General features: G+C 27.9%; 3 protein-coding genes across 4 annotated transcripts in view; all 3 read left to right on the top strand.

Moving 5' to 3' along the window:
- The first annotated feature begins 607 nt into the window (after positions 1–607).
- On the top strand, positions 608–24,077 carry LOC145830182 (ADAMTS-like protein 3). Its single transcript, XM_082938096.1, has 17 exons — positions 608–744; positions 9,280–9,381; positions 9,822–9,916; positions 10,325–10,370; positions 11,207–11,467; positions 13,367–13,487; positions 14,703–14,765; positions 15,077–15,222; positions 16,348–16,522; positions 17,986–18,145; positions 18,368–18,415; positions 18,553–18,763; positions 19,033–19,165; positions 19,634–19,727; positions 20,041–20,197; positions 21,311–21,479; positions 23,941–24,077. The coding sequence occupies exons 1-16, from the start codon at positions 679–681 to the stop codon at positions 21,380–21,382; spliced, it is 1,950 nt and encodes a 649-aa protein (XP_082794222.1). The 5' UTR covers positions 608–678; the 3' UTR covers positions 21,383–21,479; positions 23,941–24,077.
- A 2,595-nt stretch (positions 24,078–26,672) lies between these two features.
- On the top strand, positions 26,673–43,093 carry LOC145830181 (ADAMTS-like protein 1). Of its 2 annotated transcripts, none has more exons than XM_082938094.1 (17): positions 26,673–27,080; positions 34,444–34,663; positions 34,866–35,051; positions 35,256–35,433; positions 35,523–35,700; positions 36,152–36,333; positions 37,217–37,323; positions 37,602–37,728; positions 37,941–38,226; positions 38,752–39,008; positions 39,562–39,744; positions 40,211–40,339; positions 40,412–40,627; positions 40,935–41,118; positions 41,874–42,081; positions 42,252–42,370; positions 42,532–43,093. In XM_082938094.1, exons 1-17 carry the CDS (start codon positions 26,800–26,802, stop codon positions 42,770–42,772), a joined length of 3,282 nt encoding a protein of 1,093 aa, XP_082794220.1. In that variant the 5' UTR covers positions 26,673–26,799; the 3' UTR covers positions 42,773–43,093. The 2 variants fall into 2 exon arrangements, with proteins under 2 accessions (XP_082794220.1, XP_082794221.1); XM_082938095.1 differs by lacking the exon at positions 26,673–27,080 and adding an exon at positions 33,500–33,601.
- Positions 43,094–57,470: 14,377 nt separating this feature from the next.
- The window catches only part of LOC145828781 (ADAMTS-like protein 1), a 16,105-nt gene continuing 12,627 nt past the window's right edge, over positions 57,471–60,948 (top strand). Inside the window, exon 1 of the mRNA XM_082936532.1 lies at positions 57,471–57,721. Coding sequence (XP_082792658.1) covers positions 57,471–57,721 — 251 coding nt within the window. The remainder of the gene's footprint in view (positions 57,722–60,948) is intronic.

Genomic DNA, 60,948 nt, shown 5'->3' with positions numbered 1-60,948 from the left:
GTTTTATTAGATTTTGTTTACAGTAGTTCTTAAACAGTTTACTTAAAGATCACATTTTGAATTGCTGCTAAAAGTTTTAGAGCTCAGTTGATAAAGTTTGTTTGTTTTTAAAAGCAATAAAAGTTATTGTAGACTTACTTTATGAGTTTATTTACTTACTTTTTCTTTTTAAGCTTTTGTAAATTTAACAATGTTTTTTAATAAATTTATTGCTTTACATTATTTAAATGCTAAATAAAAATAGGGTTAAATAAATACGATTTGTGATAACGGTTATGTTTTTCAAGAAATATTTCGTCACAAACTGGTTTTTGTCATTCAAGTTGCAAACATAATTTAAAGGTTTACAATGTAATAAAAACAAATTAAAATATCAATTTTATGTTTTATGACCGCAACACGGGTCACCGCAGTGTTTTTTATTGGACAATAAAATATTTTATATCATTGTTATAAATTGCCTTCGCGTCCCAAATAGCCCGTCATGAAGGCACGCGAATTAACAGATTAATCGCTTTATTATCAACTTTTCAGACGCCGTGTAGTCATTTAAACTTTTGAAATAAAAGAGATTAACAGCTATCAAACTGGAAACTAAGATATTTTGCTGAGAATAGAGTTGTGCAGTGGAAAACAACAAAGAGACGAAAACACCAAGAGTTGAGTTGATAAATTGGAATGACTCGGGTTGCGAGTATTTACACGAAAACACATCACTGCTGCTATTGCCTCCTCTTGCTGTTGGTAAGTGCTTCATTACTAATTCACGTGGAACTTTTCCCAAGTTTTATAACATTAAGTAGCAGCGAATAGTTGAGAGTTAGTGTGCAAGTTTCAGTACAATACGGTTGAAAGAAAGCACAAATGTTTCTTGTTGCTTTTTTACTGAGAATTAACACCAAACAAAGGCTGCTCATTCGATGCAAAACAAAGCACCGCAGACTTTGTTCAGCGCTTTTTACGGCAACCAAATTTTTTACGCCAATGTGGAATGACTTATCAAACTTTTTCTGCGTCTATTTTTACCCTTTTGTATCGATTACTTTTGGTAAATATTTACATTAGAATTGATTACGCACGTATGCCATAATGTTAAAACTGAACTTGAACTTTATTGCTGTGTGTGTTTTTGTGTTTTTTAGACATGTGAGACAAAACTTTCAACTTAAATATGTTTAGGTTATAAATTTCTTTAAAGTGCTTTAAAAAATTCACAAAACGTTTTTTTTTTAATAATTTTTAACTACAAGTTTTTTACTTTAAATTCCTAACTATGCTTATCAGGAAAAAAATTAAAAATTCGGCTTAAGAATATCTGAAATAAAAGGTCAGTGAAAGTCCATTTGAGATCTGTAGCGCTAGATTAATAACGTAAACGAGGCCAAGTCCACCAATTTTCGCTAATAAAAGTCACACCTAGCACACAAATGTATATACAGCGGCATAACATGAGGCGAGCAAATAGCTTCAAGTTCAACATTAATCGATTATCTTGGAAGCATTCTTTCGGGCAGGCATCGTTTACACACATTCTAAAGAGAAAGCGAAAGGTTTTCTCTGCTGCTGAAAGTTTTATCGGCGTCGCTTTTGCACGTTTGAACGTTTTACTTTGTATGAGGTGGCCACCGCTGCTGTGAGGTGTTTGTTTAATACTCGACAGCTTTTATCTTGTTTTGAGCTCGAGCGCGATCTGGGTTTAGTAAGTTTTCTGATGGTTATCCTCGTATCACAACGGTAATCTGCTGCAAACAGTAGCACTTTTGTGTTTATGTAGCAAGCGAACTATGCTTTTCTATCAGAGCGCGGCCCTCGGTAAATTATTCGGCGTCGCCTTGCACCCTGGCTGACCCCTGGTCCTCAAAACACTGTTGCTTTGTATCTGACGTCCGCTTGCGTCGTCTTGATAGTTTCTCAACACACTCGCCATCCAACACAATTATCTCGTATTCAAACGTCAGTCACAGGCACCGGCTACTCGGTGAAATAGCAGAACAAAGAGTCCACTATATTGTTACTTGACAGGCAGCTCTGCCTGCTTGTTATTGGTTGCGCAGCTGAGCCTTTTTCATGTGGCCTGTCTGGCTTGTTTCTAATTTCATACAGTTGTAGAGATAACTCTGCCTAGTAGCTAGTTTTATTATTTGGAATCACTTTGCATTGCCAACACTTTTCTGAGAACTTTTCTTTTCAGTTGAGTAAGGAATGTGTTAAAAATGTGTCTATTAAAGCTTTTTGAATTGTTTCTTTATATATTTTGTAAGAGCTTAACTTAAACTATGTTATAGTTTTTGTTAACCTTAACTTGATAAAACATAAACAGCTTAATTAACTTTTATCCTTGGCAAAAAAAAACTTAACACTTGTTGTCCATTAGGAAGTTTATCTAGAATATTTTTAATAATTTAAGAGTATACTTTATTAAACGAGAAAAAAGTGCTCAAAATTTTGGTCCAAGGACTTGGTGTACGAAAAAAAAACTTTCGGTTATCGATAAAAGATAAAAGAATAAGCAGCTGCTTTATGTATACATATCTTAAAGTGTGTATGATTTTTTTTAATGAGTAATTTTAATAACCACTAAAATTACTTGAGAGTGACCAAAGTCATTTTAATCACTCTGTTTAGCTGTAAAGAATATTGTAGAAGCTTAGCCTAAAGTTAAATTAAGGTTTGTTTTTTACACACATCACTATAAACATTTCTTCACAATAAAAACTATATATAATGACAATATGCTTAAAAGCTAATGCAAGTAAAACTGTTTTGATTGATTTGAGCGAAGAAGCTCAGTATAAAAACTGTCTTAACCTGTCTCTTGCTTTATTGAAGCGACTGTTGTCTTTTACCAGTAATTTAATCTCTGAGATCTGCATGTCTAAAACTTTTCCCGACCTCAGTCGTAAACATCACTTTTGTCGTTTATCTCCTCTGCTTTTGTTTTAATAGGGGCTTGAGCGGGTTAAAGATTACGGCGAAATTACATCACAATCCATTCAAATCGCATAACAAATTGCTTTCTAAAGTCTCTCAGACGTCAGCAAATCCCCTGGTTGCTTGGTAACCAAGCGCTTTGCCCTTTACTCGAAATCATGTGGAACAGTGTCAAATTGCACCCGCCGGTCAGCTTCTCAGAACGCTGAGAGGTTTAAGAATTAAATTTTTGTGCAAACATTATGACGCAACAATCGCTAAGTGAGAAGGTGCATGTTAAGCCGTTCAATGTTAACAATGGGCCGAAACAAGTGAGAGCGTTTCTCAATACATTCCGTTTGTTTTTGTAATTTTTTACTCTAGTTGAACTTCCACACTCAGGTTCAAGTAAGTTCCAAATCCGTAAAAACAGCGAATTTAACGGCGAATAATTAATGCTTCTAAACATAAAAATCAAACTATTCAACCTGAAAACTGTCTTCCGCGTGTTTAGTCTTATGTTCAACTTATTTGACTAAGCATGGTAATTTAATTAACGAATTCCAGCAACAGTCGGCACAAAAACGTGATCGGAGCAAAATAGGAAACGTTTTTGTTTTGTTTCAGCAAAACTCTTATTTGTTTGGTAAACGGCAAGCTGATAACGATTACTTTTTTTTAAACAATTTGCATGTTTGCGTTTTTTGTTGATGTGCGTACAGACAGCACAAATAAGATAAAAATAAAAGTAAATTGATAACAACGCTGCTTATTTTCCCTTCAACTTTTTGCTGAAGAATTTTAAAACGTGATAACTGCAAACATAAATCAATTAAAAGCGTTAAGCATGAACAATGTCGAAGTTTTTTTTCTTTGAAACGTAAACATCAAATCTTATTTAATGCCTTTGGTGGCTTTTGTGGCTGATAAAGTTTGGGTTAAGCTTTGGTTTTTTATTAAAAAAAAATCAGATTTAATATTATATAAACAACGTTTTTTCTAATCAGTAAATCATTTAGAACTAAGTTCTAACACATACACAGTATTTAATTAAAAAATGAAGCCTGAAAGTGGCATGTTTTGAAACAATTTTTATCAAAATCATATTAAAGTATGCACACATAATAACTTTATAAGCAGTTTGACCTTTATAATCTGCTGCTATAAAAATGTGTTATGAATTAAATTTATTTTACAGTTTAGTTTATTCAAGTTAAATTTGCTGCAAACATTTTGACGTCTTTCAAAAAACTTATAAAAATTAGCTAGCTACTCATTCACATTCTTTTTATTGTAGAAAATTCACTTATAAGTATTAATAATATTAGTATTTTTGATAAACATATAGGCTAGGAACAATTAAACAAAACAAGTTAATTTGTAAATTAAGAAAAAAAGCAAAGAACTTTTGCATACAAAACTTAAAGTAATTTAAAAACTTTAGGCTAATAAAAAATATTCATTTGATAAACAAAAGTATATTATAAGTATTTTTGAACATCTATACATAGACAAACTTATTTCAATAAAAGAACACATGAGATAAATAAGAAAAGTACATGAATAATTAAGAATCGTTTTAAAGGAAGGTTCGATTTCTGTAAGGACATTTCTCATACTTGCTAAGCTCTGTATAAACTTTAATATTAAAAAGTTACAGCTTTAAGAAACTTAAAACCAATAAAGCAATTAAAAGTTCAGTTAAACTGTTAAGAATAATTTTAGTAAGTTTTAATTAGACTCTTATGTCATAAATGTTGTAAAACAAGTTATTGGAATAAAAGTTAAACATTTTAGTGTTAGTTTTATTTTAAATTACAGCCAGGAAGTTTTAGTTTGTATTAAACTTTAAAACAAATTTTACAAATTTTTTTAAAATTTATACCTTTGTAATTGAACTTTGTAGAAATAATTAGAAAATAATTGTATTCCCCATATAAATGTTTTAAAATTCAAAACACACTTAAGTGCTATAAAATAATTTATAAAAAGATACCACAAAAATATTTGTTACTTTAATTCCAACTGGTTTCAGACATTTTAAATTATAGTGTTCAGTTACACAGTATACCCTTTTACCTCTCAGAAGCATTTCATAATAAATTTATCATTTAAATAAGACCTTTTTCAACTTTTTCGCATCTTCGTTGAAATCATATTACCATTACCTTATATAGATTTCGAGCAATTTTTGAATTTCTAACTAGTTTTTACAAGAAGCCAACTATGTGTTTGTGTTAACTATTTTGTAAACAAAGCATGCAAAAATATTATTTTATTCACAAACACCTAGCTGAAACAAAAGCTCGTGAACGCTTAAAAAAGTTTGTTACAAAGCTTCATTTCTTCGTGTGTTCACGACGAAAAACCGATCATGCCATATGTCTTTTGCTATATAAAAAAAGCACACACAGATAAAAATATTCAAAGTATTTGATTGTGTTGATTTTTATTGAGGCCGTAGTATCTCGCTCACAAAAGAGAAAATGCTAGGTTAAACTGATGTAAAGGAGCCCATTGTGCTCAGCTGACTTGTTTTGCAATTTGAACGTTAATACAGCGAAACACGTGCAAAATAAGAGCATCTTTCATTCATTGCTCAAAGTTCAAGCATATTGCGGGTTGAATGGCAAAAATAAACGTATAACACAAGAATTAAATATAAACAAACGTTTTTTACATGCAATTTTTTTTTCGCCGAGAAATGAAACCAAAAGTACAAATCGCTTTTGTCCCAACAACTTGTTTGCTTAAACAGGTACCAAGTAAATATTTAAATACGAATGAAACTGCACTAGTTACAAAAAAAAAAAAAAACAACAGCTGTTGAAAATTTAGCCTAGTAAAAAAAGCACAATGAAACAAAAAAACTTATTTATTTTTATCACCGCGCATTCATCCCACGCTTTTTGTTTACGGCGCGCGCTTTATAAGCAAAATTGATTTTTTTTCTGGTCAAACATCATTCACTCCGTGATACGCGACCTTCGAATGCTTCCGTTCGCGGCAAGTTCATGGCTCAAATTTCTAATTTTAGTTTAAAATTCAGCAGCGAGAGCAGCAGTGACCTGTCAAGGCACGCGCGCAATTTTAGTTGGTTTATTTTTACTTTTTTTTAAGGTACAATTTTATTCAGGATTTTTGCCGTGCTCCGGATTTCGCTTAATCCCGAGCTCATGCCTAGCATGTTGTTGGCTTTCTATTAATATTTTGATTTTTTTTCTAATTGATAAAATTAAAATTTTGTCCTTGTACTCAAGTCTTTTAAAAATAACTTACCGAAAGAATTTTTAGGGGCAAACAAGTTTAATTTGATACTAACTACTTTTTTTTGTGCACTCACATGAATTGTTTCTGAGTTTTGAAACAACTCAAAGCTATTACTGGACAATTAACCTCAATTAAACAAATATTTTTTTTTGGAAACACAGCAACTTCAAAGCCACCTAGGACGCCTGATGTTTACAAAACAGCGGTTTAGCAGCTAATTACGCTGAAATTTGCAGTGAAATCGTGTTGTTAGCACCGCGCAAGTCAGCCAAGCTTATCTGCTTGTCAGATCTTATTTACAATTACTTTCCTCAGTGATTAAATCAGCAAGCAACCTACGAGCTAACTTTTTCTCATCATCAAATATAAATTCAACCGCTTTAACTCTCTTGTGCTACTTTGCTACTTTATTTTTTGAACGGTATTTAATAGAAACGCCAGATTCAATTTTGATCTGTATTTTATTGCAACACTAGCATATTGTGAAGTAGCTCTCTGCGAAAGGGAAAGGCATGGCGTGATTAAACTTTTTAATTTATTTCTCATTTCAGTGGGTGGCACGGTTTGAAGTGCACTCGCTTCTGTGTTTCTTTCTAAAACTTTTCCTTTTTATCTCAGGGGCGTTACTCGCCTCTCGAAGAAGAATGAGATTAAGTCGCTTGACAGCTCCTTAAAAATTTTCACCACGACAGCTTTCAAAACTTTTTTTTTCGAGATTCTTTCAGGGTCGAATAATTTCTTTCTGCCCTAAAACGCTTCCCAGACGACCGCTTATTTTTTTAAGCAGAGGCAGACAAACTCAAATCAAAAAATTCTCAGAAGAAAAAAATTTTAAGTGCCTGGAAGGGAATTTCTAATGTAAACTGATGGCGTTTTTAGGGCTTAAACGCAAAATTTAAAAAATGAAAAGTGAGCTGTTTAAAAGGCACTCGAGTTGTGATAGAGAAGGATTGTGCGGTTGCAAGCGAATAAAAATAAAATACAATTCAAATAAACATTTGTCATTTCGCTGTAAACTTATGACTGTTCGTGTAACGCCTACGCTTGTCATATTGTATACCGGAAGAAAGTTTTGTTGAGCTTAAAGTAAAATTTACTTGTTTCTTGATTATTTTTGCTTAAGAAATATTTTTACAACGACTAATTCAGAATAAATTTCCGAGAAATAAAACTTGTTATTTTTTCATGGTCACTTACACTTAAATCTAATCTATTAATAACAATAAAAAATAAATTTAGTGCTTATTCGTATGTTTATTAGATTCTCAAATAAAAAACTAAATTTGAAAAAAAAATCATTTTTTTCATAGAAATCTGTTTTTAAATAAGCTTACACGTGAATAGTTGCTGCTATCTTACTTTTCTGTAGCGACCGAGCTAATCGAAAGTATTTGCTCTTCAAAAAAAACGCGCTCCTAACTACAGCAATTAATAACTGTGTGCAAGATAACATCGTCTGCTGTTTAGTGACTGAGCAAAATGACAAGATATTACATGACACTCGTTTTGTTATATATAGTGAAACAGCTTAAGTCTGAAAGACAATGGTGAAATTTTGACATGTCCCCATGCTTTGATGCGATAACACATATTATGTTATGTTTAAAAGTAGGTCTTTCAATAATCGGTAATTATCAGTAATAACTTGAATTGGTAAAATTTTTGTTTTAACTTCACGAAAATGATTCTTTTTCGATTAATTTAATGCTTTTAAGTTTAAAAATAACCACAGTTCAGAAAATTGAAAGTTAAAGTTTCGGTTTTCGATGTTTTCATACTTAAAAGCTTGAAAGTATCTTTAATTTACATCAGTTTTAAATGAGTAAATATGTTAAAATATCTTTGTGGTATCATAAGCCCATCTGTCAGTACATGTTAAATGATTGATAGATTGTTAACAGATACCTGATTTTATATGTCTGAATAATTAAAATTTTTCGTGCTCGTTTGCAGAAATTTAATGCTGCATTAATGGCACCCTAAGCAAAAAAATTATCAAACACATCAAGTTTTTGTAAACAAAATTAATTGGGTTCTAAGTTATGAACTGGCTCAGTAGATTGATGTACTTTATTGCATGGTGTAAATAAAACCATGATAAGTTCGCATGAAAACATTGCGTGATAAATTATAACAAGCAAGCATTAGTTTACATTGACACGCAAAATTAAAACCAGACAAGCCATTCACCTTCATAAACAATTAACAATCAGTAAACAAGATAATCCGCTAAATCAAGTTAAAGCGCGCAGATAAATATACAAATTTTAATTTCGTAATTCGCGCGTAATTTTTCTCGTTTATTTAAGGTAAACACTATGTCGCTAATCGCCCGACAAAAAACAAAACAAAGTCGGTTGCGCGGTCAACGTCGCCGTAAATAAAACTTCTCTTCGATACACAACAGTGACGTCACAAACAGCGGCTTTTGGCGGGCCTTTGTGACGTAACAACTTCTCACCACGTGCTTTTTGCTCGCCAACCATAGCAGCAGCAAGTTTGTGCGCGCAGTCACGCAAGTTTTTGTTTGTCTCAATCATTTTTGCCACTTGCTCCTTTTGTTCAGCAATTTGTTTTGATTTTGAGGAATTTGAAATTTATGAGATTATTTCGTGCCTTTGCAACTTTGTGTTTTGTTGTTTACATTGATTTTAAGTGTTTTATAACGTTTGAATGGCTTTAAAAGACCACTTTTCAAACGACAGGAAAATAAAAATTCCTTGTTTAAATATTTTTGCACATTTTTTAAACTAGAATTATAAAAAAGTCTAAAATAATAAAAACTACACTTAAAACCACAATTTAAAGTAATTAAAAAGTTATAATTGAGTTTCAAGAAGGTTTATGTAAAGCTAAGGTATTTTTGATAGCTTATAAGTGTCGGTTTTTTATAGAAATTAAAGTTATAAAACTGATCATAACTATTTAAAATATTTAAAAGCACATAAAATTAACTTCTTCGGCAGGTGTAACATGAGCTAGCTTAGCGGCGAAAACATTTTTATGAGATTTAAACGACTGGCAAGTTTTTACTAATCTATTCGAAACTGATCGCACTGAGCATGATACCCCTTGTATTTTATTTTTAAATTTTTGCAGATATTAGTCAAGGCAGATGTATTCGTGACGTCAGACGACGAGGATTATGACGTGACAGGGGGAAGCGGCGATGACGAAGCGTGGCACAGCGTAGTCAAACATGTAAGATTGAAAATTTTCAAAATTTTAAAAAGTATTGAGAGTTTAAAGATATCTAAAAACATGTTTTTGATTTCTTTAATTTATTTTTTCTCGTACAATTGGATCTTTACATGTCGATTTATCATTGTAAAGCATCAATTATTATGATTAATGAATTCCAATGTCAATTATCGGTTTGTTTTTGAGCTTTCACAAATTGTTTATCAACCTAATTGTAGTTTATCATTATCAAATTATTATTATAAAATATAGATTGGAATATTTCATTGTTTGTAAATTGCATTAACTATATTGCATGTATTTAGTTTATCATACAATATGGTTGATTATTACGTTTATAAAGTCATTAAAAGTTTGTTCAGATTTTTAAACAAATATACAAACTAAGCTTGTAGTAAAATATTTTAATATAAATTAGATATAAGTTTCAATATCAACAGGAGCGAAATCTTTGGTCAGAATGGTCAAATTGGTCAGATTGTACAAAAACCTGTGGTTTTGGAATTTCTAAATCTTCAAGATCTTGTTTGAATGGGTTAGAATTTTTTTTTTAATTCTTTTAGTTGCGGTTAACTATTTAACTTTTATAAAAACTTTTTTTTTAAACTAAAGAGTCAAAAATACAATAAACACAATAAAGTTCTAGTTCAATAGAAATGTTTGATCTTTAAAAACTGTTTGATCTAACAAAAAAGCAAATTCATCAAAAAATTTAAGTTTTTTTTTACGTTGTAATTTTTGTTCGAATTTCTGTTATACATATGTTTGTAACACTTTAAATTTTGCACCGCTTGTTAAAATCATAAAAGTATGTTACTCTGTGAAATAAAACTTAACATAGGTTAGCTTGTTGTGTTAAAAAAATTAGTTATGCTTAAATAAAGATTTTAAAAAGCTTATTTTTAGGTTTAGAAGTTATTTTAACCTATGGTTTTTTTTACAGAACATGCATTGGAAAAAATTATAGATACAAACTATGCTCGACTGAGGTACGTATTTTACCAACAAGTTACTAATATAAACTATTTGGTCATAACAAGGTCAGTTATATTGTTGTGAGTCATAAAAACCCGCAGACATGAGGAAAACATTCATAAGCGCAAAGCAAACACTTTCAAATGTGTTGAGACCCAATAAGGGCATTAAAGTATTTGCAAGTTTCTTGATAACTGCGGTGCTTGAAAACAGTAGCCGGGTTTAAGCAAAGTTTAAAGTTTCACAACGTTTTGTTTGTATAAGTCTTACCAAATTCTTGCACCAACAAAGTACATTATGCAGGCTTCCATTGATGTTATTACCATATTAGTTTTATGTTTAATGGTGCTAACCCTTCATCATTATAATGTAATTTTTACACTGCTACTCTTTAATTAGTCATGTTCGTAAGGTAATAACATAAACTGAGCAAAATTTTAGAATTAATTGTTATTTTTAGATTTTAGTTAAAAAGATGTAACTGAAGCATGAACTCTTTTGGTAGTAACTAATTGTAAATAATATTTTTTTAAATACAGTTAAAATCCATTGAAATAGTTAGAGGTTGTTGATATAACAACTTATCAGACATAATTTTTTTTTTTTAACTCACATAAACTACATGCAGACAAAAAAAGTTAACTTGCAGTCATTTTTTTCAAAAACTTAAACAAAACATATTTAAAAAGGAAGCTTTATTAACTTTATTTGTTGGATTGCTATAAAATATAATTTAAAGACGATCTTAGCTTCATTTTCTTTAGTTTCTTCATGTAGAACAAAAAATGAACTTCTAGATATTTTTTATTAAAAACATGAGCAAATTTCATTATTAAAATATAAATTGCAGGACTGCCCGCAGTTCTCTGTAAGCTTCAGACAACGCCAGTGCGAAAGTTTCAACTCGGCAACTCAAAAGTGGACGCTTCCCGTGCTGACCGCCTCCGACCTCATCGACCACAGGCTGCAGAAGGACCTCAACTCCCACTGCTCCCTCCACTGCAGGTCGAGCGTGACGGGTAAGGTTGCCATGGTAACTGACAAGGTAGTTGACGGAACCCGTTGCCAGGCGCAAAAGAGTTTCGGGGTTTGCATCGAAGGAAAATGCGAAGTGAGTGAATAAAAAATTTTAATACATCAGGATAGGCTTTAATATTTTCTCTTTATAAAAATATTTTAATAAAGTTTCAAAAACGCTTTTCATCACAACATTAAACAACGTATAAAAATCATGTTTTAAACAATTGTGTAGTTTGTTTTTTGCTTGAATTTGAAACAGTAAAAGGATAAACGAGTTTCTTAATCAGCCTCATGACAGACACCAACATATTTCCATCTAAATTTTCAATTTTCTAGATTAAACGGAGTACAAAGTTCACATTTTCTCCTTTGGCATTTAGTGCTTTATCAATTATGAAAACAGTTTGTTATAAAACGCTGAAACTTCCTTGCGCACTTGAAACAAAAAGTTCGTCTTTTTATATCAAGTAGGGTTGGTGTGAGAAATATTTGAGGATTTTATTTCAAAACACAAAGCCGCAACTCTCTTGATTAAAATACCGTTTGGATTTTCGTAATTCGGCAAGAAAATTCCATCAGTGTAATTATGCTACTGTGTGCTTATTGCTTAAAATAAAATTGACAACTGTAATCTCCATTGTTTGGGTTTTCTTTTTCGGTTGTTTTAAAGAGAAAAAAACTTGTGGTTGCGAATAATAAGCAATAATACTGCGTTCATAAAGAGATTGCGTATATTTTGGTTAGCGAAAACTATAAACATAATAAATCGCTTCATTCACGTGATTATTGTTCCCATCATTAACTTTTTTGTCACATAAGTTATTCAACCTTATATGTAAAATATAATAATAACAATAACAAGTAAAAAATAATAACGCATTACTTTATCATTATGTTTATAAAACTATCCGAAAAGAGTTGGAGTAATTTACAGTTTTATACAAATGACGAAAAGTAAAGCTCGTTTCTCATCAAAAACTAAAAAACAACAAAAAGGAAAAACTGTAATTGAAACAAGAATTTCTTGGCTCATTTGCTAAACCGTTTGTTTAACATAATAGTGAGAATAATCATGTTATTTTGCAATTTACATGTCTATGTGGTCTGCATATGTGATTTGTTAATGTAAATGTTTGTTTTATTAAGTCGTGAACTGAAGTTCTTTTAGCGGAAATTCAGAAACAATTGTATTGAGTTGAGAATTTTTTAGCTTTAACACGGTTTAAAACGTGTTACAGAGGTCGAAATTAAATTATTCGGAATAAGCCATAGCCAAGTTGGGAACACTAATGAAATATTTCTACTAGTTTGTGTGTTTATCATACATACCATTGTCATGTCTTTTCGTTTTGTAATCACAAGACGCGATTACTCTTGTGTTTAACTTCAGTAGTAGCTGAAAACATTGCGAAAAAATACAGTGAGAAAAAAACACAGTTTTGAAAGAAGCTGTTTCTGAGTAATTCTAGCTAAACAATACCGAATGCTGTTCAAACAATAGTATTTTCGCAGATTGTTGAAATATAGCATAACCGGATATTTTGTTTGTGTGTTCTACTTTGTTTGCTGAAAACTTTCCTGTTGTAGTCATCTTGAGTCACACAGAAACTTGATAGCCATAAACAAATGTTCTGAGCATTTCTGTTTTGATTGTTTTTTACTTAAACAAAATAATTCTTTTAGCAAAGTTTTCACCGATAAAAAAATGTTCTACTTTTTCTTTGGTTGCTTTTTTTCAAAAAAATCATGTATACTAAAAATTTTACAGTTTTATTTAAAATTTGCAAAAAATAAAAGTAGGACTACTGTAGGACGGATTTTATTAATTTCTGTTATAAAAAACTGGTTTAAAACATGAAACATAAAAATGTTTGCTTTATTAAATTTTAAAATAAGTTTCAATTTTTTTTTTCACAAAACAACACAGCAAGCTGTTTATAGCGCACCTAAAACTGTTTTTAAACTCAAACAAAATATTTCTACTCCACAGCGGGCGGGATGCGACGGAGTTTTGTACGGAGAAGAAGTTTATGACGAATGCGGAGTTTGCGGAGGAGACGGAAGTTCATGCAGATTGATCAGCGGTATTGTGACGTCATCAAGTGATAGCGGTTTGGAATATTATGAATATAATACGCTTGGTTTTAAATATATTGGCTGTGAAAAAAGTGTGTTCAAAAGTCTTTCAAAAAAAAAGTTAAAATTTTACTTATCAGCATTGAGAAAAAAAAAATTATCATTAGTAATAAACATATTTTTAAATCCAAAAAAATATTTTCAAACATTGAACAAGATACTTTCTGCATGTATTTTATCAGCTTTGATTAGGAAAAATAAAATTTTTAATATTATAAAGAGCGATATATTTCTAAAAAAAAAACTTATCTAGGTTGCATATGCAAACGAGTTACTGTCAATATCTTAAAAAAGTTGAAAATTATAAGAGAAAATAAAATAAAAAAAACCACTTATTGCTAAAAAATTGAGGCAGTAATGCAAAGTTAATATGTTTACAATTGTATGAAGAGAATAAACCTGATGATTTATAATATTCTACGAAGTGCATACTTAGAAAATACTTAAATTGAGTTTTAAATCAGTTTACAAGGCTATTAAACTGTATTCAACTCCTTAATCATCATAATTTACACTTTTTTATATTACTTGTAATATTCTAACTATTTTAATACCTACTCGTTTTAGTTCGAAGTAATTCGATATTTTATCTGTGCTGACTTAATATCTGTAATAAATCATCCACATGTTAAATTGTTGACCTTACTAAAATTGACATTTACAAAAATATTTTAATCTAAAAATTGATCATTTGATGAATTTACACATACAATTTTGCTGCCGTAAACTTATAAATACTTAAAATTCTATTTCTCACGTATTAAAAAAAATAAAATTAAGAAAATGCTTCATTAAATTATAACTGATAAATATAGTTAACAAATAAATAAAATAATTTTATAATTTTATAATTCACCGCCTTTTACTCGTATGTAAAAGTTTAAACAGGTTTGTCAAAAACAGTTATAACTTATTAAAATTGAAATTTTATATATTTGAAAAAATCTACCATAAGTACTAAGTGTTACATAATTTAATATATTTTTTTAGTATATAAAATGAAAATGAATATAATGAAAATTAATATACATTAATTGTAATAGTTTACAATTTTTTGTTAGTAGTTCCGATGCTACTTTTTCTCAGAATCTATCATATTATTAAAAATAGTTTGAAAAAGTAAAAACATATAACACAACAGTAATTTTTTGTTAAAATTTCAAAATTTTATCTTAATTGTTGATTTTCAGAAACAATCACAGAGATCCCAGCATCAAGCACAAACATTATAGTTTCTGGGGATGTTAGCTTCGGTAAATTAGTTTAATATTTTAACGTATTATACTGATAGCATTTGATATTTTACTTAAGATTATTGTCGTTATGTACATTACAATAAACTTTTTTATCGCTCATTTACATAACATATACACTTCATATCGTTTTAATTTTTAAACAGCTGTTTGTTCATGTTTTTTTTTAAATACCCTTTAGATGTAATAAAAATTTAAATTCAATACATAACTGTTATTAAAAAAAAAAACGGTCAGTAGAAATGCAATTTTCTTAATTTTACAAATACACAACAACTATGTTTCAGCTTACATAACAAACTGCATTGCAGATATAGTATCTGAGGAGAAAAACCTCAGCTTGATAGAAGTGAACGAAGAAGCAAAACAACCGCTAGCTGATGCCGAGGAGCTGTCAAATTTGGACGACTTTGTTTACTCTCTCGCAGGGCCGATAAAAGAAAACGCGAAAGTTGTAGTAAGTTTGCATGCTGTATTACTAGTGAAATCTATTCATGTGCTTTCACACTTTTTTATAGGGTTCCATATAATTTTATCATTTTAAATAAACAATAATTTCCTAAGTAATTCAAAGTATCACCTGAAATTTGTGATTCTTGTGTGAATTTTAAATCTTTATAAGCGTTAGTATTTATATGATAGTAAACAAAATAAAAGTTTTCTTATCAAAAACTATAAAGCGTATGCTTATGACCTTACAAAGAATACATGAAATATTTTTTAAAGTAAAAAGAAAACTTAGACTGTAAAACAACATAAAACTTGCTAGTTATTTTTAAAATTTTCAAAACATCTAAAGTTATAAACTTAAGAACCTCGAAAACTAATTAAAAAATTAAAACTTTCCATTTGTTAAATTTGAAATGACTAACTGGAAGTTATTTTTCTTTATTATAAATATGTTTATACATTATGAAATTCTTTAACTTTAAGCTAAACTAATTTAACTAAACTAAAATTTGCTTTTATTACGATATTTTAATTGACTTTAATATATTTTAAGGCATACAAAAAGTTAAAGTTAATGTAAAAAACTACTTTTATTTAGCAATATTTTATCCTAAATCAGCGTAGAAGTATCAAGTATAAAGAAAAATTTGAATTTGCATAACCTTTAAAACATAAATTGTTTTATGAAGTTTAACTGTCAATGATAGTTAAAAAACAAACAAACTAGGTAACTACCTTAATACTGTTAGTATAATGTGCTTGGTAATAGTTAACATAGTAAGTAAGTTTATAAGACTTGGCAGAAATAAACTTTTTAGAATTTTTTATAAATATAAAAAAACAGCTATTTAAACATAATTCATCGTCATACAAGTAAAAGTTATACTTTGGAAATTTTACAAAAAGTTATGTTTAACATTTTTTGGACATAAAAAAAATATTATATGGCAAGTTAAAAAAATTAAGTACACTAACATTTACAAACTACTAACAAAAAATATATAAATGTATACAACAAACAAAAATCTTGCAACGTAGCAAGTAGTTTCTGGTTCTTTAAATCTTTTAAAGTTTAGCAAAGTATCAAAGCAACTTAAAGCTGATTAAAGATAAAAACTTTGAAAACGTTTAGGTAAAACGACAGACGATGATGGTCAACAGAATGTGCCCGTTCATTCAGGGATGCAAGCATCCGCACGAGGGCGCCAGAACCATCAGATACAAATACTACAAACTGAAACCCGTCATCTGGTCGCTGCCCGTTGCTACTGGCAACCACGCTCCATGTTCGGCCACTTGCGGCGATGGTGAGTCACACTTTTTATATTAAATAGTAATTAGTATTTGTAACCGTGGTGCAGTTTACTGATTGTTTTTATAATTTAGTTATTGTGGTTGTGTTTGTTTATTATGTTTTCTGGATTCTCAACAGAAGCTTTTTTATTTGATTATACAATTTTTTGATATACAAACAAGTCTTTTTTTTTAATATTCATTTGAAAACTGACTGTATTCATTTGAACCTTGAACAAAAAGCTTTGTAAAAAATAATAATAATAAATTCGTTTATATATACTATAGTTTAAAAGTAATTTAACTTAGCATTAAACTACTTTTAGATATTTTACACAAACAAAGACAAAAAAAATAAAAAGTGTATACTAAAAAAAATAATTTTTTGAAGCGGTTTTTTTAAGTAATCTACATTGCATATAATTAGAAGATTATAATATGTACTTTTATTAATTAAAACTTTGTTTAATTACTTAACTAAGTTTCAAAGTGAAAAACTCTAGTATTTTTTGATTTTTCTATGTAACATTAATCATTCTGTGCAACTATGAATTACATAAAGTATATCTTTACCTGCCTGAAAAAAATAATACATTATAAAAGTTATGCAATCTTTAAAAATAAAATATACGTATCGTGTCCAAAAATCATCAAGTTTTAGTAATAAATATTAAGAATTAAAATAAAAGTTGCCAATAACAAACTTATCATAGTCTAATGTTAAAATTCATTGCCAAGCTTAAACTAAACAAAAATTATTTGGAAAATACAATTTAAAATTATTCTAATTTTGTTCTGTAAAACTATTAAAAGCGTTATTCTAGTTTTAAAATTAATTTTTTAGTTTTTGTTTTTTTTTTAACTTAAAGAAGAGACAAAAGCTAAAAACCTTTAAACCTTAACTAGTTCAGTTAATTTCTGTCTTCGGTAATTTCTGTTCTTTAAATTGTTCAATTTAAAGAATTATTTTTTCAAAATGTTGCAAATGATTAATGCAGTTTGTGAACCAAAGTAATATAAAATTATTGTAGTTTGAATTAAGTTTTTTAAAGATATCGTGCGTAAACTATAAAACCTATAAATGAACTACTTAGTTTAATTTATGCAGAATATATTTCATAAAAATGGATTAGTTGGATAATTAAATCACAACATATATTTTTGTATAAACGGTAATATTCGATAAAAATTTCAATTTACTTAATTTTTTCAACAATATTATGTAAACTTTTGCTATTGCATAAAAACAAAACCAATTAAAATAATTATTCAATATAAAAACAATACGTTAAAAATATCTTTTTTGTTGTTAATTTTTCCTCAGTTATTGCTTATAGTTAAAATTTAAGATTTTAAATCACTTTTTTTTAAACATCATTAGCAATTAGTAATAAAAAGCAAATATCTCTGAAACTATCTATTTAAAACAAAGAAGTTAAGTCAATATATACATTTTTACACTACTCCAATAATCAAGGCTACAAAGAAATTAGGCCAGTGTGCAAATCTTCGAACAGCTCAGAAGTTTTTCCAGATTTCAGATGTATTGAAGAGGGTTTGGGTGAGGTTAAAATTCGCCAGGTGAAATGTGTGTTACCCCTATGCAAGGAAGCGCGCCCCTCTATCAATGGCACCAGGTATGTTGTTTATGATAAAACTATAGTCAAAGCAAACGTCTTTATATATATATATATAAGTAAAAATATTTTGATTTAAATTAGTTTTTTGTATGAAAGTGCCTAAGGATAATTAAGTACAAAAGTTGGAACATTTTAGTATTATGTTGTTTAAATTTTTTTTAAAGTATAGATTTAAACATTTAAAAATCTAATTTAATTATTAATTTTTTATTACAACAGATTCTATAAGTACCCAGAACAACACTACGAATACTTGAGCATACACACGTGAGTTGTTTTTCACATTTATTTTACCGCTAGGGTGCGCTACAGAACTTTGAAATACAAAAACCGAGAAACTATATAATATTAAGTGTAATCATTTTATCTTTCCGCTTCGTGGTGCTAAAGACTCAATTTTGTAGCTGGAGGACGATCGAGAAGGGAGCTTGCAGCGTGAGTTGCGGGAACGGGACGCTGCAGAGGACGATCAGGTGCGTTGAGGAGAAGTACAACGGAGATGTGATCAGGATCCATGAGGACGAGTCGGAGTGCGGGAACTTTGTGAAGCCGGAAAGCATTGAAGCGTGCAACACGTTCGAGTGCCCGAAGTGGATCGTTGGAAACTGGTCCGATGTAAGTTGATCTTGTATTTTTTGCAACAAATAGTTTTAAGGATAACAAAGCTTGAAAAAATTTCCAAATAAAATATATTGAAAAAAGTTATCAGCTTAATATTATTTTCAATACTATTGAAGAAAAAGACACTTTTATTAAAAAACATATTTATTGGGTACTTCAATTGTATTCAATAAGATGGTCTTGAATAACCACAAAACTTTTTGTAATTACTCTATAGACACAGATCCAGCTTTATTATCTAATATGTTTAACTAAATGAACAGTGTAGTGTTAGTTGCGGTAGTGGATTCCGAAACAGGTACATCATATGCGACAACAGAGCGACTCCTACAATAATTTGTGACACAAGACGACAACCCAACATTGTAATGGAGTGCAACAAAGTCTGCAAGAAGAGTAAATAACTTCTAGAATTTCGTAAAATTATGCTTTTTGAAACATGTTTACAGACTCGATGAGTCATAAAACTTTATCATAATTTCGATTTGTCTATCATTTCAATTAATATAATATTTTGAAAATAATAAATATTATGTTTTCAATATAAATTCTGGTAGTTAAATATACACTTAAAATATATAAACGTTACTTTAAGTATAAAAAACTCTAGGCATTCAATTAGCTGTAAGTAACAAAGCTTAATAGTTAACTTTGTTTATATGACGTAATATTGCGGATGTAAAGTTTACTTAATTGAGTGGAAAATGTGATAAATACGGTTTTTAGCTTTCTTTCAGTGATACCTTATTATGGTTATTGTAAAAAGCTAAGTTGTTGTTAGTTTTTGAGACAACTAAAAAGTATATTTGAAACTGACATGATTAATCTTTTCTACTACAGCAAATACAATAATTTTTTTTCCAGGTAAGAACGGCAGGAAAATACAACAGAAAACAAAATCAAAGAAAAGAAAACAAAAAAAACCGTCAACTGTTGTGAAGTTCACTCCAGTTGCCAAGTAAGTTTTAAAGTTACTTTAGTTTTACTAAGTAGATAAATCTTTGAATATATTTTGAAATAAAATGATTGAAGTTATTTTTAAATAGACTATTTTATTGTTCAAAAGTAAAACTAATTAACTCGTAAGACTCATTATAAACTGTGTTTTATTAAAGATATTTTTTTTTTAATAGAAACAAATTCTATCAAAATTTCTTAACTTAAGTCTGTTCTAGAGACGAAAAACCTCAGCACTTTTGCTGATGCCAAACCATAACTTTGTTACTAAACACTTTACACAATTATACTAGCAAACAGCTTTATCAAAACAGATGGAAGGCGAGGAAGTGGAGCGCATGTTCGAAATCTTGCGGGATGGGAGGATTCAGAACGAGGAGGGTGGAATGCGTGGAGGAGGGGATCACTAAAGAGGAGGAATTGTACAAGAGCGAACCAAGGTGCAGGGGACCGGCTCCCGTTCACACCGAGGTTTGCGTTTGATTAGAAAAGAATTGAGTAGGTTAAGTTTTTGTGATTGCTTATGATATTGAAAATCTAGTGGCGACTTTAAAAGAAAATATTGAAAACTAAAGTATCAGGGATGAGAATGCGGTAAATAGTTTTTAAGAAAAAAGGTACTGTTAGTAAAAGTAGTGTATTCACAAGAATATAATTAACAATTAGTTCAAATCATTACTGTTAGTTTTTCTTATTTTATATATTTGAGCCAGTTTTTTTTTTTTCTCGAATTATGATTATTTTGATTTACAACTTGTTTTAGTATTTGTTTTAAAACTCTATAGATTTAAAATTTTAATTTTGTTTTGTTACGTTTTATTTTGCTAATTTAAAAGTATTTTCTTTTTAGTTATCGTTTTTCATTTTTAAACTTAATAAGTTGTTACAATATTAAATATACACAATTTAAAAAGATAGCATGTAAACTAAAGTTTAGGATTTAAAGAAAAATTTAAATCTAAAAAGCACTGAGTATTTTGTTTATTTTATCGAGTAATATATCAGATAAACTCATAAACTTACCTTTGCAAACACTAGAAATTCTTTTTAAAGATTTTAATCTTGTTTGGCAACAAAGTGATAACAAAAAAATTTTTGCAACAAAATTTTCCCATTATTAAACGGCAGCACTAACTAGTTAAATTGAATTTTTAAAGCCATCCGAGTTTGACTTTGGATTATCTGTTGCGATAAGAGCCGATACCCCAAATGTTTATTTCGTGTTGTAGTTGGGTTGTGACCTCTTGATTAAACAAACGAAAGGAAATTTGTAATGTTTGCTTCGGAGATTGTCGGCTTTGTAGTTTGTGTAAGACCGGTTTTTAAACGAGAAGATTTTACAAACATCACAAAGCCGAAAAGGGACTTCGCTCAAACCTCTCAAATGTTTATTTTAAAGATGACTTTAATGCTAGCTAATGTCTAAATTTGACTGAATTACTGCTTTACTCGAAGCTTTACTTGAAAATTAGTTTTTTAGTGAAAATTTTTTTATTAATTGTTAAGTTTTTTTTTTGTTTTATATCTAAACAATCATTGAAATTTATTTACAAAAGAAAAGTTGTACAATGTTAATACTTGCAGAAATGCTTTTTGGGTTTGTGCCCCTTCGACACGTATCGGCGGGTGAACGAGGCGATGGGGTCGCCGATATAGGTTGTCAGGGTGATCGATAAGGAGGTGGTGGTTGTCAAGGAGGAGTTTGTGTGGAGATTTGTCAAGTGGACAAGCTGTAGCGTCACTTGTGGATTTGGTGAGAATAATAAAGTTCTTAAGTTTTAAATACACAGATTTACCAGTTTCAAATACTACTTATCTAAGTTTGTTCTAAAAATTTGCATATATTTAAAAAGGTAGTAAACATATGACTATTGTTGTTTTATTACTGTATTTTTTCATATTTTGTCTATGTATACTATCTACAACTTTAAAATTGTTATTGTATTCTGTGGTTGGTGTTTTGTAAAATGTAATGAGTAAAATATAAAAATGTTTTAGTATTGTTCGCGTGCAAGCTACGCGTGTTACTAGTTAAAATATTCATCAGTAATCGTCTGTAAGCTTTCACAGATTAAATATACTTTATTATTTTAAATTGACCTAAAACTTAAATCTTTCCTAATTCTTATTAAATGCGAAAAATTCTTATCGGCACCAAATAATTTTTTTTAAATATTTCTTTCTGTGTTTTTTATAAAAAACAATAACAACTGTTAATTTATAACAAACAAAAAGAAAACAAGAAGTAAAAGTATGACAACATGTGTATATTTTTTATAAACACAAATAAAATAGGAATATTTTGAAAGAGTAGTCGACAATAAAAAACTTTATGTATTAATTGTCGAAAAAATGTTTAAGATTAATAATCCTAAGATAAGAATTAATTAATAAATTTTCTTTAAAATGTTTATATTGTAACAAAAAAAATATACAAGTAGGTATATTGTAAGTATATACACAGTATAGTAGTTGGTTACTTGTGTTTATCACAATTCAACTTCAAAAAGCGTAAATTAATTATACCTAAACAGTTCACACTTTTATTAATTATGATTGATAAGAAACTAATAAAATTGTATTCTAACAATCTCTCTTCAATATGTAAATGTGTAACACTGTTAACTTTTGTTTTTTATATTTTTTTTAGTTTAAAATAAAACAAGTGTTTAAACTACTTAAAATTAGCTTATGGTATGATGTTTACATTTTATAAATCTGTTTAGTAATTGAGATAACTAGGCAAAAAAAATTGTTTGATCTTGAGTTTATTTCAATCGTTAATCATCAAATTATGTATATAACAAAATTATAATTTAATAAAATCGATGCGTAGCATACAGCTTAGCTTGTTAATTTTTATCACTAATTAAAAAAGGATTTTGGAATATTTTACATTAATAGCTTAATTAGTCTCCATAAATTTACTTTTAAGATAAATTTTAAAAATAATTAAAAACGATGATAAATTAGTTATTTATTTTTATGGATGTAACATTTTTTTTCTACTTAGTAAATTTTTACGTGTTGAGATAACCTTAAACTAAGTTAGCTTTGTAGCATATTTTATTTACCTAGAAACTTTTCTTCAATACTTATTTGATCAGAAATCCGTGTATAACATTTTGCTACAAGTAAATACTTGTAATCTCTAAAACGTTTTACTACCAAAATTTAATTTATATGATATGGAAAAAAATTACTGTTTAAGTTGTTTTAACAGAAAAAAAGTAACGCATCTTTTAATAGTTTTAATTGCTAAAAATATTTCTATCCTAAACATACTATTTGTTATTCTATAAAAAGTATAATTTTTATTTAACCTTATGATAGACGTTAGTTTTAAATCTTTAATTTAAATATAAATATACTTTGCTATTACGTAAATTTAAATGCACAATGAAAACTACTATAAGACATTTAAATAATATTTTTATTTATAACGTAAAATAAAGTTTATTGCGCCATTTCGTGTAAAAAAAGGCAAAAAGCCAGAATTTTTTCTAACAGCCGACAAATTATACAATTAGCACTTTTTCTGCACGCCATTACCTTTTGTCTGTACCCAAGTTTGCGTGTCCAGATACCAAATTGTCCACTTTAACGTTTGCACTTTAGCTTAATTTCAGACGAACACTGCTCCAGCAATGTGAAATTAAAACCTTAGTTTAAGCGAGGGCTTAAAGCGGGCGAAAAGGGATTTGCAGGTATTCGAAAACGTTTGTCGTTCGGACAAATTGGCGTTGTTGGCGGCATGGAGCGAGGCAATTACGAGCGGATAATTCGAAATTTCGGCACAACTCGATACGCTGGCACCTGTTTGTTGTTGGGCCGGCACCTGCAAAAATACCTTTATCGTATCGGGTTGCAAACACATCGCGGCTTTGATCCGACTTTAAAAGGATGAAGCCCATAACCTGTTTTCAAGCCGTGAAAGTATGCTAGTAATGACGGTGAATTGACACTGTCAACACAGTTTTACTTCAACATTGAAAGTTTTATCAAAATTTACAGCATTATTAAAAGTTTTTGTTTGTAAACAATGAATTACGAAAGTTGTGTTTTTCTGCGAGCATTCATTGGACCGTAAAAAAAGTTTAGATATTATATATGCAAATATTAGAGTTTAAAATAGTGTTTAAATTACATCTAAGTAAAAACAGTTATAACAGTTTTATCAAAAAGAAAGTATTGTACTTATCATATTTCCACAGGAATGTCGGTGTCGATACCGTTCTGCTACGACAACCTCACAAATCGCCTGGCAGCAGACAGCAGATGCGACCGATCGAAACATCCCCTTCCGAAGCTGGCCACCTGCAAGAGGGACCCCTGTCCCCTTCTACTCAAGACTGAAAACGAAACCAGGTAACTTTTTTTAATTTGCTTTAGTCTATTTGGTTGCAGTTTTTCTATTTTGTGAATCAAAACTGCATGAGAAATGTAAGTAAGGTCTTCTACTTGAGCTTGTCAAAAAGAGAAAATAGGTAAAATATGACACAATTCCTTGTTGAAGTGTTCTGATGGGAACAAAAGAGCCGTGTAATTGGCCTGTTTTCAACGCGCACTGCTTAAGTAATAGTATTCAGGTATCATGTATCACTCTTAACTATACTAAAATTGAATTAGCCTTCATTACGATCAAACTAAGTCAAGTGAAACGCAATTGAATCGATAATAGACAAGGGAAAAGCAACACAAATATTTTTTAAAATGGTAACTCAAAACTTAAATAAAGAGAATAAACCATGTGAAATCAAGTTGAAATACCTTTAGTTTGAAAAACTCGTTGGTATTTATCAAAATTTCAAACAAATATTGTATTCGGCTAAGCTCGTAAATTGATGAAAAAAGTGTAAAACGAAGCTTATAAAGATTATTGAACAAGTATTGCTAAAAATATTTATAGTTAGTACGCAACTTGTATTATAAGTTTACTAATTTCTAAGCTTGGTAAAATATAAACATTAGTATGCTTGAATATAGTTTCTTTGATCAGAACTTTTAACTCTTATGATTGATGCTGTTGAGATTTTATCTCGCTCCTTCAGAGACTCTTATCGAGCGGATCTAATACGTAAGAAGCTGTCAACGCTAAGAGGAGTGCAAAACTGGTAAAACTCAATCACTCAAAACTTTTCCCAAGCACCCTTTGAAGTGTTGCACCTCAATGTATTCATGCCTCAAAACGATACCTTTTATGTAGGCAATTTAGATATCTTTTGATCGCCAAACAGCAGGGAAAAAGGGTTTCTTTTGTAACTACTTTAACTTGAGTCAGCTGATAAGATTTGAAAAGCTTTCAGTGATGTTCTGAAGGCGACCTAAAATACATTTAAAGTTTATATTCAATTTTTTGCTGCTTTTCTGTTAATTTTGACACTTAAAATTTTTAATATTTTAAATCAACTTTGAATTACTTTACAAATTTTAATAGTTATAAACTATAATCGCTTTTTAAATCTTTAAAAAGAGGCTTAATGTTGAACTTTAAGCATTTCGATACAAAATATCCAATTAACAGAAATGTTTTTTAGTTGATTTAAAAAATACTTGTTACAAAAATAACATCAAAGGAACACTGTTATTTTTAGTTATACTGTAGATAATTTGACAACTTAAACTTTTTACAACTTTTTAAAACTTTTTAACAAAACAAAAAAAAAATTAAAAACGTTAAAACGCCAATCGTTTTATAGTAAGTGCTTAATACTTTTATTTTAACATTTAAAATATTAAAGCAACGGACTTTAGTGACATATTCGAACGACTTTCGTGTATAAACTACTTATTTAGTTTGATAACTTTTATATAAAACTAAAACAGCTATGTACATAGATTACTTCTAAAAACATTACACAGAAGTATTTTGTAAACAAAAGCTTCTTTATAGTTCAACAACATGATTAAAACTTTATGAAACTACATCAATTGTTTTAGACGAAAAATTGTAGAAAATAACAGCATTTGTAGTACAGGTAAATAGCGAACATGAGATAACTTTCCATGTAAAGAAAAAAGGTTAGAACTTCGTTGCTTACAAATTATTTTGAGTATGTAAGGCTTTGCATAGGAACTTGTGTAAGAGCAGAGTAAGACTAGAAAATGTTTGAGTAAAACAATTTTTTCTCTGCTTACAAGCTAAGAACTTGCATTTTTGTTTTTAAGTTTGTTTCAGAATGTGGTGGAATTTAGGGACTGTAACATGTTTTTATAGTGCTGACAAAAATAGTATTGTTTTAACATTATTTTGTTTATTAAACTTTGGTTAATAAAGATTAGTTTAGAAACTTTCCATATAATTACTTTAGAACGAATTTAAATTAGTCAAACTATCAAAAAAGTTAAATCACAATACCAGTAAAAGTTTTCTATTAGGTTGTGTATTTTTCGGATTTTAACTTTTTAAAAACTAAAAAGCAGAAAGACAAAAAATGAAATTAATAGTGTAATATGTTTTAGGTAGCTTTTTTATTAACTTAGACTTTTTTTACCTAGAATGACTTAAATTGTTATTTATTGTTTTAAGTATGTTGGACTACAGTTTAAAAGTAAATTGATTTACCTGTTTTGTATACAAACTTTACTTGCAATAAAACTTTTTTGTAAATCTTAGTATAACTTATAGCTTCACGTACAAACTAAATAACTGCTGACACACCAATAGCTATGACAGCGTACATTACACAATGTGAAAATTTGCACTTATTAAAACCGATCCCGAAGCAAGGTACACAAGAACAATTAATTAATTTTCCATCGCATATTACCGACCAGACGTCAATAAAAAAAGAATTACATTGTAGTCATTTTTAATCTCATTAGCTTCCTGCTTTATCAAACTTATTAGTAAGAGTAACATAATTAAAAAATAGCATAAAAACTTGGACTCTGCCCAACTGGTTGTTAATTAATTTTCATCAATCAAAATCACCATTTCAGCGATTAAAACCTTGTTGTATGTAAAAAAGTATACGAGCATGCTTATCAACAAATTATGAGGCAGAACTCCAGCAAAGCAGAGCACCGAGTAATTGTTCAAGTAGTCAGATGATATCAAAAAGTTGAAAACAATGTCAGCAGCTAGAAGTAGCAGCATATTTTTATTATACAAATTTGTCATCGTTTTTGTCATTTCGCTCGAACCGCGTCTCCACGGCAACCTTATTGTCGCCGCCGTTTCTTGGCAACCGACCGGCGATTGTTCCACGGCCAACAAGCCGCAATCAAACGGCTCGGGGGTTGAAAGCGGGAATGCAGGTACAAGGCTTCCATTAGAAAGTATTTTCCCGCTTAATAATAAAAGGAGGTATGTTGAACTGGTGAACGAGGCATCGCGTGAAGTCAGAGCCCAGTTAGTTTGCTGTTTTTTTAAGATAAAAATATATTTGGTTTTTATTAATTATTGTTTGTACTATCAAAAAGAAATACTTTAAGAAATATTTTATAAATAAGAAAAAAATATGACCGATTTGTAAATAATTTGATGTTGCTTGAAAAAAATAATTACAAAAAATTATCGTTAATGGTGTTACAAAACAGTAAATTTAAGACTAGTTTAAAAAACATTTAAAAAATAAATAAATTTTTAACACAAAAAACTGTTATTAAACTTATAGTTGAAATATATCATGAAAAAAGTCTGATTGTTTTTTTGCTTATTTATTATCTAAAACTTAGGTTGGTCGATTCATAGAAAGTTTTGAATATAGACTGCTTTTATAACACTTAATTGAGACAATTATATTTAAAAAAAATGGATAAACAAACTGCAACAAAAAATTAATAATAACAACGAGCAATTTTTTTTTTGTGATTGCATTACCTGAGCGATCTTTAACTACAAATAGTTGCAAACATATAGTCAAATGTAAATATTTGCATAAAAAAAAACCTTTTAAAGCAGGTTACTTGGCCTTCGCACAGCGTTTCTTATGTGTTTTTGCCTTTTGATAATCTCTATCATTTAACACTTAAACACTCGTCGATATCATCTATTAGCTTTGCACGGTAGAGTGTTATAATCAAATTAACACGTTCCTATAATTGACATCTATCAATTACAAAGTTTGATTTAAAAATATCATAAAAGATATGAACGGTTGAAAGTAACGCAAAATAAGATGGGGAAATTTTTGAGAGCTAAATTGTTGAGATAACTTTGTGATTTTACTTTGATGAAGATTTTAAATCTTTTAATATGCTTACGTGATCTTTTTGTAGTAATTTTAATTTGTTTTTACTTAATTAGTCTAAAATATTATATTTAACTTTCTTAATGAGTCTAATAATACAAAAATAAATTATATTAATCTATGATGTTATAATAAAGTAAGTAAATTTTCACTGTTGGTTAATGTGCAAGAAAATTTGTTTCCTAAAAAACATATTTGAAGTTAAAATTACACGGTTTGAAAATAGTTATTGTGAAAATTTTGTGTTTGCTTATTCATTAATGTACAAACTTTTATTTTAAATAATAAAAAAATTTTGTCACTAAGCAAAACTAGATTAGTACTATTTGTTTTGTTATAACTGTCAAGATAATTTATTAGTTTTTAATTGCATTTTGTCTGTTAACAGTTCAAAAGGACTTCTACAAACAAAAGGCTAGCATTAATTATGTTGTTAAGTAAAACTAAGTGTAAAAACTTTTCATATTAGTAACAAAAACAGCTTTCAAAAATAAGTTAAAGATAAGCCTTTAAGTTACAATAAATCATTTAAACTTTAAATAGTTCTAGATAAAAATATCATGCTGTTAATAGACCCTAAATTGATTGTAGACTATGATTCATAGCTTAAAACTTGATTATTATGAAGTTATAAGGTACTATATTTTGTAATGTCTAGAATGAAATACTACATTTTTTTTTTCGATACAATTTTTATAAAAAAAAGTCTCAGTTTACAAAGAGCTATAAAATATCAAGTTTGTTTTAAAATGTTATTTAGTTGTTCGCTAATAGTATGTTTATTTTTTATCAAAGATCAAAGATAAATTATTTTTTTGACAAGTGTTTTTTTAATGAAATAAAAACTTGAGGTTTTTGTTTAATAGTCGTTAAAAAACCTTCCTTTGAAGTTTTTAGGAGTTTAAATATTATTTTGTTTAATAAAAGTAATGTTTATGAGATGAAACAACATTATTTTACAACCCTAAACGAGTATTAATTGTGTTTGACAAAAAACATCGTTGGATAATAAAAGATTATGTAATGTGATTGTGTAAGCTATTTCACTATATAATGAAATGTGAGATTAACAATATAACTTATTTTTCAAGTTATCTCAAAGCTAAAAGTTGATACAGATCTTCTAAATATAAACATTAATTGATTATTACTTTTTAATTTTTTTAATGCTTTTATCACTTTTGGTAATGCTTTTTAAACACTATTTTATTTAAATGTTAATTCTTTAATCACCAAAGTTTGTTGATAATTTTTTTTTTAACAAAAAGAACGTTGTGTATTTTTAAATATCTTACTATAATATGGAGACTAAGTAAAAGTCCGATTACAAAATAACAGCAAAAAAACTGCCAACAATTATTAAAGCATTTATCTTAAAACAACTTTATCAAGATTTTATAGTAATACGGTTTTGTATCAAAATTAGCACTAAATATCTTTGCAAACTTCAGAAAATAACAGAAAGTTACAAGTTAATAACGCTAAAAGCCCAAGCGAAAACAAAAATGATAGTTTAAGGGTTTAGTAATAACGCGAAAGTTTCAACTTGGTTATTAAATTTTGAGGTTTTCAGCTTTGTTCGTCGGCACAACTTTAATTTGGCCCGGTGTCAGATCTTATGAAAATTTGTATTTATGTAGTTTTAAAACGACATTAATCCTATAACGCATTGTGCTGCTAATACACTGAAGTTTTCAGCTAAACAATCTTGCATTTGTAAATATATTTTTTGTGTTTTTACGAGGCTTTTAGTTGTTACAAATTTTTATTACTAGCATGAAAAGCGGATTTAATTAAGATCTTCTCTTTTTGATCAAAAGCACCTTGGTTCGACAATTCCAAATTTAGAAAGCAGTCATCATCATTACAATGCTAACATTATGTAAAGTTTATAATTAAATATATAAATATAGTAAAATAAAACTGAAAAATAAGCGTCTTTTTTGTGCGAAAAAAACCGAACAAAAGTCTCAATTCTCCCTAAAATTTTAAAAAGTTACGTCATAGACCAACTCGTAGTAAATTAATCTTGTTGCGGCAATAATACAAACAAGTTCGTATAAAAACTCATTGGTGGTCTTTTGTCATGAAAAAACAACGAGTTGCACTTCTGTGCCACTTCAACAATTTGTTGTACTACGACCACCCCGACACACAAAAACCTTTTTTCTTTTTTGTTTTTGTCGCAGGCTCTGTTGTAGCACAATAGTGCGATGGCTACGCTGTGTGTTAACAGTAGCTACTCGACAAAAGACACAAGCTCGATTAATTTGTGTTCAGATTTCTTTAAGTCGCTGCAAAGACTAGATTAGGTTTTTAAAAGATTTAGGTAATTGGAAGTTAATAGGTTTTTGAGGTATTTTTAAGTCCGGTTAAAAAGCTAGAAATATTTCTTTGTTTTTCTTTGTTATTTAAAGTAGATATTTTAGTTTATTTTAAAGCTTATAAGTAAGGCTAAAAAACTAAGTAAACAACAGTTATTTAAATTCAAGTTTAAGAAGCTTTATCAGTATCCATAATATTTTAAATACCTAGAACTAAAAACAAGTTACTTTAAAAAAGTTTATCTTGATAGTTAGGGATTGGTTTGAAGTAATTTTTTATAATAATTTATTCAGATTTTCAATTGTTTAGTTATTAGATCAAATAATGTCAATTGTTTATAATTAATAGAATTTTTTTCAGTTTTTTTTCGCATTTTCTAGGGAAAAAAATATTTTTTTAATTAATATCTTTGTTCACAGCTAAATTTCTAAGCTTAGAAATTAAATTTTTTGCAAGTGTGATATATTTAAAAGTAAAAAAAAAAATTTTTAAGATGTTTACTTCTATACGAAATTATACTAGAAAAATAATTGAAATTTCCAAAAAGATGGTTACCGCACTGTTATATAGTATTAGAAATATTTATATCACTGATAATGATAAATCGTCGTGCAAGTTTTTCATTAACAATTGAATTTTAATTGCTTTTTAAAATAACAAAAACCAGAGATTTGGATAAAAACAATTTTTATTCACATTTAAATCGCTAGCAACGACGCTCTTATCCGTTTCAAACTCAGCAACAAAGTGCCATTCATTAAGTTATTACAAATACAGTTTGTTTATCACTAAACTGTCACACGCAGGATACTGTTTATGAACGCCAGTATTACAACTGCATTGTGGCATATAAGGTCGATTTCGTTTGTATAGGAAACGGTATGATGTATTTATGCCGATGTGATCCATCACTCTAGTGCAACGAATAAGCGCGGTTTAAACAACCGACGAGACGCTGTTCTGACACCATCGAGAGAAAATCCCCACCACTTTGTGTTTGCGCCGGTGACCGCTCATGCGAATCGACGTGAGAGTTGTTGATTTCACAACTCGATGCGGTCGGCTGCGCTCGCTAGTACTTTAATGCGCTCTACGGTTCTGAAAGTTTTAAAACTGCTGTGCAGAAACGGCCAGGAGAAAGAATGAAGTAAACCGAATTGTTGATGATAAAACATGATTTTACTAAATTGATGTTACTACGGTTTAATTGTATTTCTTTGCATTCAGTATACAAAAGTCGGTTAAAACTATAAACAATATTTATTAGGAAGCATAATTGAGAAAAAATATATGATTTTACTATAAATTTTCTCAAACAGTTTTTTAACTTTTTAATCTTTCTGAGAAATTCTCTAATACTAGCGCTTAAAAAAAATTTTATAATTGTATGACATTTCCAAAGTATAAATATAGCTTCTTTCATGAGCAGAGCATTTACATTCTACACATAAAATTTCTTTTTGTAGGTAAATTTCTTTTACATATTGAAAAGCGTATACAACAAACGCTTCATGAACATATAAATGCGACCGGTCGAATTTTCCAAACAAAAATAAAAGGCACATTTACGACACCAAATGCGCACTTTCCTAACCAAACAAAACGCGTTTCCGGCATTAAGCCCAGTCAAGACGGCTTCGCTGTTCAAACAGCCCTGTGCTTGTGATTCTACGCAGAATTACCCGTGTATAGAAACTTGTGAAAAGTTTCGAAAGTTTTAATCGTAGGTAGTGAAGTTGTGTAGTTCGGAAGTGAGTAAAAGTGCAAATAAAAACAAGTGATTGTGGAGAATTATAACGAATAAAAGCAAATATTTATTATAATCGTTTGTTCTTCGCCATTCAACTCGTGTTTGTTTTGGATTTTTGACACAGAAAAAGGTGAAAGCGTTTGCAGCGTTTTCAAACAGCAATAAATATGTTTTTTGTTTCGCTTGAACGTTCAGTTGGCGCACACTTAGTTAGCAAATCGAAGTGTATAAAGTTGTAAGATTATGTTGCAGAAATATTTTGATGCACAAAGTTTTATTACAGAATTTTTAAATCAGAGACTACTTAAGTACTGCACTTGGTTAAACTGAGTTAGTGATTACAGAAATAAAAATATTAAAGAAGACATTTATTTGTACAAATTAAAAAGATAGAAAATTTACCAAACAGTTCTCGTAGGTAATTTGTTCTTTAAAAAAGACTATTTAGTATAATGTAAACGTAATTTGTGTATTCATATTTAAGAAATAAAATTTTCACTGCTTATTATACTAATAGTTTAGTTGTTTTTGTTTCCAAGATATAAAAGAAAATCTTGAAAAGTTGAAACTTCATCAGAGATTTTTTTTAGTAACTACTTTTTCTTTTAAGTTTTTGAATCAAGTTTATAGATTCAGGTCTAATAATAGCATTTACCCTTTGAACCATACTTAAGATGAAGCAATTTGTTTTAAAGCTGAAGTTTATGACAGACAGATTTAATAACATATTGTTTTCGACAATGTTTTTGTTTTCTGTCAACATTACAATTTCGTGTAAATAGTTTGAAAATTAAATATGAATACTTTTTAATTAGAAAAACTTACTCATATTTCATAATATTTTCAACTGACCTTTTCAAAGCTTTGTCGCGTTTTTTAATGAAAATCTTCTTTATACATTTTTCAATGACAACTACATGAACATAGTGGTGTAAGCTGTTTACGCGAGACTAAAGACAATAAAATTTTGTTTTGAATGTGTTTATAAAATTGTATAGACACGAAAGCATATTCATATTATGATCTCAATTCAATTTCAGTATATAAGGTAAATTTTATGAAAACTTTAACTTAAGCTTTCTGCAGTAAAAGTTGCAGTCAGTCTATATAAAGATTGTAAACAAAGAAGCTATAGCTGAAAAAAAACACAAAAATAATATTTACACTAAATACTGTTAAGTTTGTTGATAACAAGATCAGAAATATGTTTTTTTTTACTAAAAACAAATTTGTTTGTTTTGGTTTGTATTTTAAGTTCGTATTTTATAATTTAAAGCAATTTTTTTAAAAGTTTTTGATTATTTTTACTTTTTTATCGCACTATAATACAGCTTGATACTTTTAAACGTTTAAAATAAAAACCATTATTAGAAGTTGTTTTCTAACTACTATTCAACTCATATTACCATTCAAATTTTTAACTTATTTCAATTTTTTTTACTTCAAATCAAAGTTTTAGTTGAAAATAAAACAAACTAACTTTACTTATATTTAACAGTTTCGGAATGTTATGTATAAAACAAACATAATCTTTTTAAGTACTTATTATTGTTACTTAGCAGTATTTTTAGTTGCTATTGGACCCTGTCAAAATATCCCAATTAGGTAAGTACCTTTAAGAAGCAATTCTTAATAGTTTTTAAAGTTGTCATAACTAAACAGTTTAAAAATAGTTATGTTGTACCTAATGAAAACATAATTTCTACAAGGTTTTTATAATATCAAATGAAAACGTTTTACTGTGATATCATTTAAGCCTCATGTTCTAAATGAGAAAGGTTATGCGCTTGATATAAAAATTTCAAGTCTTTAGTAGAGCAAAAAATAATAATAACCAGTAAATTAGTACATGAGAAAAAACACACTTAACAACTTGTTTATATAGAAGATTAATTTCAGTAAACTTTTAAATGTTTGTTTAGTATAAACTCATTGAACTTTAAAATTAATTATTTAAAACTAAAAATTTGCATAAGCTACAAAGAAAAGCCAATAGATAGTGTAATAAAGTTTTTAATAATTTTAGACCAAGTTTACCTGTTCTAAGTATATTTTTATATCATTAAATTTTGCTGTTTTACTATATTGTTTTACCCATTTAGCCGAATTAAAATAACGACTTCTGTATTGGTATGTTTATACATAGTAGGTTTTTTTCTTTTGTCTAAACATAACTATAATGATATATTTAAACTTGATTAGAAAATTAGACAAAAAAAAGCTAACTTATAGAGTTTTATTTTTAACCAACTATGTATTATACTAGTTTCTTTAAAAACTCTGACAGTATAAAACATAGCCTTTCCGGTAACATTTTTACTAAGTAGAAGAAAAATGTAGGTTGATTTAAAATATTTTTTAGTATTTTCGATAGGCTCTCCTTATCTTTACATTAAATTAATAGCGAAAACTTAAAAAAAATTAAAAATATTCCAAAAAATTTTCAGATGGGAAATAGGTCAGTACGGTTCGTGTTCGAAAATGTGCGGCAGAGGGATCAGAAAAAGATCTGTCACGTGTAAGTTCATGCCTGAAAACTCCACTCACCACGTCACCAACGATGACGTCATGCCTGAAATCATGTGCCCCAACCCAAAACCTCAGTCGATTGAACCTTGCGGGTTCGCTACCTGTCCCCCTGTCTGGATGAAGTCTGGTCTCGGGAAGGTTAGTTTTAAAAAACCTATTGACATACCAAAATATATTCATGATAGTAAGTTTTTTGTTCATAGATTATTACACCAATTTAAGCAAGGTTTAAACATTTAACAATTTTATAAGCTTAAGACCATTCATTGAGCTTAGCCTAGTAATTGAGCCTAGTCATCTACTTTAACGAATACTTTTTCATTAAAAACAACTTTTTTAGTGTTCTGAACAATGCGGCAACGGGTTTCGTGAAATTTCTTTTTTGTGCAAACAAAGAATAGGAACAGGCAAATTGATTCAGGTGCCTTCAAAATATTGTTCGCAGAACAAACCGTATCGATTGACCAGGAGAAAGTGCAAAGTTAAAGAATGTGAACCGAAATTCACTGCAGAAGATTGGAGTGAAGTTTGTGGTTTTAAGTTTAATTAGTATCTTTTCATAAATTGACATATTTAGCAACAATTTAAACAGTTTTTAAAATGTTTTAAATGAAAACTTAACTAAAAGGTATTTTATTACTAAAACTCATAAATAACATTATTTATCTGTAATTTACTTTGTTACTGACTGTTAAAAATTCAAAAATGTACAGCTAAACTCTTCTTTTAGTGCAAAGGCGACTGCAATAAGTTACAAAAAGGTTGGCAAACAAGAAAAGTTGTCTGCATGTACATGAAAAACGGAAATTGGCACAAAACTAGTGCGAAATTGAAATACTGCAAAAACTTGAAAGCACTTCCAGCCAGAAGGAGTTGCTCACTGCACAGGAAATGTATGTCCAGCTTGGGTGAGTCAACTATGTGTTAAATTTAAAAGTAGTTAATTTCTTTTAACGTCTGAGTAATTTGTATAATGTTCTATTTAAATATTTTGTAGCTGCGAATCAAGAAGGGAAAAGCGTGATTAAAAGAAGGCCCAACCCGACCAAAATCAACGGAGGGCTGAGAGTATTCGTGCAAAAATCGGCCAGAAAAAACCCCCTCCAACTGACCCTTCCGCTGAAGGCCTTCGTCATCCCTGGAACCACCATCATCGCCAAGTGCAGCTTCAAAAAGTAAGTTTTAATGCAAACAATAAACACCGTCACGTGCAAGGTCAATGCGCTACAAAATAATGTTTACTTATCGGCAAGTGGGAGAGAACGATGAAGGCAGTTAGCTTTGATTATCTGCCGCTTTATTTGCTCATTTGATGGCAAGTGAGCAAACAAGGTGACATCAATCAGAGGAAATTTCGCGTCCTGTTTGCTCAAAAACTTTAGACGGTGGCCTAGTTTTACAATGAAAAATAAACATATATTTGCAGTTTACTTTTGCTATTTTGGCTTCAAACAATCACATATCGCTATAATATAATGAATATTGTAGTGAAATTTTTGTAATGTTTGGTTAATAGGCGATATTTTCGGACATCATTCTTCCTTTTGAAGCTAATTAAGGCTATTTTTACATTGCGGTGATCTTATATGTATTTTTTTCTAGCTAATTAGTACTATTTTTACTCAGCGGTGCGCCATCAAAATACGCGTGGTTCGTAAACAAGCGAAGGGTGAAGAGAAGGCAGGGGAAGGTGATGGTGACGAAGAGGGGCAACCTGAAGATGTGCAAGATCAGGATGAGGAGGAGGCAGATGGTGAAGTGCCAGGGAGGACAGGGCAAGAGCAGGCTGCTCGTTCTCATCAACAAAAGTTTAACTTATTTTTTTTAAGTAATCCTTATTACCAAAAGCAAAATTTTAACTGGTTTAATTAAAAACTAAGACTGTTGTAGTGTTTTAGGACTGAGTTAGTAAAATTTAATTTAAATTCAAAATTTTGTTACTAAACAATGTGTTACTTTAAAAGTTTAATCTGTTTTAATGCCGTTTAAATGTTTTATAATAAGTGAAAAATAAAATCAGCTTGAAAACTGAGTAGTTAATTAAGTTAAAGATTTTGAAAAACCAAAGTTTGACTTTTGTATTTTCTGAATACATATCTTTGTGTTTATAAATTACGTCAATTGTAATTTTGTGTTCAATTGAAACAAACAGCAATTTCTCAAACTTAATGTTTTAATTAAAAACGTGATTTATAATCTGATATATAATGTACAATGTTTTTAATGAGAACTGCATTGTAAATTGAAATCAAAGAGTTGTTTAAAGCGGGTTCGTAAAAACGTTTTTAAAAATTCATTACCAGTTTTTTTTTTTTTTAATTTATCCATTTAACATGGTTTGAATGAGTTTATGAATTACGTGACCCATTGTAGACTAATAAAGCATTAAAAATTATCTTTATTTGTAACACAAGTTCAACAAAAGGTCTAAAAAAACTTATGGTTGTAAAAGTTTTCACATTGCGTTAAAACTTTTGGCTTAAATAAAAACTTTATAGTAATTTTCTTAGCTATTATTGACAAAAAATAATGATAAAGCTTAACTTTATAAAAGTTTGCTGTAGTTCAAAAGCAAATAATAATGTCGCTTTACGTATAACAGCTTTACATTGCATGACAACGCGTGTATGAACATGAAAAGCAACTAATTAAAAAAATTTAACATTAAATTTGTATCTAATTAACCTTTAGGAGCTGCCAGCGGACCACATAAAGGTTTAATGCAAGTCAAAGAGAACCACTCGCAAGAAGGGGGTCAAGCTTTTCAACAATCCATTACCAAGTACAGCGATAGAAAAGTTTGTCACATTTTACGTTTACAAAATTTACATACAAACTTAAAAAGCTTCATTGAATTATTAAACATTTCCATCAAAATACTAATAAAATATTTTAATTTAATTTCAAAAATCATTGGGTAATTTTTATTTTTAAAGTTTGTAACAACACGACCCAATAAGTTAAAATATCTGTTCAGTAAATTCTTAGCATAGGAGCGACTTCCATTGTACAAGTTAATTGTATTAAAATTCCATGTATACACACAACTTCGCGTTTCAACTTTTAACATTTGCAGCATTTGAAGCTCGCAGCTGGAACTAAAGCTGTGAACAAGAAGGTAATTAGAAAGAAACCTCACATAATTAACGATTACAAAGTCGTCCAACTACAAGATATTGTACCAGCTAAAACTGACTTTTTAGGTTATTTAAAAAAATATGCTATTAGATTTTTAGACTATTAAAAGTTATAAAGTTTTTTGTTTATACTTTTGAAAAAACTTACTCTCTCACCGTCTCAATAAATTTGGTAAAATCTGAAAAACTAATCAAGTTTCTGTCAGTTTTTATAAACACATTCAACAAAACATGCATTTTACTTTAATTTTGTTTCTTAAATTAAAATGTAATTTCAGGCTACAGAGAACGAAAACACCTTCCGTTGGACTCGAAACAATCCACTGTGGTTGTCACGACAACGCCTCCCCCTACCGACGAAAACGGTGTGAAAAAGGCGCCATCTATCCACGTTGCGCCGACTATCGACCCCCTTCAGTACAATGATGATGTCATAGTCAACGTCGGAGGGTCGGTGGTGGTTGTTGGTTCGCGACGGGTGACCATTTTGTGCGAGGTTACAGGGGAATACCCTTTTGAGGTAAAATGGTTGAAGGACGGGCAAGAAATCAGAAATAATGACAGGTTTGATTTATTTGTTACATAGTTATCTTGTTTAAATTTTTATTACACTACTCGAAATGGGTGCACGACTGTTCAATTTCTTACAATTCAAATTCCGACAACTGAAGTTCTTACTACTTGTAGTTATTTCAAACTATATCTATTAATGAAGATTGGTTTTTATTTTTTATAATCGTAATGTAATTAATAAGAACTATATTCACATTTTATTTGTTTTATTATTTCATTTTTGAGATAGGGTTAAAAGCAGCTTTAGATTTTATTAAAATATATTTGTTTTTATTATTTAATTTTTTCTCTTATCAACTATTCAATTTATTCACAGTTATAATTTTATTTATTAGAGTTATTATAACTAAGTTGGCCTTTTTTTAACTAAAAATATTTTTTGAAGTTATGGCCCCTTACATTTTTTGTAAAAACTAGCGTTGTCGAAATTTGAACAGTAGTTTACCCCTTAAATAGATTCTAATTTATAAACATTCATAGTTAAACACGTAAAGAAAATATTATATCTTAAAACAGAATGATCAAGCTCGGTGATGGATCCCTGAGAATTTTCAACCCCGAAACGTCAGACGCTGGTAACTACGTTTGCATGGCAACCAATCAGTGGGGAAACGACAGCCGAATGGTTTCACTGTCAGTAACCAACAAACCAACAGTTGTGTCCACGACCAGAGATATTGACGATTTTGTGTCCATGGACTTGACAGTGACAGTTGGGTCCCATGTCAGGGCGAGATTAGGGGCCCGCGTTGTTATCAGGTGCCCGACTAGAGGTTAGTAAAGTGAAATATTAAGTTTAATAATTTATAAAATTTTCACTTTTTTTTTAAGTCATAAGACTTTTTTCTTAAATCATTAGACTTATTTTTTAACGCTAGTTTCGATAATAACTTTCTTTTTTTAAATGTTTATTACTGGTTGTTAAACAGACTAAGTACTTTATAATTCAATTCATACTTTAACGTTATTAAATTACGCAAACTTGCAGGATTTAGAAAGTAAGTCAGAGCATTACAAAATTTCTGCCAGACTATCTTTATTAAAAAAATTATGCAAGTTGTATTACATACACTTTACGAGTTTTCATTTTGTAAATAATGTCAAAAATAATGAAAATTACACCCAAAGCAGCTGCTATTGCAGTTTAAAATTAATTTTATATCTAGTTTGTACATTGTGTGTAGCAACATTGAGTTTTCAACAATGATGTTTTTTATAAAATCACACATTAGAAACATTGATTCATTTCAAAGTTTATTTGAGGTCTAAAAGACAAAGTTTTATTTCATGACAAGTTTTATGTTTTATTAAAAATAAATATTACAGGCTCACCAGAACCATTTGTTCAATGGAACAAAGACGTCAACGGTCTTCAAAGAAACTCACAAATTTTAATCGACAATTCTTTGGAAATATTTCCCACCACTTTGGCTGACACGGGACATTTCAGTTGCTTAGCAACAAACCCTTTTGGTAGCTCTTACCAAGCAACTATACTAGAAATTGTCGGTGAGTATAGATTTTAACTGCTTCAAAGCTTGTAATTATTAACAAATCTTAAAAAATACCGTCATGTAAAACCATTAATATGTATAATTTTTATTATTTTCACAATTTAAACTAGATCTTTTTTTTTTCAAAAAAAAAGTTTTAGTTTATACTTAGAATAGCAACTTCTAATTAAGTTATACAACAAATCTATTTATTAGAAATCAAACGTTAATTTGGTATAAATAAAGTTTTTTAGTTTAAAAAATTTCTCTTCTTTTCATTTAACTAGTTTCAATTATATAGTTTTGTTACTAAGAGTATTTACTGTAACTTTAAATAAATTGTAGAATGTACAGTACCTGTAGAAAATTTTATCTGTTGTAGTACTGTAATAGTGGAAGTTCAATAGAGTATAAATAAATTTTGATTTTTATACGAAATAAATTTTAAGTTTTATTCAAAACTTTTTAAATTAAATAAACAGACCCGCCTCATATTTCAAATGATGGAGTAGTTCGAAACTCAAATGAAATAAATGGACTTCCAGAACTTTTATTAACCGGTTATAACGATCCAATTTACAGAGTTAAAGCGAACACCACTGTTATGATGGGTAGGTTTCAATACTGACTAAACTTGTTAAACAAATAATAAACATGAATAATTTAGTTAATGATACGTATAGGTTGTCCATTGACTGGGTATCCGGAACTAACAATAAAATGGATGTTCAAAGGAAGTGCCATAGAAACAACAAACAGTTCGACAAAATACAGACTGATGCACAACAACAAAGTTCTTTCAATCAGCAACTTCAACAACGTTTCAGTTGGCGATTACTCTTGCAAGGGAACAAACACAGCAGGATCGGCAGATGCTAGTCTTCAACTGAAAATTACCAGTAAGTTTACTTTTAAGCTTCATATTTTTGAATATGAATCTACTGTATTTTAAGGTATTTTTTACTATCATTTACCTGAAAGACTTTTTTTTTTTTTGATATTGTTAAACATTTGTTTTATGCTTTATACCGTTAATATTACTTTTCATAATAACTGACAAACATACATATTGTTTGTTACATTAAAAGTTTTTGAAAAAGCTTTATAAAACAAAAAATATGAAGTTTTTGGTTGAAAAATTAAATTTTTATAAAGACTACTATAGCCTAAAAACTGCCTTGCACTCAATTTCTTATTTATTTTCAGTATACAATTACCAAAAGGAGGGGTTGACGGAATGCAGTGCAAAGTGCGGGAACACGGGAACCATCACTGACAAGCTGTTGTGCATAGAAGACGGAGTGAGGACGGTGGACGATTGGTACTGCAAAGGAGTGGCCAAGCCGCAAGTTGAAACCCGGTCCTGCAACAGAAAAGACTGTCCGCCACAGTTAGTACTTTAATGTTGTTGTAAGTTAATTAACAAAAATCGCCTTAGGCAAAACATTAAACTGTATGACTCGATTACCGAAATATTTTTATACACCAGGTTCTTAGACCAAGCTTTTAGCGCTTCTTCGTCGTTAAATAAAATATCTAAACAATTTATTTGTGTTTAATTAAAAAATCAATAAATATGTATGTATAAAGTTACGTACGCTTGCATTATGCCCTTTGTGAATACAAAACTATAAAAACATTTATGAACATAAAAGTAGAAGCTAGAAAAGCATATTTACGTTTTTCAGCGAATTTAGGTCATAGAAGTTGTTACCTAGATTAGGCGGATTAGAGTTCAAACATGTTATTTAAAAGTTTTACAGGAAATAATTAGTCTTTAATGTCAAGTGCTGACTTTTTAATTACTCATATCTGACTTTTATTTTACTTTTAGCGCATTTAAACCCTTTTTACTTTTTAAACAAAGTCTTTGAACTAATTTTTACAAGTTTTTACATATAAGTTTAGACTTTACAACCACTTTTCGACTTTTCACAAGATGCAGAGAAGTAGTTACATATATTTTTTTAACCACTTAAATTATTGCATTACATTATTGCGTAACTTTTTATTTATCTTAATTCAAAAGTTTTGTGTTCAGCAATTATATCAATATTTGTTATATTAAAGTCTTTAACAATTACTGCAAAACCGTTTGATGCCACTTTATTAGAAACGAACTAACTTTAACATATATTATAAAAGGTATTACGCAAACGAATGGAGCAAATGTTCAATTGATTGCGGAAATGGAACAAGATTTAGGAAAATATCCTGTGTGGTTCTCATGTCAGACGGAACTGTTCGTCAGGTTGCCATGGAAAGTTGCCGTAGCAACCAGCAACTTCCGCCACAAAAAGAAACCTGTTTCAGTAACTCGTGCCCTGAGTGGAAACCAAAACCATGGAAACAGGTTAGATTCGGTGATTTTGTGAAGGATTTTAAATATTGTACTCACCTACTGTCTCAAATTAAATTTTAATACAGTTTCAGTAAAAAACTCTAAAATCATTTTTATGTTCTGTTTTTTTCAACGACTAAACTAAATAGCTTTTTTGTTAAACGTAAGTAACAAACTAACAGTGTAGCAAGAAGTGTTACGGAAACGGAATTGGAATTCAATTGAGGCAGGTCCACTGCGTGGCTAACAACGGCACAATCGTCCAAAAGTCCCACTGCAAAAACCTGCCGAGACCAGAAAAGTAAGTTTCTAATGATAAAACTTCAGAAACAATACGTCATTTATTAATGATTAAAAATAATTTATCAAACAATTTGAGTTTATTTCATTGCATTTACATATTTTCTTCTTAATACATTACTTTTATAACCAAAAATGCTATAGAAATGCATTTTTCACCAGAAAACAAAGCTGCCCAAATATCCGATGTCAGCCTGTTTGGAGACCGAGTCCCTGGTCCGTTTGCTCGGCAACTTGCGGCAGCCATGGCATAAAAACCAGAATTCTGGCCTGCTATTACAAGGGCAGGCCGAAGCAGACCGCCAGGGGGCGTTGCCTAGCGACGAAACGACCTCAGGTTTCCGCCCCCTGCAACAGAATCCCCTGCAGCGAAAAACTTGTGAGGGTGCAGGGAAAAATTTAGATAATTCTAATTTACTTAAGTTCTACAGGACTGACCTAAAATATTGTTAGCATATTTTGTTTAAACTTCACTTTACTTTACTTAGATAGCATGAAACTGTAGATGGTAGTTTTGAGTTATGACACTTTAAGCCTTTTGTATACTGAAAGTATCAAAACTTGCTAAAGGTTTTAACAATATATTTCAAAGATTATTTTCTGACGAAAGTTAAACTGTTAAAGTTTATAGAAACTGCCTTTGGTTTTTAAATGTATTATAGGCCTAATTATTTAATTATTTAATTTAGATTTATAAATATACTTGTTTTTTTTATTTAGTTTGCTGCTAAAATAAAAATTAATTTTTTTTAGTTTCTTCAATTGTTTTTCGAAAAAGTCTTTTCTTTAAAGCAAACGATAAGCTATTTAGAATAGCTTTAAATCTCAATAGTTATGTAGTTTAGAAAAAATAAAGTTTCATATATCAAAAAGTACTTTTCGATTTTAAGATACAAACATTTTTTTTTTAAATTGTTTGACATACTGTTTTGATATAAACAAATCATATTTAGTTTTCTTTTACTTTTATATTTCATTTCACTGCCTAATAAACTGCTTATATCCTAAACAGTTATTTGTTATACAACTTTCTGCTTATATATTTTTACAGCTTAATATTAAAGGTTTTATGTATGATTTATTTTATATTTCCCTAAAATAAAAATACTGTTATACATGAAACATTAACTAATTGTTAGTACTTGTGTTTAGTGTTTGCCAGTACTAGCAACGTTTAAGATTAACTTAGCTATATAAATAAATATAAATAAAATTATACGTGTTTGTCATAACTAAAATTATAAACTCTTAAAAACAAAATAAACTGGCCAGTATAGCTTAATAAAAGACTAATTTTTATAAACTGTTTTCATATAAAATATTTTATATTAAAATAGATTAAGAACAACACATAAAACACGTGTTTGTCACATGTAACTTCATCACGTGACGTAAAAAACTTAATTTGTACTGTATAAAAACTTAAATTTATTTATTGCTCAATTTTTATTTTAATCTACTCTTAACAACTAAAAGTTTTACAAATTGTCTAATCTTATAAACTAATATTTATTGTAAAAAAAAGAGATAATCCTTCAAAAATTATTCAAAATAGTTAGATATAAAAATATTTGTTTTCAGTTATAAAACACTGTGCAATAAAATACACACAAAGTTTATTGTTAAATTAAATTTAATCGAAAACGAATCTAAAAAATAACTTATTTAGATTGCTTTACTAATTTACTAATTTTTGTGAGCTTCATCAATATTTAAATATTTTCATTTTGCAAAATACTGTATTAAAATTATAAAACTACTTTTTGAAGCTTTTATTCATATGATTTTTTTCCACATAGTTAGCTGAAAACTATAGCTAAATTAAGTTTTGTTGTAATTTTATCTATTTTTTTATACTAGATTTTACCCAAAAATTTTTATTTTTTAAAGCAAATACATATAAAAAAAAAACAATAAAACTTTAAAAGTTTGTTAGCTTATACTATAAAAATGCACAAAAACATTTAATCTTAAAATTTTCGTAAAAAATTCTGAAGAAAAGCGAGAAAAAATATTTTTTAATTAAGTATTTTACAAGCAGCTTATTGAACCATTAATCCTAATAAACACATAAAGAAAGAAAATATATAGTTCAAATAAAAGATGAAAATAACTCAAAAAATATACTTAAACATATATAATTAATAAACCGGGTTTAAAAACAGATCTTTAGATTATCGAGCTTAAAACCACTCATTCATTTTAACTGTTTTAGATACACACATTAAAAAACATTTTACACTATAAGTCATAAGTTTAAACCATTATGTGATTATAATACATTAACAGTTATTTATCATTATATAAATCTTATGTAAGCAGTTTTGATGGCTAACATTAATCATTTATGTAAATTTAAAATAAAACAAGTTCATTAGTAAGTATTGTGAATTAGTAGAAATTTTATTCATTTATAAATTTTCAAAAAAAGTCTTTTAATTGTAGGCCAGCTAATAAGCTAACAAAAAAAAAGCTCATTCAGTCACAACTTTCAAGAACAATATTTTTATAAGACTTAACTAACCGCGAAATTAAAGTTTATTTTCAAACTAAACTATAAGGACAACACATTGATCAAACCGAGTTGTAATAAACACTGTTTAAAATACTAAACATTTGTAAAAATGTTTGGAGCTCTAACGGCTTTAACATACCACTTGTCTTCAATGAGACAATAAGCATAAAAATTAAAAATTTCTATTGAGAGTGTATAACAAAAATTTATTTAAAAGACTTGAATCTAGAAAATTTTCTAGATGTTAATAGCTTTTCATACTAAAAGTAGAACATTGAAAAAATTGAAATTTATTTAAAAATCTAGTTGAAAAATTAACTAACACACTTTTTAAATTATTTTAGCACTTTTTTTAGTTAACATAGTTTATTAAGAATAATAAGATTAACTTAACAAATTTAAAATAAATTTTATCTCTCACTCTTTTACATAATTTCAAAAAACATTAGTTAATCCAAATTTAAAATAAACTAAACTCTACAGAGCTTTGTGCTTTAAAAAACATCTAAACATTGAATTTTTTTCGGCTAGTCTTTAATTAATTCATTGAAATTGTAAAGTTGATGTATTTTCATATAAATTAAGGTTGTTGAAAAATAAATAGGAAGTGTATTTTTTAAGCAAAAAGTTAATTGTTATTAAAAACAAAGTTTTTAGTATATTATGTTTTATTTTTAAAACGTATTAATTGCTTTTATGTTTTTATAAGTAGTTTAATACTATTAATATATAATTATAAGTACATCAATATACTTTTATTGAATTGAGCATTAAAACTATTTTTTGTAAATAAAAGTTCCGTAAGTTTCAATTATTAACAAAATGTTTAAAGAACTTAATCATTTGATAATTAAAAAAAAACATCAGGTTTGTTTAATTAAAAACACATTACCACATCACAAAAACGTCAAGCAACAGTGCATAGAGCTGTCATGAAATGTTATCTGTTCGAGCTTAAGTACACTTTAGAAGCTCGAATGTTTTGTATAACATGCACTCGAACGTAAGCTGGTTACGATAAAGAGGAAATATTTTGACCATTGGTGAGGTGTAGGAGCCTCGCGTTCGGTGTTGTTGACTCAGCTGACACTTCACCACAAACTTGAACGGTTGCACATCTTTGCTACTTAGCAGCGTGTTTTATTTACACTATAAACGTTTTTTTTTTGTTTCTTAAAGCTTTTTTTTTTAATTAAAATTCTTATATTATTGGTACTAAAAACAAAGTTAATAACAAAAACATATACTCTTAAAGCTTTTTATAATCAATTATAAACACAGAAAGCTTGAAAGTTAATGCTTTTAAAAGTTTTTTATATTTTTTTATTGATAAATATAAACACTAAGTTTATTATACGGTTTTAAGCTTCAATTGTTATTAGCAGTTTTTAAACTTAAAGCTATGAAAAAAAAAAGTTAAAATATTTTTTTTATACTAACTTAACTGTATCATTCAGCGGTTAAGAATGTACGAACTTTGTTAAGTCAGTAACTGTTGCTAAAAATGAAAGTATACATTTTTCTTATTTAAACTTCACCATTTAGTTAACTTAAACTATAGTACAAAAATTTTAACATAGTTTTTTATAACATAATTTGAAAACCAAAAACTTTTTTTTGTATACTACACATGAGATTAATCACTCTTTTTTAACTTTATTTAAATTTTTCTCAAGCTCTTGTACTCAGTAGTAGTGCTTTTAAGTAACAACAAAAAATTGTTTTATCTAGATACAACACAACAGATTACCTTGAAAATTTTAGTAGGTTAAATATTTTTCCAATTCAAACAAACTTATAAAACTTAATACTCGTATAAATAAAACTGAATTTAATTTCATTTGTTTAATTGATTTTATAGTTCTGTTTAGTAAAGTTTAAAAAATAGCATTAAAAGTTAAAAGATATCAATTCTTGTAATTTTAAATAAGATAATGTTATTTTATTTTTCTTAATTCACTTTAAAAGGATAATGTTAATTATAGCAATGTATTTAAATGTTTCTAAAAAGTATTTGTAAAGTTAATAACACATGTTTGAGGTTTCTTATTTCTACAGTTAGAACTTGTAAAAAAATTTTCTTCACTTTGGTAAAATATTAAAACCAAACATGGTATAAAAATTAAATACAAAACAAACTAGCATGTAAAATAAAGAATTAAATATTTTGAAATAGACTTATTTGTTGGTGATTTTATAATCTCATGAGAATAATATAAAACATTATTGAAATATTTGGTAAATTATTTTATTCTAAGTTTTGAACTAAGTGTAAAGTAAAATATTCTAAACTAATTGTTTTTCGCTAAAGTCATTTAGTTTGATTTACGCTAAAAAAGTAAACTTATCTTTTTTCTTTAGCTAACGTAGTTAAATGCATGACTAAAGAAGTAAATTAAATTAGGAATAAACGAACTTACACTTCAACAGTACAACTTAGTAGATTAACAGCATGTTTTCGTAAGTAATAGTTCAAAGCTGTTTAATGAAAGCTTAAAACTGTTTATTGAATGATGTTATGCCACCAAAAAAGATCAATAGTATCACCATACCGTGTTTACTATAATGAAATTATTATATTACAAATAGGATTACTCAGCTTAACACCGAAAGTTTTTATGAAACTTGCATTAAGCATTTAAAGATTTTTTTACTCAGAAAACGAGCTTTTTATGCCTGAAAAATGTTAGTTTTAAAAAGTAACGTTTAAAGTTTGACGGTATGATTTACATATGTGTTAAAAATGACTTCGATTTTTAGTACTACTTCACTTGTCTAGATTAATGCTTTATATAAAAAATTAATTTTGAAGTTTATACAATGAGTTTTAGATAAACGATTGCACTTTTTTTTTTACTTATTACTTTAATGCAATTAGAACTTTGAGTTTTAGAATTATACTCAATACTCGTATATCTTGAACAAAGCTTTCAAAGTATAAATAGCTTCTTTTACAAAACAATTTTATTAATAAAAAGAAAAAATAAGAATTAACTTTGGTTAATAATCAAAAAATCAAAAAAATGATATAAGTTACAATAAACAAATAAAATATAATAGTGAAAACCAGCAAAATGCTACATTTAAAGAAACAGTATATACCTGTTGTGTTAATTTCAAGAAAATTATTTATTAAATTATTAATTATAAAAAAATAAAATATGTTATACTTTTTTATAGACATTATTATAAATGTTTTTTTTTTCTTTTACTTTTTGGTGTAAGTTTTGGGATCTTTAATAAAAAACAAACTACTAATGTTTTTTAAGGTCTAGTTGTTTGTTTAAACAACTTGTAAAATTATTTATTAATATTTAGAACTTTAATGCTAAGAAATACTTCATGCTTTCGTTATTTTTACACAATATCACATTATGTACTTTGACTTTCTTAAATTAATTAGGTTTTTTAATTTTCTTTGAAAACGAAGTACACACTATTATAAGTTGTAGGCATATAAAAACTATACTTTTGTTATATTACTTTATAATAATACACAAAAATAAAGAGTAGGAACTTATTTTATTATCTAATTTTTTTACAATAAATGGGAAAATAAGTTAATCTTTACACGTTTTGCTAAACCAATCATTTCTGCAGTGTTACATGGTCATTAATGCGTGACAATTGCGTAGTCTTGACAACTAAAAAACAAATTACATCAGCGAACTAATCGTTCATTTGTTTTTAAAAATATTTCAAGTATCTTTCAATCAATTTTTTTATTGTCTATTTTAATCAGTAGATGACAAGTTTTATTTAAAATATTTGGAGCTAACAAGTTTGAATGCTAAGTTAATCCATTTTGATGAAAAATACAACAATGAATCAAACAAGTTATTATAACACAATCAGAACTTATAATGTATGAATTTTTTATGTTAAACTTGTAATAAATCTAATGTTATGTTTAAAAATTTGTTGGCATATTTATAAGATACTTTCATTATCATTGCGAACTATGTGAATAAACATTTTTGTTATGAAATAACAGGGATTATATATTCTTAGTTAGAGTTTTCGTCAACGGTACCATTTAAATTTTTAGATTTGCGGAAACACTTGTTTTGAAAGTTTTTAACAAGGGATTAAATAAATTAAATTTGTTTTTATTCTCAAGAGCTATGAAGGTTCTTAAAACAAATGCTCTTTTGAATTTGAAAACTCGATCATAAACATCAACTCTGTTTAGACTAAAAACATTTATTTTTCGGATACAGTTAGTACGCATCAGTAGCTCAAAATATTTTGTATACATTACTAGCGTCTGTTGCGTGGTTAAAACAAAAGCTTTTGATTTATTACCCCAGTATGTCAGGTCGTGTGTGTACTTTGACCTAAGACCTCCAATTATCATTGGTTCGTGTTTACATATGCTTTAATGTTTACTGAGAGTTGTAAGCTTGTATATTAAAAAATAGCCATCTGCTGCGCCATGAACATGTGTTTTGAATAAAGCATAAAGTTGATGTGGAGTTAAAACTTAAGCTAGATATAAAAGTAATGTAAGAAACTAAAACAAATCCCATGAAATTGGTATGCCTGTATGCAAATGCGAAATTAAGCAGTTGCATTTTTCGGCTTTAATTTGTACGTATTATTTTTATTATGTTGTTTTAGCTTTAAAGCATCTCTTTTTTTATAAAAAAAATTATAAAAACATCTAACTAATTCTTACAGTTGTCAACCAAGTTCTTAAAAAATAACACTTTAAAAATCAAAGAAATAATAATGTATCTTTGACATTTTTACTTTAAATGTTAATAGACAGTTTGTTTTATAAATTTCAAAAAACATTATAGTTTTGTTTTCAAAAAGATAGTTTAAAAGTAAATTTGTTCATAAGTAATAATATGATATACAAAATTTCTAAATTGTAACTAAAAAAACTTAAATTGAAGCAAAAAGCTTTCAAGAACTTTAAGAATTAAGATTATTTGATTAATTTTAATAACAAAGTACAGTTTTGCTTAATGTCTTTGCATTCAAATAGTCAAGTAACACGTTAACTTTAGTAAAAGCTATTTAAGTGATAAAAAAATTATCTAAAGTAAATCTTGTACTAATTAATATACACGCTGAAATACTTTCTTATTACTAATTTGCTATTACACGTTATGTTGATTAAACATTTAAGTTTACATGTAAAATAGCTGTTTTTAAAATAATAAGTATTTAAACGTGTACTTTAACTGAAAACTATATCTAATTTTTGTACTCTGTTAAACTATTTTAAAAAGAAGTTTATGGAGAAACTAGTTTAATTAGCCTTAAACAGTTTTTTTGTTTAATTTTTTATAGATATAAACCACCTTCAATTGATTAAAAGAACAAAGGCAGTGTATGAAAAACTAAATTTTGACTAATCACAAAAAAATATACCCATAAGCAACAAAATTGAATACAAACTAAAACTCCTCGACAAACTTAGAAATTTTTGCAGAAGGGTAAAAATTAAAATTAATTTTTGTACTGATGAAGAATATAATACAAACTTAATTGAAACAGAGAAAAAAATTGTTTTAAATTCAAATTTATACCAAAATTAACAGATGAACTTAGAGAATTTAAAAAAGAAATGTTTAATTTAGTTAAACAGTTAGTTTACATTTTAACAGTTACATTATCTTAAATAAAACTATATATTTAAAATTTTTCAGTGACTTTGAGTTTTGTTAATGTTTTGTTGATACTTGGCTTAAAATTTAAATTTTGGATAGTTTTTTATTCCATTTAGATAAATTTCAAGGTATAGATATCTTCAAACTTAAAAAACAGCTCTTAGTTGAGTTAATTTTTTTAACTCATTATATTTATTAATTGCAATTAGTTTTAAAGTTAGTACTAATTTTACTTAACTATACACTGTAGCTTGAATTTTCGAATATCTAACATTTTGGTTTTTTGTTTAGATTGTCATGCATGAATAATTTCAAATAACATTATAGATAAGCAACATTATTATGTGCAGTTAACTATTTTATTTTACTTGAAGAGGTCGTAATTTTTTGTCACCGAAACCTGGTTGTAAATAAAGTATTTAGTTTGCAATTCTTTATTTATACAGATACAAACGAAAAAAAAATTGTACATAAGGTCTAAGAAATTTTTTCTTTATCTTAAAACAATATTTTTTATTCTTAAAAAAACACCAAACTCAATTGATAATCTCATTAGCTACCAATAAAAAATATAAAATACAAACAGTACATTAAAGATCCTTACATTTGTTATATCTATTTATATATTTGTGCATAGTATTGATAACAAGTGAATATACAGTTATAAGTAAAAGAGGTTACAGGAAACATCAGTATTGCTTTAAACAGTAAAAACATACTGTAGATAACAAAAAAAAAAACAAAAAAAATCATGTGTTTTTAAAAAACGCCCGTAAAGTTTAGTTGCTAAAGTATAATTATTCAGTTACTTCTAACCGTAAGATTTGTCACATTATAATCTGCAACTGATAATTTGAGCAAGCCCATATTTGACAATTTCAGTTAAAAACGGGTGTAGATTACAACAAAAACAAAAAGCCGTCATAACAAGTCAAATTGAACAATAGTTGAACTTTTGCACCTGTAAGTATTTTCTATTAGACGCAGTAATTATGTTTACAAAACTGTCAAAAGTTGGGCACAATTTTGAATTAAATTCTCAGAGTTGACAAAACAAATTTGCTGTTTTAATGAATCATTAAATTGTTAATTATGATGTTGTCTCATGTGAAAATATTTCTATCTCCGCATAGTTTTTTTTTTTCTTATTGAATGTCAATAAAAGAGCAAAAAAAATCACTATCAGTAAGATTAAGTTAATTAAAGTATTATATTTGTTTGAAAATTGAATTTTTTTATTTTGGAAATTTAGGGTAAAAACAGTTTTAAACTTTTATATTTTAATAAAATAAATGCAAAGCTATCAATATAGTTGAAAATAACATAAATTTCAAACTATAAAAAACTAATTAAAAACAAAATTGTGACTTGATATGTCTTATTCTAAAATATACTTATAAAGCAAAAATTGTTTGCTAACATTATGTAGTATCATTTAATCATGAGTGCATGAGTTATAAAAATTTTGAATAATATGAAATATATAAAAGACATCAAAAACGCAATAATACTGTTCTATTAAAATAACATAATATTTAATGACTTATTAACTACAGCTGTTTTTTAAAGAGTATAAATATCTACAACAAAGTTTTTGTTCTTTTCAAAAGTGGTTACGTCCTCTAAGGTGCATGTAAATTGCTTTATGGACACCATTAATGTCACTTTTGCCTCAACTTTGTGACCAAATGATATTTAATTTTAAAGCCATGCTGTTGTATACAAAGCTTTCCAAAAGTTTTTTTTTTGTTTAATACTAAAATCATAACAGTTATAGTATAGTAAACTTACCTCTAAAAATTTGCAATGTCTAGATATACAATACCTAAATTTATGGCAATATGCTGTGCATAAAATTTGTACCTTTAATATATACATACATGTTCTATTAATTAAAAAACAGTATTTAATTGCTTTTATAAAATATGAACAGTCCTAGACAGGACATTAAAAGGTATCCGTGGTGTATCGACTTGAAAACCGAAAGGTTCTTAGTGCACCAGCTCCTAAACCAAAAATTTTGAGCGTTTTTTTTTGTCGTTCAATAAACTAATAAATATAAAATAATGACTTTTGTAAACAGGGTTAAATCGCTTTAATATGATTTTGCATGTATTCAAGTTACACAGTGATATAATGACAAAAAAGCTCATATATTTTTCATCAAGCTTAATAAACAGCTAGTGAAATAAAGGTAGGTATTAGTACTATATTGAAATTAATTTTCGTTGATTTTTTAATAAATTAGGCTTACACAGTATTTTTCTGAAACATGAGTATCTAATCAACTATATATGACGGAATTTAAAGGTTTCAGTCTTATAAATTTCTTTTAAATTAAGCTTTTTTCTTATGAAAACTCTTTTTTCATTCCTTTTAGAAGTTGTTTTTAATAGTATAACTCGGGATTAAAATTATTATTCAACTTAAGTATATTAACTTAACTAAGCGTTTAGCACTTCAATAAACAAACAGTATTTTAAATTAGAGTTTTAAAATTGTTTAACTATTATTCGGTGAACAGAATCAAAATAAAAAATACACATAGTGCATAAAAACTTATATTCATATACTTGATAAAAACTCGCTTTTAATTTGTCAAATTAACATTTATATCGGAAAAACTTTTTATTATAATTAAAATAAAAGACTTAGAAAGTTTAAATCATACATTTAACTATGATCAATATTTAAAAAAAATTAACTGAGTCTATATTTAGATGGTTCTAGTTAGAAAAGCGTCACACGTACCTTTTTTCAAAAACAAAGCAAAACAATTTTAAAAAGTAGTCATACATTTTTACTAGTTTACATAAATTGCTTAAAGTAGTATTTTCATGGTAGGTCAAAAAAAAAATTATATATTTAAGTGTTTGGAATTGTATTTTTAGTATATTGACTTGAACGCGTTGTCCGAACAAGTCTAGACTTGTAAGCACACAAGACTGTTTGCCTTATGAACGAAGTTGTAAAAAGTTTATTTGCATTTTGTAATAAACAAGACTGTAAGACCATAAACTAAAAATTTTGGTAACAGTGTTTTTCTTCGGAATTAAAAAATACTAAAAGTTACAAATTCAACCTAGTTTGATAAAATGCGTTGAAACGTCTAGATAAAGCTGCAAACTTTATAAAATTGTAAGTAAATAGAAAACTATTAACTTATTCTAAAATATTGTCTAATAATTACGTAATTATTCTTTTAAAATTAAAATTTAATTGAAAACTTTTGCTTTTATCAAATTTATGTAAATTTCGTGAGTATGTTTTCATGCAAGTTTTATCTTCTTCAGACTTACTTCAAATTATTGAAATAATTGTTTTAGTTTACTTTTGAACTAACCATCAAAGCTTGTATTAATAAGGATACAGTCAAAACTGGATCCAAGTCAAGTTTAAATTTTCTGTGCAAGCTCGGTTGTTTACTTGTAATTTATTAAGATATTTTGATAAACAAACTGCAAAGAACAAATCAAACGCAAATGATCAGTCATAATAATAAAGATGGATGACGTTTTTGCTTGAAAGAAAATCATCAAAAATGTTTCAAAAACACAAAGATCAAAGGAACATATGAATTCACGCTACTCTTACATTCAAACACAAATTGACCATTTAATGTTGCTTATTTAAAGTATAGAAAAATATTGTATAACTAAACAACAATTTGTGAAAGGCGTTAATCCAGCCCTATAAACTGTTGACTGACAAACTCAGAATTGGACGAGAAAATCTGCTGTAATTTAAAATTCTTTAGCAAGTTATATATTGAGATTGATTTTACAACTTTCGAACGCACCTTTTGAAGTCAAACGCTTCTTTCAACGCTCTTTGGTGTTCGGAAAGCGCCATTGTCATTTATTGCTCAATAAAATTAACCAAAGCTGTTTGTTATTTCAACTTCTGTTGTTGTAAGTTGAAAATATATCTTTTCATTTCTTTTAAGCTTTTGTAAATTTTTCAATAAAGTTTTCTAAAAGTTTGAGTAAGTTTGTAGACTGAAAAACGATTCCTGCAAAGTTTTATTTTAGGGAGAGTAAAATAAATCTACGCAGTTTTTTATCTAATGTATTATTAAAGTAAACTGAATATATGCACTTAACGGTTGAACTATTAGATTATAGGTAGGAAAAAAATAAAACTTGCGTAAATAAAAAATGAGAAAATACTTTTTCAAACCAGCAAATTGCACTTTTTAAAGTTGTATTTTTTTAAACTTTACTTTTAAAACTTATGAGGAAAATTTCATAGAAAGAATTGTGAATAGTAAAATAATAATACTCAAAACTCACTTAAACTTAATATTTTTTTTTCAACAAACATCACAGCTGAGAAAAATTGATAAGTTTAAAATTGTACTGCATTGCATATCAGACCATGTGCTACTTACTTTTTTTTCGCCAAAATGTAAACTACTGACAGTGCAGTTACAGCAGAACACATTTTTCACTGCAACACCTATTACGAGTGAGCAAATGGGAAAATGAAGCAATTATGCACTTAATTCGAGCTGAACACGGTATTACCTCATGCACCTGCTATTCCATTACAGGTGCTGTCATTATCTGCTTCTTAATTTGCCTTTTGTAATGTTAAAAACTAACTTATAAATGATAAAATAGATACAACAAAATATTCTAATGTAAGTCTTCATGATTTTTAAACATATAATTTAGGACACTTGGCTTTCAACAGTGGACGATGTTTTTAAAATTAATTTTTCAAAACAACTGGTACTTTTAAATAACTCAGCACAGTATAAATAAAACTTATTTACGTTCTACATTTCATTTATTCTTTTAAATTAGAGTTATTTTGTTTGAACTTGGTTTAGTTAAAGCTTAGTCTAAGTAGATAAATACTTGCTTAAACATTTTTTAAATTTTTAATTTTGTGTTATTTTTTTAAGTTTAAACAAAACTAATCGAAATCTATTTCCAACCTTAAAACTGTCTTTTGAAAAAATCTAAAAAAATTGTTACCTTATATTAAATAATAATTAACAGCCGTTTGATCTATACTTTTAGTTTATTATGTTATTATAAAAATTTAGTAACAGAAAAAATCACTATCTTTTTTATATTTCTTAATTTTTGTGCCTAAACCAATAAAAATTATTTTGATACAAAAAAGGTGTGAGAAATTCTTAAGCAATACAATACTTTATATAGACCTTCGATTGCGGTTATCAAAACTTGTTGTCGAGATAAAATTACTAGAAAAATGTAAATGAATTAAGTGAAAAAATTTATAAACTTTAATTTTCAACAAATGAAGTGATACTTAGCTGCTAGTGAGATGTTCTAACACTCATTGTTTGTAATTTTAATTAAATTAAACTTTAGGTGAGTCGTTTAATTAACCCAGGATGCATATTTGTTTGATATTTATTATAAGAATAGAAAATTTTCTAGCAATTAGCACAACAGTACTTTGTAAACAAATTATTGTTAACAAGTTAATTTTTTAAACACTTTAAAAAGCTATTGTTTGTTTTATATTCAACTTTACAAAAAAAATATATTTTGTGTTAAACTTATCATCGATTTTAAACTTCTTAATTTACTTTTTATTCATAGATATTTTGAAAAGCTACTTAGAACTTTATACCAGTATGTTTAAAAGTTTTTTTAAACTTATCGTATACTGTTTTTGATCAAAGTGGCAAAAAATAAACAAGGCTAAAATATGTATTAAACGAAAGTAATTTTTGTTAACGAGAGAAAATTGTAGAAAAAAGCCGAACAGGCTGCTTTTTATCAGAGAAAAACTGAATTTTACCAACATTATTTTAGGACCTGAAGTTTGCTAGTGCATAAAAGCTCAGGTAATTAATCTAGTGACTACCAGGTAACAAAATCATAAAAAAAAGTTGTTCTTGACAACTTCTTAAAAACTTAAAACTGATTTGTATATTTGCAATTTGTTTTTTTTTTTTATCACTAGAATTAGTAAAGTTTATTTTCCTCGAGTAATATCATAAATCTTACTTCGAAGAAAATATTTTTTGCATGTTTAATAGTTATTTTAAACTTTTTAAATGTTTTTAAAAACAAGGTTAATTCAGAAAAATGCAAAAAAAACCTAACCAATAAAAAAATTAGGTTTAAGAATAACTAAGGTACATTAAATATTATCTGGAACAAGTTATAATTTTCTTATTTTTTACAGCTAGTTTTGTTTTTTAATACAAGAGCAAGTTTAAATGTTTGATTAATTAAAGTTTGAGCAAACACTTTTTTTTTGACAGACAGCTAGTTAAACAGGCTTGATTGTTTAGAGGTAAACCTAATTAGCCTTTATAACTACAACTTAATATATAACTTTTTATTTTGCAGCTCAGTGCTTTAAAAACTGTTTGTTATACTTTTTACTGTCTTCATTTAGCTTTTTGTTCGGCCTTTTTTAAAGTCGTGTTATAAATTTTATAATCGATAAGCAATTGTTATTTTTATATGATAAAAAAATTATATTTTGTTAAGAGATTTGTTCTATACATGTAAGTCAAAAATTTAACTATCATAGTTATTTTTTACTATATAAAGTTAAACTTAGACGAACTTGACAACTGTATATTCTAAACAAAAAGCATATTTTTAATTTAGTTCTAAACAAAAAAGATTATTTATGTTTAAGTTATGGATAAATAACTTTCTAAAATAACCGTTTTGATATATTTTTAATGATACTTAAACTACTTTAAAATAATGATTAAAAGTTCTGGAAAAAAAATCTGAATTGTATTAGTTTTTTTAAGAAAAACTAATTTTGTTCAAGAAAAACAAAAATATGGTACTTTGATTAAACTTAAATATTTGAAAACTATATAAAAACCTATACTTTTTTAGAAAAATAAAACGACTCTCTTGATTATATAAAGATTAAAAAAGACTTCAGGAAGAAATAATACATTGAAAATACCAGCTTTGAGTCTCTGCAGATTGGAAAAATAAATCAAATAAAAAATGATCAGCAAAGTTCTGATTTGTAAACTCATAATAATCACCCTGGCCAATCAGTGTTGCAGCGGAAGCTTGGGTGCAAGTAGCAACACCGAGTCGTCTGTTGGCAAGTTTAGTGATGAGCTTAAACATTTAGATGTATTGGAGCCTGGGAAAGTTGCAATAAGAGAAGTAAAAGAAAGTAGTGCGCCGACGGATCAAAATAAAAGGTCCATTCAGCTCGTTAAGCAGGCTGTCAAGGAAATAAGAGCCCAGTGAGTTTGGCAGTTGATTTTATTTAATTACAACTGTTTGTTTATTTAAACGTAAAAATTTACATCTTGTAAAATAAGACTTTTTCGTTTGTAAAAGTTACACGGATGAACTAAATAATGGTCAGCTACTTTTTTTTTCAGTTTCATTCGATAGCATGTTGTTACAGTAACTTTTTAGCTGTTTGATGCCAAAAATCATTCAGAGCCGACACTTTTAACCTTACCTTACCCTCATCTATTAATTAGTTAAAGAAAACAAAAGGGTCGTGCAAGTTTAAAAGATGGTTTACAAACTTAAAAACGATTTAAGTTTCAAATATTATCTACAGTTTTCTAAACAATACGGTTATATATATATATTTTTTTATTCTGTTTTGTCATAATAACGAAAAGCGAAAAATATTAACTACACCTAGTTCAATAGCCGTTATTAAACATAACTGATAAAATAACTTGTTCAAACTATTGTTAAAGCCTTTGAAATTTACTTAATTAAATATGCAATAAAAACTTTATTGAGCTACTGTTTTCCAAAGGCAAACATCGTATAAATTTCACTCTACTTAAACAACTTACCATAAAAGCAAAGTTGTGTGCTTTACGTATTAAGTTTACTGGATGACTGGGCATATATTTAATTTACTTCTACTGCTTCATTTCATCGTTCGAGTTGAAACGCAACAAGCTTGCTAATTAAACTCAAATATTTGTCGAAACTGTTCTAAGTAGTAATTTGGCTAATCGCGCTTAGGAGGTATGTCATAATTAACAAAACCAAAACTTTATTCATAGCTCAGCTGCGGCCTGCCAATAATAATATTTGAAATCTTAAACCATCGAAACCCAGCAAAACGTCCGATTAAAACCTTTTATTAAAGCGAAACATTTCAAGTATGTGTCTGAGCTCTGCTGAGGAATAGAACAGCCGAGCTAGAATGTAATAAGCACCTTTAAGTTAGTATATTTCCTGTTTTTTTTTCTCGCCGTACATTTGATTTGTAAACTATTTCGTCATGTTTTAATGGGTTTTCACTTATGATAAAGCGAAGGGCCATTTGGTCTATGGCGTAAGTGCGGTGGCAAAAAAGGTATAATTTCATGTCATGAGCTGAAAGAAAATTGTTTTTGTGATGCTCCGAACAAAAGAAACTGTCTAAACAGAGATTTGTAAAGATTTCCATCTGCTAAGAGTTTTCTATTGGTTTTGTTTGTCTAGTTCAATCAAGTTTAAATGTCTTTATTGAAATTATTTGTAGAGGTTATGTATTTTTATAGAAGTATGATAAAATTTGAAAACTTCATATTTTTAACCAGTCATTTAATAATAAAAAAAAAACAATGGTAGCGTTGAAAAAGTATATTTAAAATATTTTTCACAACTAAAAAATATAAATCTATATATAATTATGTATAATAAAGGAGCACTTTACAAATATCACACAATTTATACATAAACCAGAAGTTTAGTGCTTTCTTTTTAGATAATTAAAGTTAATAAGTACGAAAAAATAATTTTATGTTTTACAAAAGTACAAAAATCAAGTAAAGTTATTGCACTGCAATTTCAAACTTGAAAACTCAATTCAGCTTCATTATGCTTGATTTTATTTAGAAAACATGTAATGTAGAAAAAACTGTTAGTGTAAATAAACCGGGAACGATATTGCAGAAGTTGCAAACGTTTACGGATTTTTTGCAAACAAAAAATAAAGTGTCCGATTGTCATTTAAACTTTTGAAAACCGTCGCTTAAAAAGTAAACATCACAGGCAAATTAATACTTGTAGGTAATTGATGTTTGTTTATTTATTAACAAGCTTTGTTTGAAAAGTTATCGATTAATTGACTTAACTATTACAAAGCTTTTCATAAAGTTTTATGTTAAAAAAACATTACGAAAACAAAACTATTACCCGATTTTTTATGCTTAAAAAACGGTTGCTAATCAACAAATTTAGTAAAAAATTTTACAGTTATAGTGCATAGGTTTTTTTGAGTAATAATTGGTTCATTTGTTTTTGGTAAGCTACTAAATTTGAAAATTACAAAATATTACAGTTATGTTTACTTCAACATAATAAAAGTAGATAGTTGAGTTTCACGGAGCTGATATTTATTTAAAAAATATATATATCTTCATTTATGAAAAAAACTTACTAAAACTCTATAAATTTATTTTTACTCTTGTTAAGATGTTTTACAAGGTTGAAAATATTTAGTATTTTTTAAGTAAGAGTTTTATTTTAGTATTCTTTTGATTAGACTAGGCTACTCTACATTGTTAAGCTATTTAATATATCTTGGATCAAAAAATTATATTTACTCAGAAACACTACGTTAAAAAACATCAACCCATAGTAAAATAATCAAAATTTATTAATAGTAACAATACAATACATAGTAAAATTTTAGGAATACAATATCCTGTGTAGCTTTATAAATGATACTATTAAAACATTTGAAAGCCAAAATAACTAAATAAAGTTCATAGTTCTGCAGAAGTTTAAAACTGGTAAACACGAAAAGAATGACTTTAATCAGTTTAAGTAGCAAGATAGAAAACTTTATAATTTAATGTCGGAGGCCAGTCTTGCTTATACGGCACACCCTATATTTGACTGATACTTTGATGTTCAAATGACTTAATCGTAAATGCAATTAAACAAATACACCAAAGATTTTTTAACTTTTACTACCAGTTTCAAGACATTAAAGCACGTTCTGATAACAATAAAACTTTCAGCCTTAGATGTTAGAAACCATTAAACTGCTGTTGAAAGTACTAGCTTTATGATTTAATACCGTACTTAAAGTCTTTTTTGTAACTTTGTTGACAGGTATTAATACTTTTTATAACTGTTATACCTTTAAAACTTAGTACTTGAAAAAGATAGTTATTTAGTAGTGTATGAGTTTTGCACGAGCTACTAGAAAACATTTTGTAGGTGTAAAGAGTGTTTAAAAGTATTTTAGTAAATTAGAGGATCGCATAAACATTGTATGCGTATTGTGTACTAGTTATAAAGCAATTTTTTATCTTATACAAGTATTATTTGATTTTTGTTTATGATATTCAGATAGTTTAAGATTTTTTACTTACATTTATATACTCAGGTTTTCTTATTTATGATTTTTAAGTTATGAAAACTGGACAATATCATAAAAAACCGTTAGAAACACAGGCATTAATAACACAAAATGTATTTGCTTTTATTCAGTTTAGCATTC

This window comes from Thalia democratica, chromosome 2 (assembly GCF_965202585.1).
Source record: "Thalia democratica chromosome 2, ktThaDemo2.hap1.1, whole genome shotgun sequence".
Classification (NCBI taxonomy): Eukaryota; Metazoa; Chordata; class Thaliacea; order Salpida; family Salpidae; genus Thalia; species Thalia democratica.
Note: the sequence above shows the minus strand (reverse complement) of the source record. Positions and strands in the feature narration are given on the sequence as shown.

Bases quoted from the DNA above. Each gene is read 5' to 3' on its own strand.
- LOC145830182 (XM_082938096.1), top strand. From the start codon at position 679: ATGACTCGGGTTGCGAGTATTTACACGAAAACACATCACTGCTGCTAT. The intron at 18,146-18,367 runs GTATGTTGTTTA...TTATTACAACAG, and splicing joins CCCTCTATCAATGGCACCAG to ATTCTATAAGTACCCAGAAC. The intron at 18,416-18,552 runs GTGAGTTGTTTT...TCAATTTTGTAG, and splicing joins GAATACTTGAGCATACACAC to CTGGAGGACGATCGAGAAGG.
- LOC145830181 (XM_082938094.1), top strand. From the start codon at position 26,800: ATGTCAGCAGCTAGAAGTAGCAGCATATTTTTATTATACAAATTTGTC. The intron at 36,334-37,216 runs GTTTAACTTATT...ATTAACCTTTAG, and splicing joins GCTCGTTCTCATCAACAAAA to GAGCTGCCAGCGGACCACAT. The intron at 40,340-40,411 runs GTAGGTTTCAAT...TGATACGTATAG, and splicing joins GAACACCACTGTTATGATGG to GTTGTCCATTGACTGGGTAT.